General features: G+C 36.4%; 2 protein-coding genes across 6 annotated transcripts; one reads left to right on the forward strand and one right to left on the reverse strand.

Moving 5' to 3' along the window:
- The first annotated feature begins 28744 nt into the window (after positions 1-28744).
- On the forward strand, positions 28745-33854 carry LOC107793451 (glucan endo-1,3-beta-glucosidase 9). The gene is made up of 2 exons (XM_016615813.2): positions 28745-29250; positions 32592-33854. Exons 1-2 carry the CDS (start codon positions 28910-28912, stop codon positions 33694-33696), a joined length of 1446 nt encoding a protein of 481 aa, XP_016471299.2. The 5' UTR covers positions 28745-28909; the 3' UTR covers positions 33697-33854.
- Positions 33855-35384: 1530 nt separating this feature from the next.
- LOC107793450 (syntaxin-81) lies at positions 35385-52206 on the reverse strand. Of its 5 annotated transcripts, XM_075222893.1 has the most exons (10): positions 51903-52154; positions 51579-51765; positions 41928-42074; positions 40693-40894; positions 40199-40282; positions 39980-40084; positions 37578-37721; positions 36197-36463; positions 35955-36086; positions 35385-35724 (listed from the first exon to the last, which is right to left on the reverse strand). In XM_075222893.1, exons 4-10 carry the CDS (start codon positions 40768-40770, stop codon positions 35581-35583), a joined length of 954 nt encoding a protein of 317 aa, XP_075078994.1. In that variant the 5' UTR covers positions 40771-40894; positions 41928-42074; positions 51579-51765; positions 51903-52154; the 3' UTR covers positions 35385-35580. The 5 variants fall into 5 exon arrangements, with proteins under 5 accessions (XP_075078994.1, XP_075078993.1, XP_075078995.1 ...); XM_075222892.1 differs by lacking the exon at positions 41928-42074 and having other exon boundaries at positions 51579-52206; XM_075222894.1 differs by lacking the exon at positions 41928-42074 and having other exon boundaries at positions 40693-40772; positions 51579-52176.
- Between the last annotated feature and the right edge of the window lie 19883 nt (positions 52207-72089).

Genomic DNA, 72089 nt, shown 5'->3' on the forward strand with positions numbered 1-72089 from the left:
ACCCGTGATCGTCGACACACTTTGACTCTGCTGAGATTTGGATTTGGGTCACATATATGTGCACCCGAGTTTAGGAAAGTAAGATTAATTAAGACGCGTCCTAAAGAAACTAGCGTGTTGTTATTTTGGGTAAGGCGGTGGAGTTCGCTAAACGGCCCATCTCGAAATCTAAGTATTCAATTAAACATTTATTGAGGGCCCCGCAATCGGTGCGTTTTATTAGGCGAGGCTCATCTCATTTTTATTTAAAAGGATAAACCTATAGTGACTACATTTTTTCTATTAAGTTTAGTCTCTAAAATAAAGAAAGAAAATCCTAATTAATTAGGAGCTTTCAAAAAGAATTAAGAAAACGTAACATACTAATTGCTAGATTAAGACAAATACTAATGGAAAGAATTTCACCAAAAAAAGAAAGAAAATTCGAAATTATAAATAAAATAAGAAATTCGACAACTAATATTCAAAAGAAATCAAATATAGCTAGATTGAAGCTCGCATTGTTATATAAAAAAAACTATTGGAATTAATTATTTATAACCATTTGAAACTAGATTTAACCATAATTACTAAAGCTTATTAGAAAGTTTATTAAACTTAAACATTATCTAGTCTTGTTTGGCTTTAACTAAATTTAACTATCCATTCATGATTAACCTACTGTTGACCATATTAAAACCTTCATAGCTAGTGAATTAACCCATTTTGCCAAGCTGATTCACTAAAGACCAACTTATGTTATTTTTCTCTTATTCCAATTATTAAACAGTAATACATGAAATAGCCTAAATACAATCAGTAAAAGAAACGAAGAAAAAGCGAAATTAAAATTTCAAAGTTCCATTCTTCATGTATTCATGCTTTCACATTTTTCAGCTTGCAATAGCTAGTATTACAGTCGTTTACCTGGTATTTGAATACAAGGAAAGGAAGAATAGGATCAGCAGCAGTAGAAATAGCGCAGCAACAACAAACAACCAGCAGTCAGAAAACCCAGCAGTAGACTTGAAAACCAAACAGAAATTCCAGCAACCACTCAATAAAGCAATAACAAAGGACCAATAGTTAACTCAAGAAGCCAATTGAAAATCCCGGAAGCAAACAGTAGGCAGAGATCACACTCAGGAATACACGAAAATAGTATTCGGATATTTTAGAAATCCTCTTCTTCAAGATTAAAAGTATGTTCTTATCTCCTCTTTAGTTCTGAAATTTTTATCTCTCCCAAAAATTTCCTCTTCCTTAATTCAATCTCATCATCCCCCTTTATATACAAAGCAAGACCCAATCTTCTTCCACTATGTGTACCCTTTAACTTTTATTATTACTCACACTTTTACTTTAGTAAAAGTAGTCAACGTGGGCCCCCCGTGTTCCCTCTTTTTGAAAAGTAGTCAAAGTGGGCCCCCTTGTTCCCTCTTTTTGAAAAGAAGACATCATTATCCACCTTTTCCTTTTTGCTTTTATCATTACGTCTTGTCCTCCACCATAATTAAATAATCCGTAATTGGTTAATTCCTATTTTATCCCTAAAACTACTGTTACGCCCTGATTCAAAATCTGTTCAAACTTCAAAATTATCGAAGAACCTAAAATTAAATTACCAGCTATAACCAATCTCTAATCCAGTTCAATCAACAAATTCAAACTTAAACGATGAACAACAAATCAACAATCGGAATTATTTTGACTGAACGATATTTTTAACAACCCATATATATTCAGGTTCAATAATATTAACAAATTGAACATAACAAATAAGTAGATTTGAATTTCTAAATTCACTAATCATTTGATCTTTAAACTAAATCTAACAACATTACAACCAAGATGAATATTCAAATTAAATCAAGCATTTAAAACATAAACTCACATTAAATGACCGGATTAAGAACGAACTTCAACCAAAAGATGAACACGAATTTAATCTAAACTAATCAACAAAGATGGATGATTCCAGCGATTAAACTACCCTATTTCTATATTACAACTAAATTCCTTTAAAACGAATAAAAACAAACCGAAGAAGAAATAATTATTTGAATTTCAACTTAAATCTAACAACATTAAAATTAAATTAACCATTTCTTTTTAAAAATTAAACTAAAATTAAACTAACAATTTCTTTTACATTAAAAATAAACTAACAATTTCAATTTGAATCTAACAACATTAAAATTAAACTAACAATTTCTTTTACAAATTAAACTAACAATTTCTTTTACATTAAAATTAAACTAACAATTTCAATTTGACTCTAACAATATTAAAATTAAGCTAACAATAAAATTAACATGAAACAAACTGAAAAATAATTAATTAAATTTTAATTTGATTCTAACAACATTAAAAATTAAACTAACAATTTCTTTTACAAAAACAAATAAAAACACATGAAATGAACTGAAAAACAATTAATTAAATTTCAATTCGAATCTAACAACGTTAAAATTAAACTAATAATTTCTTTTACAAATTAAACTAACAATTTAAATTTGAATCTAACAACATTAAAATTAAACTAACAATTTCTTTTACGAAAATAAATAAAAACACATGAAACAAACTGAAAAACTAATTAATTAAACGATAAACACGAACAAAACAAAATCAAACATTTACCGATTTTAGATCCGAGAATATCAAAACAAAAATACGGACAAAATGAAACTCAAGCCCACTAACCGGATCGGAATGACGACGAACTCGAACGAAAACAAATCTGCCCGGAAACAATTATCGCACCAAAATAACTTGACGCCGAAGACGACGCAGCGGCAGCGAGGATACAGTGAAGCAGCAGGCAGCATCAGTCTTTGACACAGCAGCAGAAATTGGATCAAAAGTTTAACACGTTCAATGGGGGCAGCAGCAACGAGCTGGAAGACGCAGCTGTGGCAGCGAGGTGGTCGTCCATGGCTGGACGTAGCAACAGCAACAGTGACGACGCTGCAGTGGCTATGACGAAGGAGAAGAAACAGCAGTGATGGTGGTTTGGACGTGAAGCAGATGCTTGACGAGCAGAAATGCAGCAACACTGCTGCTCGTCAATGGCGGACGGTGGAGGGGTCGTTTGAGAAGGTGAAGCAGCAGCGATGAAGTGTTGTGGTCGTGCGTCGTGGTGGGCTTGGACGATGAAGAAGACGACGCAGCAGGGGTGGTCGTTGAGGGTGGTGAAGCAGCGAGAGGGAGGGGCAGCCATGGCAGCTGGAGGGGAGGTTGAGGAAGATGATACAGTAGGGGCGGGTAGCTTTTTCTAGATTTAGGGTTTGTTTGTTTTTTTTTTTATGAAAAATGAAAGAAAAAATGAAAGGGGGGTTTGGGTCTTTTGGGTTATGGACTGGTTCGACCCAGTTCGAAATGGACTGGGTCGTTTGGGAAGATTGGGTCTCTTTGGGCGTGTGACTTGAATTTGAAGAAGAGCCCCATTCCGATTTTCTTTGTATTTTTGCTCTCTTTTCTTCTTTTATTTTTCTAAAACTAAATTCTAAAAATCCTTAAATTATTATTAAGTTATAAAAGCGCAAATTAACTCCCAATAACAATTAACACACAATTAAGTAATAATTAAGCATAAAATTATACATTTGGACATTAAATGCTAAAAATGCAAAAGATGCCTATTTTTGTAATTTTTAATTTTTGTAAAACAAACTTAATTACTAACAATTGTAGACTTAAATCCTACATACAAAATGCGACATATTTTTGTATTTTTTATTAATTTTAACAAATAAACATGCACAGACAAATACAAATAATTATCCAAAAATGCCACAAAAATTCTCAAAATTGCACACCAAGGAAAATCATTTTATTTTGAATTTTTTGGGAGTAATTCTTTCATATGGCAAAAATCACGTGCTTACAGCTGCCCCCCTTTGCCCGAAGACACGAAGGGTTTTCGTGCAAAGATAAAATGAGCGATTTTTGCCCATCCGAGTACTCCGTGTGAAGCATTTTTTTGAAAAAGATTTAACCGAACCTTTGCTTCAAAGGTTTCCTACATATCCCTGGCTAAAGGGGAATCAGGTTAATGTAGTTCAGGAAGTTTTGGGTAGCTGGGACTACCATGGGACTACAATGTTACTGTTGTTGCATGCTATTACCACTCCTTACCGATCTCCTTATTACACCGTGCCAAAAGAAATAAAGAAGCTAGACTAAGCTAGGAATTAAAAAATCTTATCTGTCTTCCCCTTGCTCTGGTTGCCTTGCTTTCTTGTCAGCTTGTGTTTCTTCCGGTGCTTTTCTTCCGAGACTTTGAGGATGACACTGGCCTTTTGCTTTTCTGAATACCAGTTTTCATCATTTTGTTCGGTCCGCTGGGGACATGGCTTTCTTCATTAAGTTTTTCGGCGGTTCCTCTGGGGATACGGCTCTCTTCATCAGATTTGTTATGCTGGGCATAATTTAATGTTCACAGGCCACTTCTTTCAAGACGCGTCTTTTCTTCCTTTTGACTCGTGCGCTTGAACTTGTGCTGGGACCTCTTGTTGAAACCTTCTACTTTCCAGTGCTGGGGATTTTTATTGTTTCCTGCTGGGGATTCCTGTTGTAACCTTTTGCCTTCCGGAGGGGCTACTGATTTCAAGACCTGAAGTATAAGACTGAAAAGTATTCCTCTCGTTATACAGGTGGGCGCCTAAGGCGTGAAATGTAAAGACTGAAAAGTATTCCTCTCGTTATGTAGGTGGGCGCCTGAGACATGAAATGTGAAGACTGAAAAGTATTCCTCTCGTTATACAGGTGGGTGCCTGACTTCAACAGCAACTTTGAAATATAAAACGTCTTTCCTCTCTTCAGGCGGGCTCCTGACTTCAACAAACAACTTTGAAAAATAAAACGTCTTTCCTATCTTCAGGAGGGCTCCTGACTTCAACAAACAACTCTGAAAATAAAATGTCATTCCTTTCTTTAGGCTGGCGAGATTTCAACAATTTTTAAAAATAAAAAAACGTCTTTCCTCTCTTCAAGCGAGGTCCTGACTTCAACAACTTTGAAAATAAAATGCCATTCCTTTCTTTAGGCTGGCGAGATTTCAACAACCCTTTTTAAAAATAAAACGCCTTTCCTCTCTTCAGGCGGGCTCCTGACTTCAACAACTTTGAAAATAAAATGTCATTCCTTTCTTTAGGCTGGCGAGATTTCAACAACTTTTAAAATAAAACGCCTTTCCTCTCTTCAAGCGAGCTCCTGATTTCAACAACAACTTTTGAAAATAAAGTGTCATTCCTTCCTTTAGGTTGGCGAGATTTAAACAACTTTAAAAATAAAACGCCTTTCCTCTCTTCAGGCGGGCTCCTGACTTCAACAACTTTGAAAAATAAACGCCTTTCCTCTCTTCAAGCGGGCTCCTGATTTCAACAACAACTTTTGAAAATAAAGTGTCATTCCTTCCTTTAGGTTGGCGAGATTTAAACAACTTTAAAAATAAAACGCCTTTCCTCTCTTCAGGCGGGCTCCTAACTTCAACAACAACTTTGAAAATAAAATGTCATTCCTTTCTTTAGGTTGGCGAGATTTAAACAACTTTAAAAATAAAACGTCTTTCCTCTCTTCAGGCGGGCTCCTGATTTCAACAACCCAAAATATCCTATTTTGAGGGTGGATGAACCCAAAATATCCTATTCGAGGGCGGATGAACCCAAAATATCCTATTCGAGGGCGGATGAACCAAAAATATCCTATTCGAGGGCGGATGAACCCAAAATATCCTATTTTGAGGGCGGATGAACCCAAAATATCTTATTCGAGGGCGGATGAACCCAAGACATCCTATTCGAGGGAGGATGAACCCAAGATATCCTATTCGAGGGCGGATGAACCCAAAATATCCTATTCGAGGGCGTATAAACCCAAAATATCCTATTCGAGGGCGGATGAACCCAAAAATATCCTATTCGAGGGCGGATGAACCCAAAAATATCCTATTCGAGGGCGGATGAATCCAAAAATATCCTATTCGAGGGCGGATGAACCCAACATATCCTATTCGAAGGCGGATGAACCCAACATATCCTATTTGAGGGCGGATGAACCCAACATATCCTATTTGAGGGCGGATGAACCCAACATATCCTATTTGAGGGCGGATGAACCCAACTAGGAAGTGCGTCTCCTACGAGTAAAACTTGTACCAAGATCAGGAAATGTGTCTCCTAGTGGTAAACTCTTATTTTTAGGAAGTGCGTCTCCTAAAGCAAAATATAACCGGAACTACCCAGACTACAAAATGCATTTTCTAGGGGTAAAACTTCAATGATTCAAACTAGGAAGTGCGTCTCCTACAAATGAACTTAAATGAACCAGACTAGGAAGTGCGTCTCCTAGGGGTGAAACTTAATTTAGGAAGTGTGTCTCCTATGCATGAAATTAAACTTAGGAAGTGCGTCTCCTAGCATGAAATTAAACTTAGGAAGTGCGTCTCCTAAGGGTAAAAATAAACTTAGGAAGTGCGTCTCCTAGGGGGTAGGAATAAACTTAGGAAGTGCGTTTCCTATGGTGTAAAAATAAACTTAGGAAGTGCGTCTCCTATGGGTAAAACTAAAGTTAGGAAGTGCGTCTCCTATGGGTAAAACTAAACTTATGAAGTGTGTCTCCTATTGGTAAAACTAAACTTAGGAAGTGCATCTCCTATTGGTAAAACTAAACTTAGGAAGTGCGTCTCCTATTGGTAAAACTAAACTTAGGAAGTGTGTCTCCTATGCGTGAACCATTTCCTTAAAAACTTGTGTTGTCTTCCCTCATAACTGCTGGGGAATTATCTACTTACCTGTTGGGGGATAAAATGTTATCAGCTGGGGATAACCCTGTCGAGGATAACATTGCTGGGGGATTTTGATTCTTCAAAACTAGTGCTTCACTCTTCGGAAGGCTGCTGGGAATGGCACTGGCCGGCCTTTTGCTTCTTCGAGCATAAGTTTCATCCTTTTGTTCCATCCGTTAGGGAACAACTTCCTTCATAAAAACTTGTTATGCTGGGGGTAACACTGGTTCAAAGACCACTTCCCTTGAGACTGGTACTATCTTTTATTCTTCCCCAAATGGGTACCTGACTTCCAGAAAATTTTCTAAATGAAAGGAAAATTTTCTGCCCCAATTTGATAATCTCTCTTGTGGCATTCATTTCCGTCATCATTGCCATTTCCTTTACATGTTTCAAATCAAACAAAATTTGTTAGTTTAAAACACGGTGGTTGGTTGTGATACTCCTACTGGGATGGCTTTTCCCTTTCTCCTTCCTTGCTCTGTGTTCCACAACTTGTTGGGGATGATATTATTTGCTGGGGATAATCCCTTTCTGCTGGGGATATCCCTCTTCTTTTGTGGCATAGCTCGGAAACTGGCATTTTCCCGACCTTTTAGTCTCGTATGAATTTCCCAAATCATGATCATTTCTCTCCTTGATTTGTCTACGGGCCTTGGCCTTGAGGTTTATAACCTTTGATTTCGGCAAGGATATCCCTCTTGACACTCGTCAATCCTTTTGTCAATTCCCTTTTGCTGGGGATATCTTTCTTGACGCTGGCCTCACGCTTGTTCTTTGCTGACTATACCACTTGGATGTACTAGTCAGATCTCATCTTGCATGATTGGAAAGCTGATGACATATTTTGAAGTCATTTCTCACTTGTTCTGACCAAACAGACTCTACTAGGGAATTTTTCTATGAAAGGAGAAAGATAAAAAGGAACAGAATAAAAGACAAAGGAAAAATATGACTCAAACTATAAATAAAAACCTATCAAACGCAGATATCGACTCTAATGGTCATGACATGCACATGTGGCCTATCCTCCGCCGTCAATTGTCTTTCAAGATCTTCATTTGGCGATTCCCCATCTGATTCTCAATCTTATTCGACTTGTAGTGCCCGAAGGGTTTTCACTATCAAGCCTCTCTCATTTTGGTTTTTCTCTCAACTTTCATCGCCTTATGGTGCCCGTAAAGATTTTCACCGATAAGACTCTCTCATTTGTATCATTTTCTAGATGGGGATTTGGAGTGTAGCCGATATGACTCTCTCTGCTGGGGATTAGAGTCCTTTCTGCTGTGGATCAGAGTGTTATGTTCATCGGTAAGATTCTCATTTGTCTGACTTGGCATCTTTTGAAGACTGATCAGAAGGTCTTTCTTTGGACCGTAATGTGGGTTTTTGGATAGGCTAGAAAGAAAGGGTATTAAAGGCTCAAAAACAAATCAATTTGAGGTGCAAAATTACAACCTTCGGAACCATATTTGTTTACAACAAGCGCAACCCTTGCCCCAATTTCTTGCTTGGGGATTATTTATTTTTGTTATACTACGTTACACTATGCACACTATGCACACTTATGCACACTATGCACCCTATGCACATTATGCACCCTATGCACATTATGCACCCTATGCACATTATGCACCTTATGATCGAGCCGTGAAGCGCCTACGTATCCTCTTTGAGGAATCAGGTCAAACGTAGTTCCCAATTCCTCTGTTTTCTTCTGACTTTCTTTTGTTTTCGTTATCATTTTTCTTTTTTTTTTTTTCTCATTTCTCCTTTCTTTTTTGTCGGTTTTTTCTTTCTTCTTTTTTTTTCTTTTCTTTTGTTTACCTGCCACGCTTGTGTTTTCTAGTCGTTGCTACTGATTCCGAACGAGGGGTACGAAAGACAAATAAATAAGGCTCAAAAAGGGGTAACGAAGGATAAAGTTTTTAGGTAGCAGAACAAAATGCCTTCGTCATTCCACTCTTCAAAACATGTCTAGTGCAAACAACACAATTAAACAAAGATTTGTAGCATCTTCTGATGGTGTTGGACTTGACAATTATATTCACACATTTGCTTTTTCATTTGTCATTTCTAAAGCACCATTGGGCAACACTCTCACTCTCATTATCATGAACGACCCTCATGCCAATTTGGTGAATCTTGCTTTTAACGGTTTTCTTTGTGTTTTACTTGCCCTAGTTCCACATGACTCGAGCTCCGAATAATCTCAAACCGTCCTTATTTCCTTTAAATGTTTTGATCACCTTTCCGGGGTTTTATGATTAACTTTTAAGATTAGGCCCAAACTGTGTGCGCATGTCATGTCACTAGAATCGGCGCTGAACCAAAATGATAAAAGGACTAAACAAAAAGATGATTGGAAATAATAAAAGACCCGATTTTGAATTAGACTAACGGTGAAATGGTTTGAATAACAAAACAAACAAAACAAACCAGAATAAAATCCTAAAACAACCTGGAAAAAACTAAATAAACCGCTATGACAAGATAAGAAAGTTTGACACAAGACAATATCAGAATTACAACCCTAATAATCCGGAGAACAGAAATGACAACAAAATAAGCCACCAAAAGCTTCTCTCTTGCTAACCAAGGAACGGAGCGTCCTCCCACTTTGTCAAAACTGGCATCTTAGCCACTGAGCCTCGCATCAGTATTGCCCAGACCATTGCCAACTTCAATATCATCAACCTTAGTCAACAAGTCCCCAATAGGATTCGAGTGCTTCTGTCATCAGGCCTGATCCCCGCAAAGTGTGCTTCTGGATCTTGTATTTTCGACTTACCACAAACCAACCACCTAACTTTCTTTGTGATTCAAAGCAAAACAGGTTAGAATGGACTCAGTCGGTCCTCATTATTAACAACATCTTTTTTTCTTTTTCTTTTTCATTTTTTTTTATTTTTTTTTCTTTTTCTTTTTTTTTTCCATTCTCTTTTTTTTTTTTTTCTTTTTTGTTGTGGTCGAATCTTATGGAGATTGCCTACGTATCATGACCCCGCATGAATCAGACCTTGCGTAGTTCGGCCAAAATGAAAGGTAACAACAATGAAACATTTTTTTTTTGGAATTATCAATTTTCATAATAAAACAAACTGGGTTTCAAAGGTTTAAAGATGACCTACAAACTTGAAAATCAAACAACCCGCATATTCTAATCAAAAGATTTACAAACTCAAAAACAAACGGCCAGCTTCCTTTCCCCGTTTGACAAATGCAACCAAACGGCTATTTTTGCAAATATGGCCCCTTCCAAATCTCACATGAATTTTGAGGCCGGGGAGGATTATTTTATGACACTTTACAAACTTGTCCATTCTTTTACGAAAATAGCCTTTCGACAACTGAAAGATACTCTAAGGCTATCTCGGTAAGAACGGTTTAAGACATCACCGAAACCGGGCCGGCTTATTTTAATTAAAAACCAAACGGTATTCACTTGACCACGGGCTATTTTTCTTGTTTTTCAAATAATAAAAGACCTGGTTTTGCAAACACGACCTTTCAGCACTTCGGAGACGAAGATTTTAAGGTTGTGCGGGATAACTGGTCGCAACCCAAAAGAATGACCAAAAGATGGTCGTTTTACGCAAAATCAGCCTTCCGGCGTCCCTTTCGAGAACATTCGGCTATTTTTGACAAAACAGCGTGACCCAACTTATTTATGACTCTTTTCTTATTTTTTTTTAAATTAGAATAAAAGACCCGGTATTGCAAACACGGCCTTTCAACGCCTCTGGGACGAAGATTTTTAAGGTTGTGTGGGTCAACTGGACCAAATCTAAAAAAATGACCCAAAGGTGGTTGTTTATGCAAAGTCAGCCCTCCGGCGTCCCTTTCGGGAACATTCGGCTATGTTTTGACAAAACAGCGTCACCCGATTTTTTTATGACAAAATTAAAATTTTGACATATTTTTTTTTATTTATTTGTTTGTTTTTGGTTATTTTAGCAAAAAGGGGAGGTTGGACCCGATGAGGGTTGCCTACGTATCTCACATCCGGTGAGAATCAAACCCGCGTAGTTCGGGCGATCATGAATAAAGTAAATAAACTAACTTTTTTATATATATTTTTTTTGAAGGAAAGACTTATAAAGAAGAAAGGGAGCATTTTTGCAAAGAAGGATTTCTAAAAAAAAGATTTAATTTTTTTTTTTGAATTTCGAAAGAAAACCTTCTAAAGAAGAAAGAAAATATTTTTCGAATTTTACTTTCAATGAAAGAAATGCTTCTAAAAATATTTTTGAATTTTGAATTTTCTTTTCAATTTTGATAGAAGGATGAAAATATTTTCTGACTTTTTTGGAAGAAATTAAAAGAAAATATTTTTTTATTTTTATTATTTTTTTTCTTAAAACAATTAAAAAGACTTTCTAAAGAAATCAATAATGGAAAATATATTTGGATTTCTTTTTTTTTTGAAAATTGGAGGTCTAAAAAAAAACTTTTCTAGACTTTTTGGCAAGACAAATACTTTTTGCAACAAATAAAGATATATATATATATATTTTTTGGAAATAAAGAAAAACCTTTTGGATATATGGAAATAAAGAAAAACTTTTTTGGAATATATATATATATATATTGCAACAAATAACAAAACCACGTTCAATGTACGACTCTTTTTATTTTTAAATTTGGCATTTTCATAAACAAATAAATAAATAAAAACCATTTTAAAAACAAGACTCTTTTTCATGGCAAGATAAACTATTTTCCTTTTCTATTTTTTGAAAACAAGACAGAATAACGACTCTTTTTTTCTATTCTTCCTTTGCTTTTAGTAAAACAAATTAATAAAACATTTTTTTTCTCAAAATTTCGGCAGAGTTTTGACAGTATTTGGGCATTGGTTTTTTTCAAAAATAAATAATTAATTCCCTAACCGCTATTTCTCTTTTTTTTTCTTTTTTTTTTCCAACGTTCCCGAGATTCAAAAACTGGTCAACATGCGGGTTCAGAACAAATAAATGCACAGCACAAATAGGATGCATCAGGATGGTCTTTTCATTTCAGGTTGCTAGTCCTAGACGGACCCAACCCTTGTGTTGAGTCCCCTAAGTCAAAATGCAACATGATGAAAATAATCGTTCCTACTAGGGATCCGGCATGAAGTCATGTTATTTTATGATCAAAACCTGAGTCGGTGTTCTAGACTGTGTACCCGAGCGGACAACTCGAATCGAGGAGGGGGAAACTTTCCGGAAACCAAAGGGTCATCCGGCTTAGTAACTTGTCCGGCCTCTTTCTTATTTCAAGGTATGACACTAACAGAATAGGGAGTCTCAACCAGTAAGCACATCCCCGGAGGTAAGAAGAGAAATGTTTCTGCACAATTTATATACAGTTCAGATAATATCAAAGCGGTAAAAGCAGCATTTAGCACATTAGGCTCAAACATGTAAAAATCAGATAAAGCCAAATATAAAAATTTATCTAAGCTCGAATTTCTAACCCTGAACCAGTGGTTCTGGGTTAATACTCCTCAGCAGAGTCGCCAGAACTGTCACACCTCCTTTTTCCGCCCCCGCGAGGGTACACGGAGTTTTTCCAATTAAAGGACAATCGAAACGGGATTTGTTTGTTTATTTCAGAGTCACCTCTTGGGAGATTTAGGGTGTCCCAAGTCACCAATTTAATCCCGAATCGAGGAAAAGAATGACTCTGTATTACAGTCCGCCAACCAGAAATCCGGATAAGGAATTCTGTTAACCTGGGAGAAGGTGTTAGGCATTCCCGAGTTCCGTGGTTCTAGCACGGTCGCTCAACTGTCATATTCGGCTTGTTTATCTGATTTTATACAATTATGAGCTCATGTGCAAATTTTAACTCTTAACCACTTTCATTATTATTATTATTATTATTATTATTTTACAGGGAATTGCAATGTTGTGAAAATGTATTTTGAACCGCGTCACAATCAATGTACCCGTGATCGTCGACACACTTTGACTCCGCTGAGATTTGGATTTGGGTCACATAAATGTGCACCCGAGTTTAGGAAAGTAAGATTAATTAAGATGCTTCCTAAAGAAACTAGTGTGTTGTTATTTTGGGTAAGGCCGTGGAGTTCGCTAAACGGCCCATCTCGAAATCTAAATATTCAATTAAACATTTATTGAGGGCCCCGCAATTGGTGCGTTTTATTAGGCGAGGCTCATCTCATTTTTATTTAAAAGGATAAACCTATAGTGACTACATTTTTTCTATTAAGTTTAGTCTCTAAAATAAAGAAAGAAAATCCTAATTAATTAGGAGCTTTCAAAAAGAATTAAGAAAACGTAACATACTAATTGCTAGATTAAAACAAATATTAATGGAAATAATTTCACCAAAAAAAGAAAGAAAATTCAAAATTATAAATAAAATAAGAAATTCGACAACTAATATTCAAAAGAAATCAAATATAGCTAGATTGAAGCTCGCATTGTTATATAAAAAAAACTATTGGAATTAATTATTCATAACCATTTGAAACTAGATTTAACCATAATTACTAAAACCTATTAGAAAGTTTATTAAACTTAAACATTATCTAGTCTTGTTTGGCTTTAACTAAATTTAACTATCCATTCATGATTAACCTACTGTTGACCATATTAAAACCTTCATAGCTAGTGAATTAACCCATTTTGCCAAGCTGATTCACTAAAGACCAACTTATGTTATTTTTCTCTTATTCCAATTATTAAACAGTAATACATGAAATAGCCTAAATACAATCAGTAAAAGAAACGAAGAAAAAGCGAAATTAAAACTTCAAAGTTTCATTCTTCATGTATTCATGCTTTCACATTTTTCAGCTTGCAATAGCTAGTTTTACAGTCGTGTACCTGGTATTTGAATACAAGGAAAGGAAGAATAAGATCAGCAGCAGTAGAAACAGCGCAGCAACAACAAACAACCAGCAGTCAGAAAACCCAGCAGTAGACTTAAAAACCAAACAGAAATTCCAGCAACCACTCAATAAAGCAATAACAAAGGACCAACAGTTAACTCAAGAAGCCAATTGAAAATCCCGGAAGCAAACATTAGGCAGAGATCACACTCAGGAATACACGAAAATAGTATTCGGATATTTTAGAAATCCTCTTCTTCAAGATTAAAAGTATGTTCTTATCTCCTCTTTAGTTCTGAAATTTTTATCTCTCCCAAAATTCTCCCAAAAATTTCCTCTTCCTTAATTCAATCTCATCATCCCCGTTTATATACAAAGCAAGACCCAATCTTCTTCCACTATGTGCACCCTTTAACTTTTATTATTACCCACATTTTTACTTTAGTAAAAGTAGTCAACGTGGGCCCCCCGTGTTCCCTCTTTTTGAAAAGTAGTCAAAGTGGACCCCCTTGTTCCCTCTTTTTGAAAAGAAGACATCATTATCCACCTTTTCCTTTTTGATTTTATCATTATGTCTTGTCCCCCACCATAATTAAATAATCTGTAATTGGTTAATTCCCGTTTTATCCCTAAAACTACTGTTACGCCCTGATTCAAAATCTGTTCAAACTTCAAAATTATCTAAGAACCTAAAATTAAATTACCAGCTATAACCAATCTCTAATCCAGTTCAATCAACAAATTCAAACTTAAACGATGAACAACAAATCAACAATCGGAATTATTTTGACTGAACGATATTTTTAACAACACATATATCTTCAGATTCAATAATATTAACAAATTGAACATAACAAATAAGTAGATTTGAATTTCTAAATTCACTAATCATTTGATCTTTAAACTAAATCTAACAACATTACAACCAAGATGAATATTCAAATTAAATCAAGCATTTAAAACATAAACTCACATTAAATGACCGGATTAAGAACGAACTTCAACCAAAAGATGAACACGAATTTAATCTAAACTAATCAACAAAGATGGATGATTCCAGCGATTAAACTACCCTATTTCTATATTACAACTAAATTCTTTTAAAACGAATAAAAACAAACCGAAGAAGAAATAATTATTTGAATTTCAACTTAAATCTAACAACATTAAAATTAAATTAACCATTTCTTTTTAAAAATTAAACTAACAATTTCTTTTACATTAAAAATAAACTAACAATTTCAATTTAAATATAACAACATTAAAATTAAACTAACAATTTATTTTACAAATTAAACTAAAATTAAACTAACAATTTCTTTTACATTAAAATTAAACTAATAATTTCAATTTGACTCTAACAATATTAAAATTAAGCTAACAATAAAATTAACATGAAACAAACTGAAAAATAATTAATTAAATTTCAATTTGATTCTAACAACATTAAAAATTAAACTAACAATTTCTTTTACAAAAACAAATAAAAACACATGAAATGAACTGAAAAACAATTAATTAAATTTCAATTCGAATCTAACAACGTTAAAATTAAACTAACAATTTCTTTTACAAATTAAACTAACAATTTCAATTTGAATCTAACAACATTAAAATTAAACTAACAATTTCTTTTACGAAAATAAATAAAAACACATGAAATAAACTGAAAAACTAATTAATTAAGCAATAAACACGAACAAAACAAAATCAAACATTTACCGATTTTAGATCCGAGAATATCAAAATAAAAATACGGACAAAATGAAACTCAAGCCCACTAACCGGATCGGAATGACGACGAACTCGAATGAAAACAAATCTGCCCGGAAACAATTATCGCACCAAAATAACTTGACGCCGAAGACGACCACGAACGGACGATCGAAGAAGATGGTCGTTTGGCGTCGTTTGAAGACGATGCAGCGGTAGCGAGGATACAGTGAAGCAGCAGGCAGCAGCAGACTTTGACACAGCAGCAGAAATTGGATCAAAAGTTTAACACGTTCAATGGGGGCAGCAGCAACGAGCTAGAAGACGCAGCCGTGGCAGCGAGGTGGTCGTCCATGGCTGGACGTAGCAACAGCAACAGTGACCACGCTGCAATGGCTATGACGAAGGAGAAGAAACAGCAGTGATGGTGGTTTGGAAGTGAAGTAGATGCTCGATGAGCAGAAACGCAGCAACACTGTTGCTCATCAATGGCGGACGGTGGAGGGGTCGTTTGAGAAGGTGAAGCAGCAGCGATGAAGTGTTGTGGTCGTGCGTCGTGGTGGGCTTGGACGATGAAGAAGACGACGCAGCAGGGGTGGTCGTTGAGGGTGGTGAAGCAGCGAGAGGGAGGGGCAACCATGGCAGCTGGAGGGGAGGTTGAGGAAGATGATACAGTAGGGGGCGGGTAGCTTTTTCTAGATTTAGGGTTTTTTTTTATGAAAAATGAAAGAAAAAATGAAAAGGGGGTTTGGGTCTTTTGGGTTATGGACTGGGTCAACCCAGTTCGAAATGGACTGGGTCGTTTGGGAAGATTGGGTCTCTTTGGGCCTGTAACTTGAATTTGAAGAAGAGCCCCATTCCGATTTTCTTTGTATTTTTACTCTCTTTTCTTCTTTTATTTTTCTAAAACTAAATTCTAAAAATCCTTAAATTATTATTAAGTTATAAAAGTGCAAATTAACTCCCAATAACAATTAACGCACAATTAAGTAATAATTAAGCATAAAATTGTACATTTGGACATTAAATGCTAAAAATGCAAAAGATGCCTATTTTTGTAATTTTCAATTTTTGTAAAACAAACTTAATTACTAACAATTGTAGACTTAAATCCTACATGCAAAATGCGACATATTTTTGTATTTTTTATTAATTTTAACAAATAAACATGCACAGACAAATATAAATAATTATCCAAAAATGTCACAAAAATTCTCAAAATTGCACACCAAGGAAAATCATTTTATTTTGAATTTTTTGGGAGTAATTCTTTCATAGGGCAAAAATCACGTGCTTACAATGTTGGACTTGTACGCATGTTTGGTTTAGATCCCGGATGACCAGAGGCCGTTTCGTCACTGCTTGTGAAAGTCAATAACTTGAAGTTATAAACTTCGAAATCTATGAGTTTCGACGTGTACTTCTAGATTCTTGATGTTATTTTGGCATTTTGAGCTTATGACCGAGTTCTTATGAAGTTTATATACTTGTGTGAATATTTGAAGTAGGGCCCGTGGAGTTCGGGTGAGCTTTAGGGTGATTTTCGATCACTTTTGCACAATATACAACAACTGATGTGCTGCTAGTGCGTTGTGCATCGCCAACTCGGAGCAAATGTTTTGCTCTATGTGAACATGACGGATGGATCACAAACGCCATGGCCTAGGGGTATTGGCCTTCGCGAACGTGGTTGTCCTCACGTGAACATGTAGGCTTGGGCTCATTGTGAGGCAGATGTGACTTTCTTCATCAGGAACGCTAACAGTGGATCACAAACGCAGAGGTTTGGGGGGCTATGCCTTCACGAATGCGAGGAGCCTTCGCGAATGCGATGGCCAGTTAGCTAGCATTCTTCGGGAACGTGACAGTTGCTTCGCGAACGCGAAGAACACCTGACGCCCAGGTATTTAAAGGGCTGAAAATCGGGATTTAACCACTTTTCACCATTTTTGAGGCCTAGATCACGATTGAGGAGATTTTTATCCCAACTTCATTGGTTAGTAATTTTTACCTAGTTTTAATTTATTATTATGAATTCCCATGGATTTTTTTTTAAAGAGTAAAAATTGAGGTTTTGAGGAAATCTTTATAACGGCTAATTTTGGAGATGTGGACCTCGATTCGAGGTTCAATCTTGATACAAATCATATATTTGGACTCGAGGGAGAATGGGTAAATAGGTAATGGCCTTAATTTCGGATTTTGACCATGTGGGTCCGCGTTGACGTTTTGTTGACTTTTCCAAATATGATAAAGATCAAACCTTTTTTATATTAGAATACTTTAAGGAAAATATATAGACGACCCCTTAAACTTGGCTCCATTTCCATTTTGACACCTTAACTTAGAGCTTTTCCTATTGAACACTTTAACTCTATTTTGTTCTATACCATTTAAACACAACGCATGTACGACCAAAGGAGCGTTATGTCCACACATGGTAAGCACATGAATGTTATTACTATTTTCTTAGGTGGATATTCCAATGGTAAAAATAAAATCCACCTGTTATACCCACTTTAAAACACCTGATTTTTGCATTATTTCTCTCAAAAAAGCCCTAATTCCTCTTTTGTTTTCTTCCCCTTGCAAATTCGCCATTTTTCCCTTCTACTGAAACTTAGGTGTCCAAGCTTGAATCTTTATCTGATTTCTTCTCTATCTTTCTCGTTTATTAGTTCCATATCACAAAAATCAATAACTTCTCGCAATGGAATGGAAATTTGACACTGTGGATTTAATGCGCCACTGACTATATCATGGTCACCTGCAAACCCAGGTCGCCGATTTTATGATTGTAAATTGGTAAGTCGATCGTATTGCTTTTCTTAGACCCTTTAATTTCTTAAAAAAGAAATTTGTTTTTAATTTTTTTGGCCGCATTTCTTTTTAAACTTTGTAGGGTCGAGGTGGCAGCAGATATTTCAGATGGCATGATGATGAAATGCTTGACCAGCTAAGAGGGTTATTCGGGGTTTATTGAAGAGAGTTGAAAGAATTGAGAAAATAGTTGCGCGGTTGAAGTAGTTATTTGTTGTGTTGGTGGTGTTGTTTTTATGGATTTGGCTTTGGTGATGTGGTGGTTTGAAGAACAATGTAGTATTTTTATGATATGCTGATGATAACAGTGTTATAATTGCTGCTATTAGTTCAAGAAGAATGTAGTATGTTGGAAGCGGGTACTAGAAATTTGGCCTTTTATTAATATACACTATCTTGTTATGAATGAAATGGCAATGGCCAATTTTTTATGCAAATTCTAGTTCAGTTGCATTTCCATATTGTGTTATGAATGAAATGCAAATTCATATTCATGAACTGAAAACATTACTGCCCAAACATATTCATGAATTGAAAATATAACTGCCCAAACATTCAATTGCATAATGTGATGAACTAGCATTACATCGAAGCTAAAAAATAGAGCATTGTTTTGGTCTACAAATTACAAAAACATAGCATTATTTTTCCAAACAAATAACTGCCCAAACTAGTGAACTCTAATAGAGCATAATGTATCAAATAGAGCATAACTGCTGATCACGCCCAACTCTAGTCCTAAAAAGGATATGCAGTCGCTGCAAATATAATCCGGTCTAAAAGTCCGGAGCCAAATCCCACAGAGAACTAACGCTTAGCTATATCTGTTTAATATCACTAAAAATACAAGTTTGAAAAATTCTCTAAATTATAAAGATTGAGATTTATATTTCTAACTAATTAACTAGCAAATACTAAAAAGCGGTAAAATTATCAACTAACGAGACATAGGGTTGAAGACTAAATTAAGGAGTTCTAGAGTTATGATTTTCTCAATTGTCGGAATCCTTCTAGCTATGTTTCCTACAATTTTTCCAATGTATTCTCTACTGATCGTGAGCACTTTAGGTGCCGTAATTCTCTCTCGAGCAACTACAACAATTTACTAGACATATTCTCTCGAACTATGCTAGTTGGCTTTAGCTAACCGCTCACTATGACCACGTCAAGTCTTTGTTATTTCTAATCATGCCTTTAAACCCGCTGTATTAATTTCTCACATACGTTAGGAGTGATGTTGTTCAACAACCACCTAAATATGTATCCTTTCTCAAGCAACACATAACAAATAGGCATAATTAATCGATGGCCATTCAATCAACAACAATAAACACGTAGTTGAACAAGTAGAGAAATCCAACAGCTCAATTATATAAAAACATAACAAGAATTTATCCTACAAAAGGTTCTATCAAAACCATAGATAACAAATTAGCTATTCATAATAGTATGTAAAACTACAATACTAAAATTCATAACCATCAATGAAAAATAGGAAGAGGAAGGAAAAACTCGTAGAAGAATTCTCCGCCTTGCTCCTATTGTGTCTCTGCCTCAGGTCGAATATGTGTTAAAAGTGTGTTCAACCTCCTCAAAATACCATTTTTCATGTATATATACCAAGCAAGGTTAGGCCCAAACAATTATACCTTCTCCTATGCAAAAAAAGACAATGTTTTAGTTCTGGACGCTTGCAGTCGTGGTTCGGGCGCAGTATTTTCACAGTGCACTGCCTCAGTCCGCGTCCAGGTCCGTCATTGCGATTTTGACCGCATTTTTCACCCTGTTCCTTTTGGAATTTGGAAAAAAGTACAACATAAAAGTTGTAGTCCTTTGAGTTATCTTTCCAACCATATATTGCAGAGCCCAAATAAAATTCTAAGTAAAAGTTATATGTATTTTAATAGATAGTGCATAATATACCTACTCGATTTTTTGTTTCGTTGCTCTATCATCCGTTGATCTTCGAATACGATCACGGCTTAATTCCTTGGGCTTTTCAAATCTCCAAATCACTTGAATTCATTTCATAACATCTACATAGCTCGAAATCACTCCTACAAGACATAAAACACACAATTAGTGCAAAACACTAGCGATTAAAGCGCAAATTCAACTAAAGTGTAGTAAATTAGAGTGTAATAATCGACTAAAATACGTAATTATAGCCTATCATCAACTGCCCAAACAAAATACGATAGTGACATATTAGATAACATAAATAAAAGCTAGTCTGCTTCATAGTGTAGATGCAACTGAACTTGTTGGATTGAAGGGCCTTTTTTCCTTGCTACACTCATTTGCTGAAGCTGTGACCTTGTCACTACATTTCTTCCTTTAAACATCAATTCAGAGGGCTTAAATCCAATGTCTATGTTAGTTGCAGATGTATCCTTGAATGTCCCAGTTAATATGACTCTTTCAGATGATATACCAGGTTGTAAAATACAATGAATTAGTAAAAACAGAACAATTTCAGCCCACAAAACTGCATTGCAATAAACTATACACCCTTACATTGAGGATAGTAGTTCCAGTCATAGTGTCAGTGAAAATTCCAAAACCAGTATACCTTGGCCTTTTATGTCCAATAATTGCTGCATTAGCCGAGCCTCCTCCTAGTATAGTTCCTCTTCCTTTTCCCCTACCTAGTCCAGGGCCTCCTGTAGATTAAGATGTAGAAGGTTGTGTGGTAGTAGAGCTTCCTGTAGAAGATGCGAATACACCCCTACCAATGCCAAGTGTAGTTCCTCTTCCTTTTCCCCTACCTAGTACAGGGCCTCTTCCTCTTCCCTTACCAAGCCCAGTTGACTGATTATTGCTTTGTCTTTTGACAACACTTGTATCCTCACATATAGAAGATGGATTGCTTTGTTGAGATGGTATTTCTTGAGATGATCTTGGTGGAGGTGGTGGCATATTTTGACTTCGTTGAGTAGCACTTCTTGGAACATGCTGACAGAAGTAAAAGAAAAGAATATCAAAATTGCAAAAAAAGAATGTAAAATACAGAATTACAAATATCAGAACTTACTATGTTCCTGCATCCAGATTTGTTGTGGCATGTTTGTTGGCAGTTTGAACAAGTCATCTTTATCCCTTTCTTTGATAGTTTACATGATGTTTCCTTGGTTCTTACTTGGCTTTTCTCCTACGTCTCTTTGGTCTACTTGGCATAGATTTAGGTTCCAGAGACTCTATACATGGATTTGTTGAATCCGGCTACATCCTTGACAATATGTCCACCATGGTGAAAATCGACAAGAATATATTCGTCTGCAGACATGTCAAGATTTACCACTGTATTGAAAAACCAAAAAGAAAAACAGAGGATGTCAGTGCATTCCCCGACCCAAAATTATAAAAAACTCCTAATTTTCACAAACTCCAACAAACTAAATTACAATAACAAAAAACAACTATGTTTTCAGTAGATAAAAGCTTACCACAAAGGAAAACTTCGATTGAAATAGCATAATCCTCGAAACTTCAGTCACGACCAACTCCAGTCACGACCAACTCCACTCACCACCACGATCAAAAGAAGCAAACGATTACCCGTATTAGTAATATAATCGACCAAGTTGTTGACGGATACTTGAATCTAACTCAAAATCGATGAAGATTCCACCGGCAAACGGTCTTAATGTAATTCATTAGGATATATTAGGCTAAAGAAAGGGGATTTTGGGTAGAAGATCGATTAAGTGAGGCGAGGTAAAATGTGGGTAAGGTAAAAAGGAGTTTTTTTATCCGACCTGGATAAATAAACACGTGTCAGACTATTATTGGTATGTTATTCCACGTGGGAAGCGTTTAAAAACACGCACTTAAGTTTTTACGGTCCGGTCATGCGTTGTGTTTAAATGGTATAAACCAAAATAGAGTTAAAGAGTTCAATATGAAAAGCGCTAAGTTAAGGTGTCAAAATGAAAACTGGAGCCAAGTTTAAGGGGCCGTACACCTATTTGGCCAATAGTTTATAAAGCTTATTTTGACTTATTTAAGTAATATTTGGCTAGATTCGATTAATTTGCATGCTCGTTTTCTTAATTTATAAGGATTTTCACGTTAAAATCTCGATGTCATTATTTCTCTCTTTTATCCCTAAAGTTTGACCGTGGATGTTTATGTGCGGGTATTTCCCTATTTCCAACAATTCTATATGATGCAAAGAGAGCGGTGGATATGCTGTAAGAAATTCTGAATACCTCATGTAAGTGTATGTGACTTGTCAAGATATTTAATATATGTTTTCTACCCCAGAAAAAAAATGACTTTGTGCATACTTCTAATTCGATTAATATTGTAATGTTTTCTTTTTTCTTAACACAAAAACTATTTTCGGAGACTATTTTCCCTAGTTGACTTGCAAGTGAAGTTATATAATACTCTTTTTTGACTTATGATATTCTTGCTAAAATTTTCTTTAGATCGAAATAGCCGATGAGGACAAAAGAGGGGGAGCTAAAGGAAAAAAGTAAATTGATCTTCCAACTTTCAGAAATTAAAAACAATAACAAAGAGCAAGGTTAAGGGTACTTTCCAAATTTCAAAATCACAATCAATCAAAGTGTGATTTGAATTAGCTTTGATTTATATTTAAAAACAATTAGGTTTTGGGAAGTAGTTAGAATTACCTCTCTAGTAGATGTTTATTTAGCTTTGAAAAACATACAGTTGATTCATTTTGATTTTGGAAAATATTTGGTTTGATTTTCGGAAAATAAAATTTGGTTTTCCCTTAAAGATGATTGTTTCAGTTCGTGTTTTTTGGGACTCGCTTTAGGGCTCGTCCCGATGCGGGGCACTATCAAACTATCCTGAGACTCACAAATGGGGTTAGTTTTATGAGGCTTACGTCCCAAGTGCCCGACTATGTGCTCGAAATACGCTTAACTCAATGCTTGGGACTTGTCTAACAGTTCCTTATGCAAATCATACATTAAATTCCTTAATTAGCATTGTTGACCCTCAATTCTTTAGAAAATGAATGATTAAAGTTTTATTTCGTCTATAGAAACATGAACATTGAGAGTAATTAATGAGCTATAAGAGTGCATATTTACTAAATAGAGAATATTTTTTTTGAATTGATTTCCAAAATTTACATTTTCACTTACTATAGGTCTTCATATTTTAGTTATATGTATCTCAAAATTATCAAATTTTTATAATTTTGCTATTTGAAATCGATTTTATATTTACTCATAAGGAGTCATATTTTAAATTATATGTAGTACTGATGAATTTTATTAATTATTAACTTTTAGAGAGATAAAATATAGTCTTATTTTTTAAAAATTATAGTATTTTAATTGTTTGAAAGATAAGACGTTATAGTATATTTTAATTTCATAGTAACTTTTACACTATTTTAACCTCCTAGTAACCTTTACACTATTGATTAGTGAAAGATAAGACATTATACACTTTTAATCTATGAGTTTTTGAAACCTCTTTAATGTTTTTAAACTTTTAAGGTATTTTATATATTTTTTATGGTTATTATGTTATTTTATTAATTTATAAATTAAAATTCAAAGATCTTTGGGCTTATGCCCCATACCTGGGAATGTACGCCTTCACCTCATGTTAAGTAAAATACCCGTCTCACGCGCCCCGCCTTTTAGTACACTAGTTTTCAATCTCTCTTCTGAATGGGCTAATATCAATTTTGAACAACACTTTAAAACAAAAATTGAGTTGAGATCGGAAAAATATATTATACAATATGTTAAACAAATACATATAACATGAGACTGGTGAAAAGTAGAAAGGAATAAATTATACATATATCAAATTAAGTAATTTAATCTTAATATAAAAATTCACCAAAAATAAGGCAAATCAATCAATTAGCCGGTCACCTTTCACCTTTGGTAAATATTACTTGTATAAGAACGTGCAAAATTGAACCAAATTGAAAATCAAATCAAATCGATCAAAGAAATCGATACTCTTTTGGTTTGATTTTGGTTTTAAATTTTAAAAATTGATCAAATTTGATTGGTTTTAGTTTTGATTTTTGAAAAAATAACCGGAAAAATTGAATCAAACCGACTATAAAAGTAGCTATTTAAATTTTTTATTAAACCTACCTACCTACCTATATATATATATATATATATATATATATATATATATATATATATATATATATATTCTTATACAAAGTTTCTAAAATTTTATGGTACATGTTAATAGGGCTGGGCATATATCGGATATAACTGATAGCCCGAACCGATAAAAGCTTATTGGGGTATCGATATCGGGTAATCGGGTTAATGGTTTAGTAACGGTTTTGTATTTTTTTACTATTGGGTTATCGGTTCGGGCCACGAGTTGCCTAATTTCTTAACGGGTTAACCGATAACTCAATAAGATTTAATAAAATTAGGATTTTACCCCATTTATAGGGCTCCATTCTCTCTTTTTCTCCTAATTTTCCCAGCCGCATTTAAGATTGAAGTTTCAATGTTGAAGAGTCTGATTCAATTTTTGAACAGTTCTTCTTCAAATTTAAATGTACAACCACATTCTTAGAATCTTAGCGTAAATTTGTATTCCAAAATTACTTCTTTGTTAAGAACAATTTTCATTCCTTTCTTTTGAGTTTTACAGTAGAGTTCGATAATAAAAATATAGGATTTTTGATTGTTTTTGATTCTTTATTTTGTGCTCATGTTTTAGTACTATGTTTGTACTTTTTAATTTTAAGGTGAAATTGCTACTACATTGTATTGTTATTAATGTATTTGGATTGTTGAAGAATTAACACTATTTCAGTTGTGTTTGGACAACTTTTGAATTATTGCTACCATTGGACTCTGGAAAATGATTGATCTCTTGATTATAGTTTGGTAAGAACCCAAAAAATTATAATTTATGTTCTTGATAACTAATATTTCTAGTGAAATGGAGATGGAATGCTTGTGGAGTTATAGTATCAATTTTTGAGATTGCACACGTCATGAATTTGTCAAAATAAAACATACTTCAAATATTAGTTGTGGCTAGAACGCAGAATTGGGTAGTATACTATATGTGAATTCTTTTTTTTTACTTAACTCGAGTGAATTGTCTTTTCTTTTTTTCTTAACTCTAGATTGAGTTATCTTATCGGGTAAATCGATAACCGAACCGATAATGATCGATAACCGATTAACCGATAACTGATAACTAATAACTTATCGGTTTGGTTATCGGTTTATCATATTTGTAGACCGATAACCGATATGCTAAACCGATAATATTCATAATCGAACCGGACCAAACGATGACCACCCCTACATGTTAATTGTTTGCACTTTTAGAGTGTGTTTGGTATGAAGGAAAACATTTTCCGAAAAATATTTTACAATTTTTCCATATTTGGTTGGCTTAAATGTTTTGGAAAATATTTTCTTTATAAACTCATTTTCCTCCAATTGGAGGAAAATGTTTTCCTTATCAAGAGAAGGGAAAACATTTTCCAAAACTCCTTCTCAACATTGCACAAATTGGAGGAAAATATTTTCCTTATCAAGAGAAGGGAAAACATTTTCCAAAACTCATTCTCAACATTCCACACCCTCACCAACCCACCCCACCCCACGCCTCTCTCCAAAAAGGCTTTTTTTTTTTCAAATTTCATTTTTTTTCCGTCACCACCCACCCTCATTCCCCTCCCCCCCCCCTCACCTCGTACAAAAAAAAATTATTTTTTTTTTTGTAAGTTTTAATTTTTCTGTTTTTTCGTTTTTCTGCATCACCCAAACCACACCTCACATCCCCCCACTGCCCCAGCCCCCGAAAAAAATATTTTTTTTAAATAAATTTTCAGTTTAAGTTTTTTCATCTTTCGGTTTACAGGTTCGAAATTTTAGAAGTTCTAAACTTATGAGTTTGGAGGTCTATGTGTTTGGAAGTTTACGGGTTTAGAAATTATAAAGTTTAGCGCTTCGGAAGTTTATAAAATTTGTGTGTTCGGAAGGTTGTTGGTTCGAAAGTTTATGGCTTCGTGTTTATTGTATCTACATTATTTATGAATATTTTTGAGAAGTTATTTCCCTTAATTTGCGTACCAAACACCGAAAAATGAATAAAATTACTACTTGTTTTCCAAGAAAACATTTTCTTGAAAAATATTTTCTACGGAAAACATTTTCCGTTATACCAAACACACCCTTAATCTAGTTCTTTGCTATTATAATAATCTAGTACTTTGACTTTACATTCTAGTTTGATTGGTAGTTTTCTTTTGCTAAGTACAAGATTCTATTTCATGATAAAAATAATCTATTTTTATTTGAGTCCTTAAATTATTCATCAATATTTTATTCAATTATCATCAATATGTCTTGGTAAATGATAGATTTCTCAAAGAGCAATTGATTTGATAGTGTTAAGTTAAAAATACAGTCGTCGAAATATGTGTTTGGTAATGTATATCTCAAATTTAAGAAAAAATCGATAAAAAAACAAAAAATTAAACCGACATGAACCGAGTCAATAAAAGCTTACTTAATTAGTTTGATTTGATTCCAATATTTGAAAATTCGAGTTTCATTTCTTTTTAGGAAAAAAAAACGATCCAAATCAAACATCTATATATAAATATAAAGTTGGGAATAAAAAATGTGATGTGGCACCTTGCTATGACTAGCATTTGTATTTATCTATTTTCTCCTTTTTTTGCAATTTCTCCTTCATTATTTATCATTTGTTTGGATTTTTTAATAGTTTGCTTCTTCTGTCCTCCCGTATAATTACTCACTTATTTATTGTTGTATGCAAGTAACGGTGTTGTAGCCTGTAAGTAATGGAGGCATTGAAGAGGTGTGACTTTTGAGGGCAATGAATAGTAGCAGGAAAGGAGGAAATTCCCTAATCCAAAAGTATGGTGCTGTAATGTAACGATGGAGGCAATGAATTATAGTAGCAGTAATTGAGGAAAACAAATAGTCATTTTCTTCCTAAGACAAAATCTCTCTTAACACTATATATAGCACTAATAACATAGAGAATGCTCAGTTCATACCAATTGAAAAACCCACACCAAATATTTTTTTCAAGCTTGCAAGTTACTTGGGACGCCCATGGAAGACATGCATGGTCTACCACGGTGTTCATGGTCGTATCACTAACTGAAGAAACAAAGCCTACAAGAAGCTACACGTCCTTAGGCCATGAAGCAACTAAATACATCGTTGGCACTTGCATGAGATACTGGTACACCTACTTTTCAACATCTCTATGTATATATGTGATTCGTCTTTATTGGAGAAGAATGTATAGTGTATTTTGAATATATGGGAAAAAATCTTTCATTTATTTTGGTTAATGTATAATGAATAGAAACACGATAGTTTAAATGGTATTTTTAATATTATTTACATATTTCATTGTCCTTCTATCTTCCTATGCTTTTTAATTGCATGTCAAAAGTCATAGAATGGCATCGAAAAATAAACAAAATAACAGCTACTATATATGTAACCACTTATTTTTTATTGGTGATTGAGATGATCATGACAAAAAAAAATTGAAAACTTAAAAGAAAAAGAAAGATAATATCAACCAGATAAAGAGTTAGCATTAATGCATAGAAAACAATTAAAAATAAATAATAACACGGTAAGGAAACTAACAGAAAAGTTTATATGCATCAAGGTGTAAGTAAATATCAATCATTAAAGTATATGCATTTGGCAAGAAAAAATAGATATTATATTGATATGTCGGAGTTACAAAAGGTGTCACATGATGAACTCAATAAAAACGATAATCGTGTAACAATAATAGTTGTGTATGTATATAACCAATATAGAATTTATACAAAGGGAAAGGTTTAAAATGTAAGGTAATTTTTTATTTTTGCAGAAAGAAGGTTTTGAGATGTTTTAAAAAGTAGAGCATTTAAGTCTATGCCTCATTGTAAGTTTTAAAATTATTTACAAATATGCAATCTATCTTTTGTTGCTTATTTTAATATTTCAAAGAAAAAGATTTCATCGTGCAAGTTCTAAATTTTTGTGTTGCTAAGGGCAAGAGGTGGTCTTCCTAACGATGTCTTATCAATAATTGAAAAGTTTGTATTTCATCTTCTCAAATTTCTGGAAAAAAATTCTTCTCAAAGTTTCATTTAAATAAACTTTCATCTTCTCGGTATATAACTAATTATTATTTAAGATTCTTTTCGTATAAGTTTTAAGATGAAAGTTATGTAATATTAATTTTAATTTTTGGTTTTAATATTATTTTATTAAATTTTATTTAATCTTCCTTAATTAAACAAAGCTTAAATAAGCTTTCGTTGTAACATATGATATATTATAATTTATATTGAAGTATATATTTTAACTAAACCAAAATTATGAATTAATCTAAAAGTATGTATTTATACACCTAAGTAATCTCTTTTTCATAAAAAGAGATATACTGTAGTACATAAATTCATTACACTCTTTACTAATCCTTCTAAAAATTTACTATGCATTATAAATCGCTGTGTGCGGATAAATTTACTAGTCCGTATAATAAATGCGTGTATGTAAACATCCATAATTAGATGTGTTTGCACCAATATATTGACTAACCACGAGGGATGCCCATTTATGCCGAGCCCCGACCAAAATTCTCAATAGAATTCAAAATTGAGGAAATTTATTTCCACTTATCGTTTTATTCAAACAGATTACAGAAAAAAGGCTGCCACTGACTCCATAGTGTCACACTGTTGTTCTAGCTGCGCCACTGCAGCACCTTCTCGCTTCTCTACGATGGCTTCTGAAAACCTTCCATGGATTCTGATTCTCTTCTTAGCCATTTCAAGCTCAGTTAGTCCTAGAATTGAAGCCATTGGGGTGAACTGGGGCACGGCAGCTTCACACCCTTTGCCTCCATCCAAAGTGGTGGAGCTCCTTAAGTCCAACGGTATAACCAAAGTAAAGCTCTTCGACACCAACCCGGATGTTCTGGAGTCACTCTCTGGTTCAAACATTGATGTCACTGTGGGCGTTCCCAATTCCATGCTTCGCAGCTTGAATTCCTCTTTCAAGGTTGCTCAGAGTTGGGTCCATGACAATCTCGCCCGCTACTTTTCTGATGGACTCCGAATAGAGTACAATCTCATTACGCACTTTATTTTCTTTTAAATTTTATATATATGAAGATGTTTTATTGATACTTAGTTTAATAGTATGTTATTTGACCTGTGTACTATGTTAGTGGTAGTGTAAAGACAGTTTAAAATAGTAGTTGAAAAATTAGTTTGATAAGAGAAAAAAAAAATCTAAGTTCACAATTGGAATAGTTGAATGAATTTAAGTTCTTTGTTTACCGTTAATGAATTCAAATATCTGAAAGTTGTGAAAATTCTAAAGAGCAATATTATTTAATGGAGTAGGGTCAAAGATTTTGGGATTTATTCATACGGAAAGAGTATCGTATATATTGCATTGGAGGGAGTCTTAATGCTTTTACAAGTAATTAGTTGCTCTTCCTGGTTCCTGCTACTTTAGTTTCTCATTTCATCCTTAAATGCCGTTTCTAGTATCTGACTGTGAGTTGAGGTGAGAATTTGGTAAATATGTTCTTTCGTGCCCAAGTTTCTGGATAGTTGCAACAAGTGTTTGATTCTTTCATACTTTTCTGGTCCTTCTATTGAATGTTATCTCTCTATGCCTTCGAGAGATGACACGTGAACTTAAGTAAATTAGGTGGAATTCTTTGAGGCAAGAAGTTTTGCCTTTACTGGCATCAATCAATCATTTTGCATTAGACAAAATAGGAAAAAGAACACATGAGCTTGATGAAGGGCACTTAAGCTGATTCTATCACATAAAATTCCCACTTCAATAGTAAGTTTATTACACTTGAGCAGGTTGCTTCAAGACTCAGCCACGTTCCACCAAAACACTAATACAGTATGTCCAAATGTCCAACCGATGTTGCAGCTATGTTATTAACTTTGTACAGTCAAAATGATGCTTACTAACTATAACACCTCAGAGTCAGACTTTAGACAGAGTCGCGTATCGATAAAACATAAGAGGGATGCTGGGTATATAAGTTAACAAGTCTTAGACCCTAGTGACGCGTTTTAAACCTGTGAGGGCCTAGGCCTAGAGCAGACAATATCACTAGTGGGCTAGATTGTTACAAATGGTATCAGAGCCACTCATGTGTCTGCTTTGTCGATAGTGGGTCAGAGTTCAATTGAGTTTAGGCAAATCCCGGTTAGGCGGGGCAAACCTTAGTGCTAGCGGGCTGGACTGTTACACTAACAAATAGCAAAGCATCATTATATGTCGCCTTATTATTTAGGTGGATAAATCTAAAAGTATGTTGTCAATTTGTCATAATGTACTGGCTTTAGAGAAACATGGACCTTTTCTGTGAATAAAGAAGGTTGGAAATTGCCATTGCATTTTCTTTCTGTAAATTTCCACATTGTAGATGGCAAAGATCTCTTTCCGCATGGGTATAGAATCCATAAAGCTTTAGTGTTTCTTCATTTGTCTCTTTTCCTTTTCTAGAACTTGTTATTTTTTCTGGCGGGGACCTTGGGGTTGGGGTGGGGGGAGAATCACTTGTGGCTAGGTATCTTGAAATGCTTTCTTTAACTGCAATGTCAATACGATCATCTATGTTTTCTAATCTTGAGAGGACTTATAAGTTAACTTTGTCATAAATAAGGAGAGATCTTAATGGCTGCCGAAAGGCAAAAAGTTTTATGTTATGCAGGATGCCATTTAGTGGTCTAGACATAAGCAAATAGTTGTTAGAGACATCCCTTCTTTTGCCTTTGATTCCATTTTCTGTTCTGTTCATTTTCTCGATTGCTGTTATTTGTTCATGCATGTGATCTGGTATGATCTCTTTCCGTAATATGCCTATGTCATGGTGTGTCTTAATTCTTAATGATTTTTACTAGTGCAGTCAAGAGTTTGTCCACCAGAATGTCGTAATTGACTGAGCTATTATTTCGCTGTTGCCATATGATTTTCACCTTCATAAATTTGCTCCTTAGACTTGCGATACCAACACGTACAAAAATACTTGCTTCTTTACTTTTTGCATACAACTTCTTTCCCAATCTCCTTTTCGTCTTATGGCTTGTCAATCCTTCACAAAGTACTAAGGACTTCTTTTGATTTGATGGAATACATGAAATAATCATGGTATATAATTTGGTATTGCTTTATCCAATGTTTGATTTGTATTTTGAATCATGTACAACGACTCCTGGTATAATTCAATACACCAATTGGTGTATTATTTTATATACTTATCCATGTATAACTTTTATATGGCAAATAAATTAATAGAATGCTTATCCATGTAAAACATGTACATGGATAAAACACTAAAAGAACAAAGCTACCTTTGTCTTTTTCCTAGAAGCCTATGAAGGTCAAGCATCCAAAGGTATAATTGTAAACTCATTACTTTTTAATGCAATGAACCAAACACCCAAAAAAGAAATTATCCCATATTACTAATTTGTGTATTGCTAATCCCTGTATTATAATCCCGGTAGAACTTGTCTTCGAACCAAACGACCCCTAAATGTTAGCAATCTTGTTGTGAGAAACTTAATTCAAGAGCATGTCAAATATGGGAATCACCAGAATCCTAGACTAATGAAACCTCCAAAAAATTTCAAGCTTCAACTAGTAGAAGCTAAAGATTATCAAGCTCTACCAGTACCAATAGGCATTCTGCTGACTTCTGTGCAACCATTTGTGGTGAAGACAATTCACTCAATTAGAGATTTAGCTAATGCTGGAGGAGTTTTGCTAAATCTCATTGCCACACAAGTTTAATAGGTGGAAGAGAGAATTAGCTTTTTAGTAGTGTTCATAAGCTCCCTCGACAGAGGAAAATGCTTCAAGCCCCAAACTGTGAGTTATGTGCTCATGAAGTTAGATGACGTTAATCTGGTTGATGCTTGTTCTGTGTAGAGGCTGGTGATAATTGGTAGTGAAGCCCACAATTGGAAGCAATTGCTGCTTTGGTCATTCAGTTGACTTACCCCGTGCTTGTTGGCATGCTGGCAAACGTAGGGGTTTCGTTGATTTTACCTACTACATAAAATAATGTTTGCAAAATCTTGTTTATAATTTTTATTGCAATCGATAAATCATCGTAAGAAAGCAAACCCTGAAGAAGGGAGTGATGACTTGATTGGTCATGTGGCCTATTGAAGTACATATAACCCAACCTCAGAAGCAAGGGGCTGACAAATAAAAGGGTCCTTTCGTTGCAAATAAGACTAGAATTCAATCTTTTGACATTGTGTAATGTTGGTTTTTTGTCCTTGAGGAAGAAACTGTAACTGTTTTTTTTTCTTTTCAAATAGCATTCCATATCTGTTGCCATAATTTCCTTTGAAAAATTGAATGAGGATATTTCTGTTGAACACTTCACTTTATATGTTTACACACTTCATTTTGTAAGGTATATCGCCATTGGGGATGAACCGTTCAATCACGTTTATGGTGACCAGTTCTTTCCTTTTGTTGTTGGAGCAGCTGAGAATATCCAAACAGCATTGACCAAAGCTAAGCTGGCTGGCAGGGTGAAGCTAGTAGTTCCGTGCAGTTTTGATGCCTTCCAGTCAGAATCTGGTCTACCATCAAAGGGACATTTCAGAGCAGATGTAAATAGAACAATGTCTGAACTCCTCAAATTTCTTACTAAGCATCAATCTCCTTTCTTTGTTAACATTTCACCCTTCCTAAGTTATCATAATAACAAGAACATTTCCCTCGATTTTGCTCTCTTCAAAGAAACTGCTCGCCCTCGTAAGGACAGTCGCAGAACCTACAAGAACAGCTTTGACTTGAGTTATGATACCCTTGTTTCAGCTTTATCCTCTGCTGGCTCTGATAAGATGGATATAGTCATTGGGCAGATTGGTTGGCCAACGGATGGAGCTGCCAGTGCTACCTCATCCAATGCTCAGGTATTCATGAAAAAATTCCTGGAACATGTTCGTAGCAGATCAGGAACACCATTAAGGCCTAAAGAACCACCAATCGAGACCTATATCCTTAGCCTTTTGGATGAAGATAATAGAAGCATCGCCACTGGAAATTTTGAAAGATACTGGGGTGTGTTTACATTTGATGGCCAGGCCAAGTACCAACTTGATCTGGGGCAAGGCTCAAGAAAACTGGTAAATGCCCAAAATGTCCAGTACCTTTCGTCCAAATGGTGTCTTGTGAATAACAACCAAAACTTGTCCAATGCAACTACACGGGCTTTGGAGGCATGTTCTTCTGCTGACTGCAGTGCTCTGTCACCTGGAGCTTCTTGTTTTAACCTCAGCTGGCCTGGAAATATTTCTTATGCTTTTAATAGCTATTATCAACAACATGATCAAAGGGTCGATAGTTGCGACTTTGGTGGGTTGGGCTTGATTACTACAGTTGATCCCTCAGTGGGTACTTGCAGATTTATAGTTCAACTAAGCACATCCAATTCAGCGAGTTTCTTTATTTCCCATTGGAGGATTACAGCAGCAAGCATTTTGTTATGGCTGGTTGGTGGAGGATTTTGATGGAAAGGGGAACTGTAAATTTTTGTTTTCTGACTTGTTCAATTCAGCACTCCTGCAAACTTTTTTTGCATTTTGTAGAATTACGTCTGGAATTCATTATGTTGATGAGGCCTGTGGTTTTGATTCTTGTTTTTTGAGGATGTGTAATTTTGTCCTAATCTCTTCTTTGTTGCTTTCATCAAGGCTCATCTTATACGTACGGAGGTTTATGGTTTGAAGTTTAAACCAGATTAATATGGAATGGATGGTGCGTTTCCTTCTTGGTCAGTAAGTTAAAAAATTGTTGTTCAGAGAGCTATTGACATTCCAACTCACAGGATTGAGGACATTGTGTGAGGCACCAAGGTAGGTCTTGTTGTGTTCTATAGAGCATTTTAGACTCCAGGATGGAGCTTCTCTTGCAGATAGTGAGGAAAAGCATACATCCTTTCTCCAATGTTTCAAAATTATTTGCACGGAGTTGGGCATTTAGTTTATAGAGACATACATCCGGCAAAACAAACAGATTTTGGGCACTAGTAGAAAGAAAGCACTACAGCTAAATGAGAATTACTCTTACCCACCTAATATTTGGAGTCTTGGATTTGTATTTTGCAAGCCTATAACGATGAGAGCGCAACACATCATATGTGAGTTAGACATATCTTATGATTTCGAATTTTCCCACATACAAAATATTAATATCTAAGTAGAGAAATGACCCAGTACTCATCGAATTTAGAATTCCGGGGGGGGGGGGGGCGAGCCATCAGTGAGATACCACTATGAAAGAGCTAGAATTCTAACCTTGTGCCATACACAACTGACTCTCAAGTTTCTCAATTATAAGAAAAATTGAATTTATCCCGCAACATTTCATTGGTCTTTCTTTTCTTTTATTTTCTTCTTCATTTCCTGCTTTTCATGTTGTCTTCCCCTTATGTTTTGGAAGGGAAACACCATCATTGTATTCCACCAACAAGGCAACAATCGAGATTGAATTTGCCTTTCTAAGCATTTAAAAATAGCAATTATCCTTCATAACTAAAGGGGTCTACTTGTCTTTCGGTTTGCATATTTACAATCATATTGTTTTAGTGGTCGCCAAACACTTTTTCTTCTTTCTTTACCATGCATATTTTCCCCTTCCTTTCTCTTTTACTTTTTTATTTTCTTTCCAAAGAAGAAATGAAAAGTATGATATTAGTTGATGGGTTACCCCAGGTCTATACTACGATCCTGTACAATTCCTTCTTCCTTTTTTTCTTCATTTTTCCTGCTCTACTTCCTGCTAGAATTTGACTGGTAATCACACCGGCCATAGAGTCCATCACCTTCATGGTATGCAGTTACATATCAACTTCAATGCTTGTCCACCCCCTTTTGATCACTTTTCTTCCTCGGTTAAAAACTTATTGATCTTATTTAGTGTTTAAATTGTAAATGTATACACCAAATTTGTGTTGCTTTATTTCCATTCAGCATTTTTATAAAACAGTATAGAACAGCCTTCATTATTGACAGCCTAATTAGTAATTTTTGAAGCAAGAAGGCCAACATACTACAAGCAGACTGACCTGATATTGTCAGCGAAAGCAGAATGACCCTACATCATCCAATACCCTTGAGACAAAGTTCAATATTGCTGGCATGAGAAAGTAATTATAATGGCAATACATACATAAAGCAAAATGTCTTTAAGCAGAAAGTATGAAAGATGACAATATACGCTTTATACCCTGTCAATAATTATAATACAGATTAAGGAAGAGGGGATTGAAAATGTAACACAAATAGAAAAGAGCAAAAGAAAAGTTTCTCCTATGATTAAGTATGTCAATCTACGAATAGGATTGCAAATGTAAGTACAAATAGAAAGAGCAAAAGAGAAGTTCTATCCTATGGTTAATTATACCAATCAAGGAAGAGGATTGAAAATGTAAGCACAAATAGAAAGAGCAAAAGAAAAGTTCTGCTACTGCTGTTCCGTTGAATGGCTTGCGACAGTTCTTTGTTACCAAGTTCCACATTCTTGGTTGCTTCAACTGCCTGAAACGAAAAACCATAAGTTCACACAAACTTATAGAACAATGAAAGATCCGTAGATCGTGATATTTGTTAGTTCTACAAGTAAATGGTTACACATGGGAAAGTTAATATAGAAAATGAAGAGATTGTCAGAATTATTTAAACAAAAGAGAGAAAATGACTTTCTTGTTATGTTAACAAGTTAGAAGTTCTATCCAACTGGAAACTAAAAAAGCTACAGTATTGCTAACCTGCTCATATAATAGCTCTATCTGTTGGGCCTGTTGCAAAACATGAGTTGACATAAGATGGTTCAACGCAGACATTTCCACCATCTTTGTTTCTATTTCTTGAACAGAATCCAGGAGACTGTTCAGCTCTACCTGCATCATGTGAGTAAGGTAAGAGTACGGGAAAGTACATTGTGATTTTAGCCTTCACATGTTGCTTGTTTGCCGGAACTAAATCCTCTAGCAGCAAACTTCCCACTTACCTGGAGGGCACGCGTTTCATCGTCCAAAAGTTGTTCTTGGACTCTAACAGGTGCTGCTTGTGAAATATCAGAGTCCCTGATCTCTGAGTCCCTTTTCATGTCGGGGTCCAAACTACTAGACACAGAGGTCTCTGCAGCATTTGATTTGGTAGAGTTCTTCCGTTTCCTTCTTGGTGTTACTCGGTTAATAGCATCTTGAAAGCGTATTGCCCGCAACTGGTCAAACTGTGACGTGACAGAGTGAAGCTTTTCACTTAAAATTAAAACCTACAGCAAAAAAGCAAACAAAGATTATAGGAATATGCATCAAGACTACTTTCAAATTCCTCAGCACTCTATTATATATTCTCTAAAAGATCTGCTTAGAAAACATCTCCCACTTCATTCTTAGTGGGCAGCAAGTGGTGGCACTGGAAAACGGGTACAGGAAAGTAGAAACAGTTTTAGAACTGTTTTAACTGAATACATACTGTAGCATAGGTTGAAAAAGTATATTTTCAGTGTCAAAAGGTAAGTTAATAATCAGCACAATCTAGCGAGTTTAATTACACTATCTCAGTGATATTGTTGTGCAGATCGCAGACAGCACATAAAACATCCCTTTCCATGACGAAAAATTTCGTGGAGAACAATCTCAGATAGTAGAGATCCACAAATTTAAGATAGGACGGTGGATACTCTCCCAGTGGAATCACACTAAAGACAACCAACTGAAGTAGTTCCCCCAACATCAGAGGTCACTTCAATAATTTCTCAACATTAAACAGGCTATTTATAGAAAGTACGAAACACCTGCAGAGAGTTGAGGAGAAAGTATTGTGAAATGGCAACTATGATACCATTGTGCCAATTGCAGAACAATCACAACATACATCAACTTTCCAAATAGCAAAATGAAAATAAATCTTTAACTCAAATAATCTAAAATAAGCACACAGATGCAAGAGTTTTAGAAAAGTCACATCAAAGACACAGAAAAAGGACAGCCCGGTACACTAAGCTCCCGCTATGCGCGGGATCCGGAGAAGGGCCGGACCACAAGGGTCTATTGTACGCAACCTTACCCTGCATTTCTGCAAGAGGTTGTTCCCACGGCTCGACCCATGACTTCCTAGTCACATGGAAGCAACTTTACCAACTACGCCAAGGCTCTCCTTCTCACATCAAAGACATCAATTTTAAAATAAAAAAAATAAAAAAAAATAAAAAAAACCCTAACATCACATGCCATCCAATAGTTTCTTTAATTCAAAGAGTATCCATGAAGTTACTTCATAATTTCCTAATACCAGCAGAAAATGGGGAGAAGATGCTTCATAAAGCAATCATAACCAGCAGTTATAAGGATATTTGATGACTATATTGTATGTAGCGACCATACCACTCCATGCTTGTGTGCTATAGTATCAGCATTCAGATTGTCACCCTTGAATCCAAGCCATCCCTTTGAATGTGCATTTTCCTCATTTATACTATTCTTGAGAACATCTATTTGCTCTTTGCATGATTTTACAAAAACAGTAACCTGCAGAAGTTGTGTTAGTAAAAATCCTTCTAATTCTTTTTCTTTTTTTCCAATTCAAATTTCATAGTCTCAACTAAGTGCATTTGCACTTTTGCAATCACACACAAAGCTGCAGAAGGAGCATTAAACACAAAGGTGACAAGGAGCACTTTCTCGAGACTCAAAAACTAATCAAAACATCAAACTTGACAAAGCAGGAAAAGCAGACAAAAATTTACCTTGTAAATAAAGATGTAGTTTTCATCAGAAGTTGACTATATAAGAAAGATAGGAAATCAAAGAACAGCGATCTTCATTGCAATAGTGTCAATTCTGTAGGTCATAGTTTATGGTCTAACTTGGAATTAGAAGTACTGTGAGACCAATTCAATTTCCACTGGCTTCATCCTTCAATTCTCTTCGTTATTTTTCAAGATTTTATATTACTTACTGCAACAACAACAACAACAACAACAACAACAACAACCCAGTAAAAATACCACAAGTGAGGTCTGGGGAGGGTAGAGTGTACTGTTTCCGAGAGACCCTCGGCTCAAGATTTTATATTACTGACTGCACTGAACTTAATATTGTTTGTAGGATATTACAAAAAATTTAAGCAATATAAGAAAGCTAACAAGTTCGTTACAACATACAAGATCAAACTTTAGAAAAATGTTCAACGTGTGTCACGACCAACTCATTCCATCACAAGCCTGGTTTTTCACATCATAAATGTGGGCCAACCCGAAAGCACTTAGTAGTCCGGTAAGCTACTCAACAATTACTTAAGGTCCAGGAGGAGTAGTTTGGAATTCTAATTCCATGAATTGCGAATTGAGGTTTACAACTCTCTACCCACCCACTACTACCCCTAGTCGTCCATGCCACTCAAACCAAAGATAAGATAAATCTTTTTTGGAGAGGTATTTTGCTATATTTACTTTTTTTACTAGATTTGTACTCAAAACGAAGTAAAGTATGGTCTCTTTTCATAAGATTATTATGGCTTTTACACCAATTGATTTAATTCTAAATATTTTTAGAAAAACTATGTACTGCAAGATTAGCGCCTATAAGAAGATCGAATGTAAAGTGAGATTGGAAGAGATAGTGGTGCCTAAATGCAGACAATTTAGATATATAGACTGAGTTTTCCAAAAGAATGGCATGAGAGATAAACATGTACCACATAAAAGTAGTTTAGGTGGTCGAAATAGAAGAGTGCTACAAGAGATTTATGTACTAGATGATATTTAACAAAGTGAAAGGCTAATTCTCTAGAATGATTCTTAGACCAGAAATATTATATGGAAGTAAATGTTGAGTCTCAAATGCTAACATGTCCCCAAGAAGACTGTCGTAAATATGCATAAATTAAGATGAATGTGCATCACACAAAATTGGACAAGATCATCAATTACCACGTCGGGATGCAAGTAGCATACACAGAAGGATAAAATAAGAGAATGTCATCCGAGATGATTTGACCATGCCTACATAAACCTCCGAAAGCACCAGTCCATAGAAGCGATACTATGAAAGTTGAAAGTTCTAAAAGGTATGTGGTAGACTAGAATCATGTGGTAAAAATATAACATAATGAAAGGAAACGATCCATACAGGCGATACCAGCTGATTACGATTAAGGCTCGTTGTTCCAAGACTTATATTTGGACAGGGTCGGGATACGTGTGAGAGTTAGAGAATAATTAACTATAGATAACTCCTAATTTGCCTTAGAAGACACATTATGTACAAGTATTAGATAAAATGGGTCCGGATACAGCAAACTAGATTAAGACATTCCTATTGCTATTCAAACTAGTTTGGAATTGAAGAATGATTGATATGTTATTAAATTAAAAGGGAGCAAATCACCGCTGATTAACGGATAAACTGTATGATTATCTCAAACATGTAAACATGTAACGGATAATCCTAACTCCACTTTCACCCTGAAGCCTGTAAACCTAGAGATACATACTATTATAACAATCACATTATTAGTTCCATTATTATTTTCATCTTTAACACACTTTCTCATAATGCCTGCAATTGGACAAACTTATGATATGGCCTTATCCTATTTGCAAACCGAAATAAATGTTTGTTCTCATCAGTATATATTTTATAATGAAGCATCACACAACAAGAATAAATATATTCAGGAGTCCAACATCGCAGCAAGTAGAATATATAACTAACTGTCATGTTTTGAAATAACAGAGAGAACAAAAAAAGAAGGGAAGACACAGACATCAAGTATGTACTCTTACTTCATGCTCAATGCTATCCCTCTCTTGTTCTGTTGTACGGTGCAAATCAACATAATCCTTTTTGTGTTTCATCAAAAATTGCTCCAGAGCCCCAATGCTCTCCAGCTGACAAATGAGAATTTTTTTAAAAAAGTTTTTGCACTGATTTACTTATCAATGAATAATCCAAGCACAAGCAACATAAGAAAAGAAGATAAGCATTAGGTGTAAACAACATACCGTTTTAACCGCAGCTCTAGTGAATCCTGACCTTTGCCGAGGTTTATGCATGATAAAAGATGCTAATAACGCAGCTGTTTTGGACTGTCAGCAAAGATCTAAACTCAGATGATATATAAGCTAAGACCTGATGGAGCATGCCACAGGCTAAAAAATAACACACGGCAAATTTTATGTTCTTTTTTTCTTCCAACGTGGATATACTGTTGAAGTTCAATTTATATGGAATACTAGCTCGCATGCAAACAAGAGAAAAGTTGCAAATTCATTTGTCAGATTAAATATAAAAACAGAGACTCTGATCCACGGACAGCATAACAATTGATTCATAAGGAGGTTATGAAGCTATATGCACGACCAGAGCCTACACCAGAGGCAAAGGACAGTAGGGATCAGATAAGCATGAAGATTCTTCAAGACAATTCATAATACGCAACATAATTCTTTCGGACTAAGAAAAGAGAAAAGCAATGAACTGAATAAGTCAAATGTACCTCATCATATCCCAAAGACAATGCTGAACGACGTGCAGCATCTTTAAAATCTTCCGTTCTGTCTCTAATTTTTGACATTCCTTCGAATTGCAGGAGAAGATTCAGAAGACTTCTCCCACAATCAAATGATGCAGTTTTAATGGTATATAGTGATTTGGTATATCAGGCAAAAATCCAAAGATATTATTCCTCCCACATTAATCTATACAAGAAAATGAAATCAGCAAGCTCCAATTCATCAACTACAATCTCATGTCTAACAACTTATAATCAGAAAACAGAAACAATACAAGTAGTTGGAGATATTAGTTGTCAAGTTCTCTAATAAATCAATCCTGATAAAAATAATTATACTAACCTTACTGATGGCCAGTGTGGATGGACTGAATTAAATTTAAGGGATATTACAACTTAATTGATTTCAAATGCTTAGATCCTGGAGGAATTTTAATGAACGGGCCTAGATGAAATTGATCAGTTATTACACTCTTTGGAACCGGGTCTCAGATCTGGTTAGCAGGTAATGATGGCAAAAAAATTTAGTTAAAAGTTGATCAATTATTACATTCACATTCTTTTATATTGTGGCCTGCTTTACTTTGCACTGACCGAAAATTATTGTAACTGGCTGGAAATGGAACTGAAAGAGTAATAAACAGGAAATAAGAAAAATAAAGCAAAAGGAACAATTTCATTGTATAAACCCTATTACAATCATGTATATAAGCCCACTGAGCTCGTGAACATTATATAACAAACTGACAACAACAACAACCCAGTATAATCCCACTTAGTGGGGTCTGGGGAGGGTAGTGTGTACGCAGATCTTACCCCTACCCTGGGGTAGAGAGGTTGTTTCCAAATAGACCCTCGGCATCCTTCCCTCCATGAACTTCTCACATTGCTCTGGGGGAGACTCGAACTCACAACCTCTTGGTTGGAAGTGGAGGTTGCTTACCATCAGAGCAACCCCTCTTGTCAACAATTTTCGAAATTGATTACAACTATACTCACAAAAGTCATTGTAAACCTCAAAATCGAAGCAATTGTAAGAATGGATGTTCTCATGAAAATCGCACATAAAATTAGAAATTGAAGCTCAGGCTATTTTGTGCGGTGAGAGCAGAACTAAAGCATTGTAATCCAATATATATGGTACATTACGACAACAAAACACGGGAAAAGTGCATCAAGAGCAAAGGGCAGAGATCGCAATTGACAAAGAAATAACTTACAACTTGAATTTCGCCGCCGAAAGAGCAAACTCACCACCGCCGGCGACCACTATCTACTTCGGCCGAACTGGAGTAGTTCGAAATTGACTCCTTCGTTCGCGATCCAACCCGCAAGAAAGGAAAAACTCCCTCAAAATATTCATTTCTCTTTTGTTAAGAAATTAATAATTAATTAGGAGAGGTTTTAGACTATTTTACCCTATTTATATCTCAAGTTATAATCTCTATTTATTGAATTTTTACTCTATTTATATATTATTTTAATTTTCAAGAACAATTACTATTAAAAGCAAAATAAAAAAATTACAATTTATTTTATCTTAAACTTCTAAAATGACAAATAATTTGAGACAGCTATTTTTAAAACCACGACAAATAATTTGAGACAAATGAAGTAATAAAATGAATAAAAAGAGGAAATGCCTTCTCACTTTTATTAAAAAGGTATTTTAAATTTGTAACGCTGATAAGTTCCATTTTTTTAAAAAGAATTTGTCACACCCTTTTTTTTTACCTCTCTAACCCCCTTTAAATAAATAATAAAGTGGTTTTTAAAGCTCGAAAGGGTTTTCAATTTGAAAGAGTGACCAAAAGATTGCGTTTTGAAGGATTTTTCTGATTCGCCACCTGACATTTGATTTCGGTGTGCCAGGTTACCGTTTTTTTTTTTTAAATAAAAATTTTCCTTCAAAACTCATTTGGACTCTAAAAACCAATTTGCACCAGAGTTCTAGGTAAGGGGGTTCATTTGACTCGGGGAGAAGGTTTTAGGCATTTTCGATTCCCGTGAAAGTCACGATTACGTACTCGATCTAGTTGGCTTTTAAAATATTCAAATTAAGGTAAAAACACAAAAATGAAAAATAAACACAGAAGAGGCTCGAGATCGTCCCCACCTAATAAAGTAAAACAAACAAAATAAAATAAGTCTTACTATCCTATCTTATGCCTCCACCGATAATGCCACGGCCTCTATTTACATTCACTTCGGGGTATACCCCTAAATAAAAATATATACAGAATCTACGAGACATTCCTAACGACCTTTCACCTCGAATCAAACGAAAGTCCTAAAGATTGCCCACCCAGGTGAGGTCGGCCTAAACATGCCACTAGCGGATAATATAACAAAGTAAACAAATAAAAGAGAACTAAAGCATGTAAACAATTTAATTATTTTTGTCTTTTCCCCATTCCCACGACCTCTAACAAACATTCCAGAAATAACAAATCCGTGTCCGACCAACCAATCAGTGAAATAAACATCTAACAAAAGTCCAACCATTCGAAGAAAACAGAAGGTTGCCAACAAAGTTGCCATTGGTAACATATCTATAGATCTTATCATTTGCTTGACATACTTTTAAATTTGTGTTACTAAATGTAATGTCACAGCTTGCTAACACATCCACGATGTGGTGAAATTCAATTTTTCTTCTTACAAACTTAACGGATCCAATCATAGACCAAAATACCAAGAACATTTAACCTTCTTATATTTTCTAAATTCAAGAGTGCAATTACATGGATTACTAAAACCATTATGAAAGAACAGGGGACTTCCAAGAATTACTTAATTGATTTTGTCACAAATATAATGATTCCATCCTACTCTAATCTAAGAGAATATTGAGACCTTTACCCCTTTTTTTAGAATTTAAACCGAAAGGAGGGAGGTTAAATCATGGCTATTATTTCCCTAGTGAATCAACTTCGGACATTCAGCACAAATTCAACACAATAAAAAATTAAATGCAAAAGGCATTGATTCATATAACGAACACATATGAAATCAACAAACAACTAAGAGAATAGGCCAGCAACATATTTCAATCACAATCACGAAAGTAACATTATAAATAACAGAGAAGAGGAAAGATGAACTTGAATTGCTTTCTAATATATTTGAATCTCTGACGATTACAACTTAATGAGGATTCCGAGATTGAACTCGAAAGGAAGATGAAAAACAACAGGTAACAACAACGAGCAGGGACCGCGAACCAGTAACAAAACTCGAACGGCGCCGGAAAACTAGAGCGACCCAAACTCAAATTTCAATTAAACTCCATTTTCATGTGATAATCATTCTGCAGCTTTTACTTCAACAAATTTGACAGCCACAAAGTGCTCATATTTATTTTTATGTTTTGAAATTGAGGAAGATACGAGGAAGGGCCGGGTCAATTTTCTGTCGGCATCATCGGGGGCTATCGCTTGTATTTGAGGAAGAGATTTGTTTTTAAAATTTTCTTCTTTTGTTTATTGAGGGGTAGAGCGGTTGTTATGGTGACTGAGGAGCAGAAGATCGACTCTCAATCGTTTTCTTTTTTAGAGTTGCTGCCCGAATTTTCTATCCAATTTTCCCCTCTCTTTCTCGCTATCTATGTGTGTGTGTTTCTGGCAGGTTGTGGTGAAGGGAAGAAGGGAGTAGCGATGGGTGTTGGAGGCTAGGTTGAAGAGGGGTTAGGCTGGGCGGCTAAGAGAGTGAGGGAGGAGAGGCTGGTTCGTTCTCTCGACGGATCTGGGGAGTGGGGTGTTAAATTTTTGGGCCTAGACTTGAATTGGGCTCTAAAATTTTACAAAATTGGGCCAAAAAAAAGCTGAAAATTCAAATTACTTCTAAATTAATATAAAAGAAATTTTTTCATAAATCACTATCTTTTAGTGGTAATTAGCTATCTATAGATACCATTTGCTATATTACAGATTGTAGATACGTTTTCTATTGTTATAAAATGTATTTAAGGTATTGTATTCATGAATACAATAGCAAAAATAGGCGTGAATCGGGGAAGTCCAGCTAATCAGTTGTTATATTCGAGTGTATTCGACTGTATTCATGGCGTGAAATATGGGATTAGAGCTGGACAGATTATTGTATTCGACTGTATTCACGGCGTGAAACAGGGAATTACATCGTTTTTAAATGAAAAGTAAATCAATTAACACAATAAACTCCTACTATAACTCAACAAACTCAATTATAACACACAAATTTTGTATTTCCAGTTATAAAAAAGATTCTCAACCGAAAAACACCCCCAAAAACAGGGTCAGCTTTCAATTTTCAAGTTCGAGTCAGAGAGGCATCAGGAGCCCGCCTAAAGAACAGGGTCAACTTTCAGTTTACAAGTTCAAATCAGAGAGGCAGCGGGAGCCCGCCTGAAGAATAGGGTCAACTTTCGGTTTTCAAGATTCAAGTCAGAGACAACATGACCCCGCTTGGAGAATATGGGCAACCTCCAGTTTTTCAATTCAAATCAGAAGTAGCACGAGCCACCTGAAGAACAAGGTTTACAAGCCCAAGTCTACTCCAAGTTCAAGTTTATTTCAAGTGCAAGCAGCAGGATGCTTGCCTGAAGAACAGGGCCAACTTCCAGTTTTCTTCAAATCCAAGTCAACGGGATGCCCACCGGAAGAATATGGTGAATTTTCAATTTCATATTAAAGGATCAAGTGGATATTCAAGGAAGATTCGAGACAAGAAGTAGATAGGATTTTGTATTTTTCTTTTATTTTTGTTGTAATATTTGCTTTCAATTTATGGTGTAATGGCAAGGACCGCGAACCAGAGTCTCGAACGGTACCTCACTTGACTCTCTCATACTCTCCAATACTCCATTACTTCATTCACTTCTGAACTACACGTGGTCTGATTCCTTTATAGCCAAGGATATGTAGGCAGCTCAGATACCAAGGCTCGATCACAATATTTTCTCAATCTTTATTTCGTTTTAAATAAGTGTCGGGTCAGAGTCAATTACATTACTTACTTAATTCTTTGCTCAAATACTCTTCGAGTTTTCAAGCAAAGAAGGACAGTTGTAAGCACGTAACTTTTAATCCACGCGATTTTTAAACATTATTTTTAGTATTCTTAGTATTTTAATATTTATTAGAATTTATAGATATTTTTATCTTCAGTTTTAGTTTTTAAAAATATAAAATTGAAAACACAAAAAATAAAAAAGATATAATTTTACTTTTCTATTTAATTAAGGTATTAGGTATTTTTAGAAAGATATATTACTTTTAACCTATTTTTATCCTAATATAATCTTCGAAAATACCAAAAGTAGTTTCAATTTTAATTTTTAGTTTTATTTTAATATTAATAGTTTATTAAAATCAATTAAAAGTTATTTTATATTTTTGATAGGTATTTTATATTGGAATTTTTACCTCCTATAGCAAAGGTTAACACAATTTATTTTAAATAAATACCATTTAAAAAAAATTATATTCTATAGATACATTTTAATATTTATAGCAAAATATTTAATTTTGGTTAGCTTCTAACCCTAAGCCACTAAATACGTTATTCAGTTACACTATTTTCTTTCTCTCTCTACTTTGATACATGTCATTCTCTTCCCCCATTCTCTGAAAAGACGATGCTCAATCTCAAAATTCCTCTCACCCACATCACATACGTTCTCTCCGGTCCCAATTTCTCCAATTCCATCAGAGCACAGATATATGTTACCACGTCAAATATATTGACATATGGTTTTGACAATTTGGACAGAGTCGATTCAGATTTTCTATGCTGCCGTAGAGGTTAGGCAAACATCCGTTCATCCAATCTCCGTCGGAAATTAGGCTGCCAGATTTTCTATGCTACCGGAAATTAGGCTTTGTTCTCTTCCATCCAATCTCAAAGTTTGGTGGATCCTGCTTCACAAGCCCAGTTCTTGATTTTCTATCGCGAATTATCTCTGACTTTCATCGTTTCTCTATTGGGAATTTTTCTGGGCTGATTGTTGTTTCTGAAGTTGGTGTGGGATTGAGGAAATTGGGGTTTGAAGAGTCGGGTGTGGAATTGTATTTCCATGTATTTCATTATATCCATTGTCTTTTTTCATTGTATTTCAATGTATCTCGTTGTATTCCATGTATTTCATCGCTGCTCCCTTCTTTCCTTCACCACAACCTGTCGGAAACACACACACACACATAGATAGCGAGAAAGAAGGGGGAAATTGGATAGAAAATTCGGGCAGCAACTCCGAAAAAGAAAACGATTGAGAGCCGATCTTCTGCTCCTCAATCACCATAACAACCGCTCTACCCCTCAATAAACAAAAGAAGAAAATTTTAAAAACAAATTTCTTCCTCAAATACAGGCGATAGCCCCCGATAATGCCGCCGGAAAATTGACCTGGTTGTTCTTGGTATCTTCCTCAATTTCAAAACATAAAAATAATATGAGCACTTTGTGGCTGTCAAATTCGTTGAAGTAAAAGCTGCAGAATATTATCACATGAAAATGGAGTTTAATTGAAATTTGAGTTTGGGTGGTGTTCGAGCTCTAGTTTTCCAGCGCCGTTCGAGTTTTGTTACTGGTTCGCGATCCCTACTCGATTTTGTTACCTGTTGTTTTACACCTTCCTTTCGAGTTCAATCGTCGGAATCCTCATTAAATTGTAATCGTCGGAGATTCAAATATATTGGAAAGCAATTCAGATTCATCTTTCCTCCTCTTCTCTGTTATTTACGATGTTACTTTCGTGGTTGTGATTGAAATATGTTGTTGGCCTATTCTCTTAGTTGTTTGTTGATTTCATATGTGTTCGTCAAGTTAGTTATATGAATCAGTGCCTTTTGCATTTAATGTTTTATTGTGTTGAATTTGTGCTGAATGTCCGAAAATTGATTCATTAAGGAAATAATAGCCATGATTTAACCTCCCTCCTTTCGGTTTAAATTCTAAAAAAATGGGGTAAAAGTCTCAATATTCTCCTAGATTATAGTAGGATGGAATCATTATATTTGTGACAGAAAATCAATTAAGTAATACTTGGAAGTCCCTTGTTCTTTCATAATGGTTTTAGTAATCATTATGAATTTTCTAGAGGATTTTAGCAAACACATTTCCTAGTCAAAATTTTCTTGGTTTTACTCGAAGGAGACACATATCCTAATCGAGTCTTTAGTTTTACTCTCATCATTGCAGACACCCACAAATTTTCTTGTGTCTCCTGCGAGTAAAACCAAGAAAATTTTGACTAGGAAATGTGTCTGCTAAAATAAAACTTGAATGACCCAAACTAGGAAGTGTGTCTCCAAGGGATGAAACTTGAATGATCCAAACTAGTAAATGCGTCTCCGGTGAAACTTGAATGACTCAAATTAGGAAGTGTGTCTCCTATGAGATTGAATTGGGCTTGATAAACAAAAAATCGACCATATTCTCCATGTGGGACCCCTGAACTCAAGAAAAACTAGAGATTAAGACTTAAGACGACCCTATTCTCCAGGTGGGACCTCTGAACTCAAGAAAAGCTAAAAATTAACAGCTTAAGAAAACTAAAAATTAACCCTATTCTCCGGGCGGGATCCTTGAACTCAAGGAAAACTAAAGATTAACAACTTAAGAAAATGAAAACCAACCATATTCTACCGACGGGACCCCTGAACTTAAGAAAAACTAAAGAATAACAACTTAAGAAAATTAAATTGACCCTATTATCCAGGCGGGACACCCTGAACTTAAGGAATGTAAAGATGAATTAAAACTGACCCTATTTTCCAGGCGGGACCCCTGAACTTAAGGAATGCTAAAGACTAACAACTTAAGAAAATTAAAAGCCGATCCTATTCTCCAGGTGGGACCTCTGAACTCAAGAAAAACTAGATTAACAACTTAAGGAAACTAAACACTGACTCTATTCTCCAGGCAGGACCCCTGAACTAAAGGAATGCTAAAGATTAACAACTTAAGAAAACTAAAAATTGACCCTATTCTCCGGGCGGGACCCCTGAACTCAAGGAAAACTAAAGATTAACCACTTAAGGAAATTAAAACTGACCATATTTTCCATGTGAGACCCCTGAATCTTAAGAAAAACTAAAGACTCTTCTGACTAGGGAGAATGCCTATGAGGTACGGTTCTTCTCAACTAGGAAAAATGCCTAGGAGTTAATGGTCTTCTCAAACAGGGAAAATTCTTGAGGAAATGATCTTCTCAACTAAGGGAATGCTTAGCAAGTAAAAACCTCCTCAAACAGCCTTTGTGCTGACAAAATTTGGGCACATCAACTGAAAAATTCAAGCTTCTGAGCTTTGATTTGGACATAGTCTTTGATCCTGTTTCAAACAAAGAAAACTTGTGAGTTTAAAACATGGTGGTTGGTTTGTGGCCTTGATCTTGAGGGCGATTGCTTCTTCACTTGCCATGATAACTTTGATTTCAACCTAGAAGACCTTGCTTGTTATTGGCTAACCATTTTTCTGTCAAATCTTATCACAGAGAACACCTCTGATCAGTTCAAGCCCAAATCCCTCAATTTGTTGCATTGTGCTCATGAATTGACATGTACCAAAATTTTGCATTTCACATGAATCCCAAAATACGTCAATTGTCACCAACTCAGTGCGCATACTGCTCTTTCTTCACTTATGCCGCTTTGATGTGTTAGACAGACTCCGCTTTGTGCAGTTCGAAAGGTGGTAGCAAATTTTGAAGTCATTTCTCACTTGTTCTTACCAAACAGACTCAAAAGAAGGACTTAAACAAAACAAGAGGAACATAATAAAGGGACCGTGGAAAGGGGTGATATCTAACTGGAAAACAACAAAGTAGAAACTTATCTGATATGGATACCAATTCTAATGATCATGACATGCATTTTGGATTGAGCGACATGATCTGTCCAGCAAATCTAATCTTCAACTCTTGTTATACCTTCAAGCTGTGAAACTAGCTTCAATGTTCCAATTGTCCTATTAGATTCACAATCCTTATTCTACTTGTGGTTCCCCCAATGGTTTTCACCATCAAGCCTCTCCCACTTTGTTTTTTCTCTCAACTAACTGTCGCCTTATGGTGTCCGTAAGGGTTTTCACCAATAAGACTCTCATTTTGTTCTTTTCTTCTTATTTCTTTCAGTTCTGTAGATGACAAGGCATTAACCATGGCAAAAATATCATATGCTCATGGCATGTCTAACTCGGTACTCTCAAAGATTATTTGGAAGATCTTTTTTTAGACTGTAATGTGGCTTGTGGACAAGGTTAGAAAGAAAGGATATCATAAAGGCTCAAAATAACTAAGAAAACATGGTTAATTTAATTACAACTTTTGGAATCCATTTTAAAAATTTTGCCTAGTTTCTAAAACAAGAGAATTTGATTTTTTTTAATTCTCTCTCGTATCCAATCTTCCCGAACTACGCATACCTGATTCTTGTCTTTCGGGGCGGGATACGTAGGCAGCCCACATAGGGTCCGGTCTTCCTAGCGAGTCTTAAGTTCATGGCTTCGGGGGTCGTAGCCAAATCTTGCATGTCTGGCCACTTTTGGCCACATCGGCCATTTTGCAAAGTGGCTTGTTGAACCGTGTCCATAGAGTCTTGAATCCACAATCAGCTTGCTCATAATTTTAAGGTCTGTCCTTGTTAAATTTGCATATCTAGCCGATTTTGGCCACCTCGACCGTTTTGCAAAATACGATCCCCAGCAAAGTCGCCAAAGCTGTCACACCCCTTTTTTAACCTCACTAACCCCTTTAAAATATAAAAAGTGATTTTTGAAGCTCAAAAGGGTTTTCAATTTTGAAAGTGACAAAAGATTGCGTTTCAGAGGATTTTTCAGAGTCGACACCTGACATTTGGTTTCGGTGTGCCAGGTCACCGTTTTTAAAATAACAATTTACCTTCATAACACATTTGACTCTTAAACCAGTTTGCACCAGAGATTTTAGGTAAGGGGGTTCATTTGACTTAGGTAGAAGGCGTTAGGCATTTCCTGAGTCCCTTAAAATTACGGTTACGTACATGATCTAGTCGGCTTTTGAGATATTCAAATTGAGGTGAAAGCACAGAAATAGAAAAATAAACACAAAAGAGGCCCGAGATCGTTCCCACATAATAAAAGAAAATAAAAAATAAAAATAAAAATAAAAGAATAGAATACTACAAATTCTACTTTGGCCTCCAATTACAGACCACGGGGCCTTCCCCGGAATAATATATCAGCAAGTCCTTCGGGGCATTCCGGAATAAATTTAACTAAAGGAACGACCTCTCGCCTCAAAAAGAATAAAACGTCCTAATATTGCCTACCCAGGTGTTGTCGGCCTAAACATGCTCCTAACGAATAATATCATCAATAAAGAAAATAAAAAGAACTAAATAAAAGAACAATTCAATTCATGCTCATGTTTTGTTTTTAACTTTTCATTTCTATTAGGCCGAGCCCAATACCTAAAGCATGGAATAAATTAGTTGCTAATGGGCTTCGGCCTTTCTACCCCTCCCCACGACCCCATAGTCATTCAAACAATTTCAAACCCGACAAAACCAATCTCAAATGATAAAATATCCAGAAAAGGCGTTCAAGAAGAGAAATACATGTAATATTACGTGCTAACAAATAGAAGACACAAATAAAATAACAGCATGAGACAAAATAGCAAATTGAGCTCAATGAACTTCCTCATCACAACATTCATTAATCTAACTCAGCAGGGCTCAAGGATGATATAATTAAATCAATTTAAGACGACTAAGTGAAGCCAACCACTGGAAACATAAAAGGACTAACCATAACAGCAGACAAGATATGCAAAAACAAGTCTGAATTAAACAAAGCTTCAATACACAAATCAACACAAAAAAACTAAAGCATAGGAGATTAAAAATAACCTGAGATTAGCTCTCCAATAAGGAAATTTCAGTGATTAACAGCACTGAGTCAAGCGAAATCGAGCGAATCCAGAATGGACGAATTCAACAGGATCTTTAAACAAAGACAACGAGCCACCACGGGAAACACGAACGACGACTCCAAATTTTGACACCTCCTCGGCTTTAGTCCATTTCGAGCAAAAATCTAGAAAAGAAATGGAATGTTTTCTTGTATTTTCTGATTTTTTGAAGTAACAATTGAAACTAAATAGAACTGATTTTTTTGTGTGGAGTTTTAAGCGAAAAAAAGAAAACAGAAGAAAGAAAATCGAAAATAGCAACCAATTTTTTCTTCAAAAATTTCTGCCCGATGCCGTTCTTCGAGTTGAGAAAGAGAGATCAAAGCTTCGTCTTTGGGAAGGGAGGGGAGGCTGATGTCGTTGGGAGCTAGGGTGGGGTACTGATTTTTCTCTTCTGGAGGTCGTTGGGCTGAAGCTTAGGCGATGGAGAGGAGGGAGTGTGGTTGTGCGGCGACGATCAGAAGGTGGGGGTGGGGGGGTGGGGGGGGGGGGGGTCCGTCGCTAGGCGTTCTCTGCTTTTCGTTTTTTTTTTCCTCTCTTTTTTACGTCTTTCACGTCCCTTTTTCTTTTTCTTTTCCATGGATGTAGGGTTTTTAGGGTGGAAGGATTTGGGCTTGGATTTAGGAAAATTGGGTTGGGTCCATGTTTTGTTGGGTTTAAATTTGGGTTAAGAAGATTAAAATAAGGAATTTTTATATTTCGATGCCACATAGGAAACCTTATTACCCTTAATGTTTAAGGTTTGACTTAATTACATTTAGTATACCAAATTATCAATTCTATACCATAATTAATTAAGGGTATAATTAATTGTACATTTTTTACTCTTTAATTAAAGGAATCTGCATGTTTCTCTCTCCTAACCCCTCAGTTTCACCCACGTTTTACCCATACACACGTTCTTTTTACTATTTTCCATCTTCTGAAACCAAATTCTCCCTCTAAATTCACAGAAAATTGAAAAAATCCTTCAACAAAGTTGGTTCCCCGTTTTACTCCAGTTGAAGTTCATCAATGAAGAACAACAAAGTTCATCAAAATTGAAGTCAAATCTTCAAAGTTCATACACACATTTACCTTCAGCTTCAAATTTTCTCAATGAAGAAGAACAAACCTTCAAAGAGACAAGAGAGCAGCAATTCCACCATTGACAGCCATTAAAAAGCTTTGAAGCTTTGAATTCAAATTTGCGTTTTTAAAAATCATTATTTGTTTTGATTGGGTGTTGTTGTAAATAATTGGGAATATATTTTGGAGTTTATATCTCAATTTTGAGGGGTTTTGGTGAAGATTTAGACTTAGTTTTGGCTGAATTTCAGAAGAAGAAGAAGAAGAAGAAGAAGAAGAAGAAGAAGAAGAAGAAGAAGAATTGTAGCAATTGTAGAAAAATTGTAGACTGTTTTTTGCAGAAGATTTGTAGAAGTTTCAGTCGTTTTTGATTTGTGAAAACAGAAAACAAAGCATCTACAATCAGAATACAAATAATCTACAATTTATCTACAAACTGGGTACATTGAATTTTAATATCCCAATTTCCATTCAATTGTAGCTTAATTGGTATTTTCGACATAATTGTATTTTTTGCAGAAGATTTTGTAGGAGTTTTAGTCGTTTTTGATTTGTGAAAACAGAAAATAATGCATCTACAATCAGAATACAAATAATCTACAATTTATCTACAAAATATCTACAAACTGGGTATATTGAATTTTAATATTCCAATTCCCATTCGATTGTAGCATAATTGGCATTTTCGACGTAATTGCGTTTTTTTGCAGAAGATTTGTAGAAGTTTTAGTCGTTTTTGATTTGTGAAAACAGAAAATAAAGCATCTACAATCAGAATACAAATAATCTACAATTTATCTATAAAATATCTACAAACTAGGCACATTGAATTGTTATATCCCAATTCCCATCCAATTGTAGCATAATTGTGATTTTTGACATAATTGCGTTTTTTTCAGAAGATTTGTAGGAGTTTTAGCCATTTTTTATTTGTGAAAACAGAAAATAAAGCATCTACAATCAGAATACAAATAATCTATAATTTATCTACAATTTCTGCAATATGTCTTCTTCTTCTTCTTCGAGTTTCAATCTGAAATTCAGTCAAAACCAAGTCTAATCTTCACCAAAACCCCTCAAAATTGAGATATAAACTCCAAACCATATTCCCGATTATTTTTAACAACACCCAATCCAAACAAATAATGAATTTTGAAAACCCAAATTTAAATTCAAAGCTTTCAAGCTTTTTAATGGCTATCAATGGTGGAAAATATTTGGAAAAATATTTACTTTCATAATTGTAGCGCGCCTAAATAGGAATATCTGGAAGAATATGATTTGATCTGATTTACGCCAAATCTTTTTAGAATATTCTGTTCCTCAATTTTAGCTCGACAAATTAGGAATATTCAGCTACTATTAATTAGTATTTAATGATTGGTATAATAACTGTAGAAAAAATGTGGACAGGGCGGGTAAATTAGAAACTATGCACATTTTTTGTAATAAAGTTTCATATATGGTATAGGAAAGAAAAAATCCCTTAAAATAATATAATATAATGTAATTATAAAAATATAAAACTACTCTTAATTAATTAAAATAAACTACTAAAATAAAACTAAATATTAAAAATTAAACTATTTTTGTATTTTTAAATGTTATAATAAAGTAAAAAGTAAAAAAAACAGGCTAAAGTCATGGTAAAATATTATAAATATACTAATTGACCTTAAACTACAAATGAAAATATTTTTTGTGTTTTTAAATTGTAATTTGAAGTAAAAAATTGACTAAAACTCCACAAAAATTAAAGTTAGTTAAATAAATATTTTAAACACTAAAAACAGCTCGAAAATGTGACGGATCAAAAATTATGTGCTTACAGAATTAACATAAATTGATACACAAATAACAACTACAAGTGACGTGGATAGTTGATTAGGCTGCTGACTTGACAAATTCAAACGACAACTAGACCTTTCTTTCACATTTCAGTTTGGCGGGAAAGTTAGTTAAGAGAGTCACATTTTATGCACTTGTTATTTTGAATTGTTTTCAATTGTCAATCGGTATAAGTAGGGTGATTGTACTAGAGACCTTATGCAATTACCATAATACAAATCTGATTTCTCTTTTTCTAATTCTCTTCTCTCATCTTCTTTCTTCTTCTCTTATCTTCAAATTACGGTTCCATTGCTCGACTTGATACCAATTTGGTATCAATTGGTATCAGAGCTTGCGTAAGCGATGGGTCCTCGCAAAGTAGTAGATGTTGTCAGTGAGAATCCAATCTTTGATTTACAAGAGCTGAACGAAGACCTGGCAGCACAACAAGTGTATTTGCGAGCTATAATTGATCAAAAACACAAGATTTAAGGGATTACATGGAGCGCAGGCACACAAAGATGATTTAGATGGTCAACGCACTCAAAAGCTCCATTGATGGATTGCAGTTACATCAACAACCTCGAGAGAATGCATCAACTTCCAATAACAGTGGTCAGAGAGCTCAAATGAGACAAGGTACCTTAGGTTCTAACCCTTACTACACTAATTTCAGTGATCGTGGGAATAATATGTTATTTTCTCGATTCAATGGAAAAATCTAAAAACATAGTTGTATAGAGCTGAACAATACTTCATTGTTGATAATATACCTAATAACCTAAAGGTCAACTTGGTTGCAATGAATTTGGATGATGAGGCATTAGTTTGGCACCAATCATATCACAAATTTAGAGACCTAGTAATTTCACCTAATTTGGAGGAATATTTGGCTGGTTTAGTGGAAATTTCAGTGAAGAATTTACAGATCCAATGTTAGAACTAAAATAGTTAAGGAAAATTGGATCTGTGAGGGAATTCCAACTTGCTTTTGCGCGATTGCTTGCTCATGTGATCTATCTATTAGTCAAGCTACTTCTTGCTTTCTAGGAGGTTTAAAGGAAGAATTGGTCAATCATGTGAAGATGCATGAACCTCAAACACTCTCTAAAACCTATAGGTTAGCTAGGTTGTTTGAGGCAACCTTAGCAGCTAATGTCAAAGCTCACAAACACTATTCCTCAGTTGGCTTTCCTTTGCCTATGAAGAAACCAACTTATGAACCACCTCCACATAAACCTACCTACCTTGTTCCAGCTTCTATGCCCAAATTAGCCTTACCAGCACCAAACACTACCAATATTCCTAGAACTATAAGAACCATATCTCCTGCTGAGATGCAACCTAGGAGATCTAAAGGCCATTGCTATTTCTGTGATGAAAAGTAAACTCCATGTTATAAATGTAACCTTCCCAAGCAAATGTTTGTTATGGATTTAGAATTCCCTGAGGAAGAACTGGTAGAGGAAGACTTGTCTAAATCTGAGTGTGATTCACCTAAAGAAGAATGGTCCAACTCTGAAGGTGACACTCATATGATTTCCTTATGTGCTCTTAATGGGTTACATGACGCTCAAACCATCCATGTGACTAGATACAGTGATAGTCGACTAATTCAAATTTTATTGGATGGTGGAAGCGCCCACAACTTCATTGATGAAGAGTCTCCTAAGAGATTAAGCTGCACAGTTCACCCTACTAAGGTAGCATATGTGAGCCTGGGAAACAATACTTTGGAAGCTACTTCACGAGTGGTGAGGAACTTTGAATTGGTCCTGTAGGATACTACATTCAATTCTGATTTGATTGTGTTTCCGGTAGGTAAATGTGACTTGGTATTGGGTTCTTTATGGATGAAGACCTTGGGGCCTGTCACTATGGATTATTCTGAGCTCACTTTGCCATTCAACTACCAAGGCAAGTTCCATTTATTGAAAGGTGTCACTGATAAATATAAGGTGCTCAATTGTAAAGGAATAGGTAAACTGAAAAGTGATGAAGTCCAACTTTTCATGTTATATGTGGTCATAGCTCAGCCTACATCAACAAACAACACTCAACTTAATTCTATTCATTTAGCTAACGAGCATAGTATTCCATCTCCTCTCGAGCACCTACTTAGAAGGTACTCCCAGATTTTTGTTGAACCTACTTTACTACCTCCTATCAGGGGTCCATCTGATCATTAGATACCCTTGCAACCAGGAGATAAATATGTTAACATCAGGCCCTACATGTATTCATCCATGAAGAAAGACATTATAGAAAAGCTTGTTTAAGAAATGCTACAACAAGGGATCATTCAATACAGTAACAGTCCTTTTTCTTCCCATGTGGTCCTTGTAGGAAAAAAAAAGATAGATCATGGAGGCTATGTGTAGATTTCAGGGAATTGAATCAGTATACTATCAAGGATAAATTTCCTATACCAATCATAAATGACTTACTAGATGAATTGGCAGGTGCAACAATTTTCTCTAAAATAGACTTGAGGTCTGTCTATCACTAGATTAGAATGGTAAAAGAGGACATTCTAAAAACATCTTTCAAAACACACACGGGTCACTATGAATCACCTATTTCAGCATTTCTTAAAGAAATTTGTCCTGGTGTTCTTTGATGATATTCTGATATACAGTGGCAACTTGAAAGATCATGTTATGCATCTCCAAGAGGTCTTTGATACCTGGTGCAACACAGCTTATTGGCCAAACAATCTAAGTGTGCTTTTGGAGTTTCTAGAGTGGAATACTTATGTCATTTCATCTCTGTTAAAAAAGATCAGTACAGTACAACAATGGCCTACTCCTACCAGTGTTGAATAATTGAGAGGTTTCCTTGGGTTGGCTGGCTGCTACATGAAGTTTATTAAAGGTTATGGACTTATCAGTAGACCCTTGACTGAGCTGCTCAAAAAGGATAATTTCTATTGGTCTGAAGCTGCAGACAAGGCTTTCAAGGAACTGAAGATTGCTCTCGTTTCTGCTCATGTCTTGGCTTTACCTAACTATAGCATTCCATTTATAGTAGAGACAGATGCCTGTGGTACAGGTATTGGGGCTGTCCCTGTCACACCTCCTTTTTCACCTGCGCCCGCAGGGGCGTAGGAGGAGTTTTTCCAATTAAGGGACAATCGAAACGGGATTTATTATTTAATTCAGAGTCGCCACTTAGGAGATTTATGGTGTCCCAAGTCACCGGTTGAATCCCAAATCGAGGAAAAGATTGACTCTGTATTACAGTCCGCGAACCAGAAATCCAAGTAAGGAATTCTGTTAACCCGGAAGAAGGTGTTAGGCATTCCCGAGTTCCGTGGTTCTAGCACGGTCGCTCAACTGTCATATTCGACTTATTTATCTGATATACATGTTGAATCCTATGTGCAAATTTTAACTGTTTACCGCTTTTATTATTATTATTTTTACCGAGAATTGCAACATCGTGAAAATACATCTCGAACCACATCACATCAATGCACCCGTGATTATTGACATATTTCAACTCTGTTGAGATTTGGATTTGGGTCACATAAATGTGCACCCGATTTTAAGAAAGTAAATTATTTAAAGCCCGCCGGAAGTGACTTGCGCGTTATTGTTTTTTGGGGAAGGTCGTGAAATTTTCTAAACGGCCCGTCCCTAAGTCTAAGTATTTTAAAATAAATATTTATTGAGGGCCCCGCAATTTTGTATTTTTTTATTCGGCGAGGCTCATCTCATTTTTATTCAAGGATATCCTAAAGCGACTATGATTTTCTATTTGTTTGTCTTTAAGAATAAAGAAAATCCTAATCAATTAGCATTAAAAGTTCGGGCTTCAAGTTCAAGTCCGGGTCCAAACAAAAGGAAACACCTTCTAGTTTGAACCCGCTACCTAACTTAAGATCCGCCGCCTGCCGTTGTAAATATTAACAAACCAGCTACCATTTCGATTCAGTTCAACTTTAGCTTTATTATATGAATTGGACTATTGGAATTAACTATGTGGAATACAAAGCCATTTCTTTTTGAGCTCTTTTTACGATTTGCTGAAAAATGCATCAATGCTTAAAAACTGTCATCAAGCTAACATTAATCACTAACATTTGAGAACTGACATTAGTTACTAACATTATTTACGTTGCTATTTAAAATGATGTTATTTACTCAAGTGAACTCGCAATTTCAGAATTAGACCTATTAAACCAACATGCTGATTTCCATAAACTATTTGAACTTGTTTTGTGACATAAACTATTTGAAACTATTTCACGACTACTAAAAAAAAATTAAATACAGTATATTTCATAACTAGTAATCACCAACTAAGATTAATTACAATTGATATCCCATGTTTGTAGAAATAGATTCAATCAGTCCATTTTATGCATTCCAAAGTCATTCCAATACATACTATGAAATATCAAGTGAACTACTGCTTATACATCAAATTAAACACAAAGAAACAGGGAAAATTCAGAAATTCATTCCAACAACTCTTTACTTCCTTTCCTTTAAATTTTGAGAGCTTTAGAACGTGTACCTGGATAACGGAAATACAAGAAGATGAAGGAGCAGTCAGCAACAGTAATAACACAGCAACGCAGTGACAAAACAACCTAGTGACAGATTAAAAAGGAAGGAACCAGCAGAGTTCCAGCAACACCCAATGAAAACAGTAGCCAATAACCAATAGCAAACTCAGGAAGAACCAATTGAAACCCCAGAAATACCAAAAAGCAACACCAATGAAACAGCCACAGTACTAGTTCTGATATTCAACAGTAAAAGAAAAGACTCACTTTTCAGTTTCTTAGCTCTCCAAACACTGAACCTTTTGGGATTAAAAACCAGCCTGTTTTTTACTCTCAAATTACTGAACTTTTAAATGTTAAAAATCCAACCTAAACTCTCTGGAAAAAAAAAAGACTGAAAAAGAACTCCTCTTTTCCTTCCAAAAACCAGCCCCTTTTTCTCTTGAAATGACCCTATTTATAACCCAAAAACAGGTATGAGCAACATATTTTAATCAATCCTTTTTAAGCTTTTCATACCATTATGTATTGTTCCCCACACTTGCATTCCTTGTTCCCCACACTTGCATGCCTTGTTCCCCACTAGCAAATGTCTTGTCCCCCACTATGTATTAAACAATGCCTTATTTTAATATTATTAGTGCTTAGTGGACAGAGCACTCAAATTAATCATTTTTAAAACTTTAAATCCCCAAATACCTCTGAAACTATTGAAATTACCATTCTACCCCCATCAGCTATATTCAATCCTCCTAATCAATTAACCAAACTATAGCAGTTATAACCAATCTTAATTGAGAAATCCTAACAATTGACTAATTAGACACATGAAACTAATTAGACACATGAAACTAACTCCCAATCAACGACATTAAGATTCATCAAACTCAAATCACAATTTAAGCTTGAAACTCAATTCAGACCAAGTATCATCAAAAATAAAGATTCAGTGATTAAACTAACATACTTCTAGATTAAACCTAAACAAGAACAAATGAACACGGTAAACATACTGAATGAAAACAAACTGACTTCATATGCAAAAAATGATGAACAACGACAAGAAAAGAAACAACATAACATAAATAAGAAAAGATAGAAACTAGAACGAGGCAAGATAATTAAAACAAGCAAGAAGAACGACAGATTCATGAACTTATGAACTTGTACTGCTGCTCACTACGTTCGATCATGGAAACACGCAACTCATTGATATCAGTTTAACCAAAAGACAAGATGAAAAAGAAAAAGGAAATGGACCTTCATTGTTGCCAAAAAATGGATTTCCCAAGTGATTGAATACAGAAAACTCTTTGAGCAGAGCTGTACAGCAAAGGCAAATAACGAACAAAAGTTTCAAGCTAATGTTCCAAGAAAGTCGAGAAAATCTGGAACCAAGACCCCGTCGGAAACTTGAACTCGCCGACTGAAAATGGGTCGCTTTTTAATGGAGGGTTTTGAAGGCTTTGAGCCAGAGTTCCATGGCTGCTCGAGCATGATGATTGTGGAGCTGGAGTGGCGGACTGGCTGGAGCTCCCGACTGGAGGGTCGTTGGGCTGTAGGTTGTCGACGGGTTGATGGTAGTAAGGCTGACATGAAGGGAGGTGGTCGTTCGGACGAAGCTGGTGGTCGGGAGGTGGTGGACGTAGGGCGGGCTGTTTCAGGTGGCCGACGAGTGACGACGTTGGGTCTGATGGTATTGGACGTCGATGGAGAAGGCTGGAGCTCGCGACTGGTGGACTGGTTGGAGAAGGTGAGGCGGGCTGTTTCAGGTGGTCGTTTGGCAGTGGGGTGGTCATTGGTTTGAATAAAAAGAAGGAGGGCAGCCATGGACGTGGTTGTGGGAGCTGGAGGGGTCGTTTGGAGAAGAAGAAGAAGGAGGGCAGCCATGCGGCGGGTGGTTTAGGGTTTTTTGTTAGGGGTTTGGAAATGAAATGAAGAAAGGGGTGGGTGGTTGTTTGGGCTATGGGGCAGACCGGGTCGGGGATGGGGTGTGGGCTGGGTATCCGGGTTTCAATTTTAAAGGGGAAAAAAAATTGTTTTTACTTTAAATTGATTTGGCCCAAATATGACTTAACACTCTTTTATTTTGCCTTTCTTTTCTTAAACTAATAAAACTAAAAATTCCAAAAATCCTAAATTAACTTATAGGACTAGATTAATTTACAAAAGTACTACTAACTTTTAATAACAATTAACACACACAATCAAATAAAATCACATAACTTGGACATGAAATGCTAAAAATGCAAAAATACATTATTTTGTGATTTTCTTTCTCTTAAAAGCAAAAAAAGGTTCGATTAATTCCTAAGTGCACAATTAAATCTTAAATGTGTATGCAACATATATTTTTGTATTTTTAATTAATTAAAATAAACTAAACATTCACAGACAAAAATAATTATCCAAAATGTCACGCAAAGTTCTCAAAATTGTACCCAAAGGCAATTTGTTTTATTTTTCGATTTCTTTGGGAGTAGTTTTCGTGAAGCAAAAAATCACGTGCTCACAGCTGCCCCTCTTTGTCCGAAAATACAAAGAGTTTTCGTGCAAAGATAAAGTGAGCGGATACAAGCGATTTTTGCCTATTGGAATACTCCGTGTGAAGCATTTTGTTGAAAAGATTTAATCAAACCTTTGCTCCATAGGTTTCCTACATATCCCTGGCTAAAAGGGAATCAGGTTAATGTAGTTTAGGAAGTTTTGGTAGCTGGGACTACCATGGGACTGCATTTTTGCTGTTACTGCTATTGTATGTTGTTGCTACTGCTTTTCGATCTCCTTATTACACCGTGCCAAAAGAAATCAAGAAGCTAAACTAAACTAGGAATTACAAAATCTTATCTATCTCCGACTTGTTCTTGTAGTCTTCTTTCTGATTTCTGCGACGGGATTCATGCTGGGGGTATTTTTTTGTTGTAACCCTCTGCATTACTGACTTCTGGCTTGATCTTGAAATGTATTCCTCTGTTCTGCAGGCAAGCTCCTGACTTCAGCTTGAATGTGTACTCCTTTGTTCTACAGGCGGGCTCCTGACTCCAACTTAACTTTAAAAGATAATACGGCCTCTATTCTCCAGGCGGGCTCCTGACTTCAACAACAATTTTTTTTAAAAAATAAATACCTCCATTCTACAGGCGGGCTCCTGACTCCTTCAACTTAAAGATATAACACCTCCATTTTTCAGGCGAGTTCTTGGCCTCAACAATTTCTTAAAATATAACACCTCCATTCTCCAGGCGGCCCCCTGACCTCAATAATTTCTTAAAAATATAACACCCCATTCTCCAGGCGGGCCCCTAACTGCATCAACTTCTTAAAAATATAACACCTCCATTCTCTAGACGGGCTCTTGACTTCTTTGACTTAAAATTATAATAACCTCCGTTTTACAGGCGGGCTCCTGACTCCAACAACAACTTTGAAAGTAAATCAGCCTCCATTCTCCAGGCGGGCTCCTGACTCCAACAATAACTTAAAAATAATTCAGCCTACATTCTCCAGGCGGGCTCCTGACTCTATCAACTTTGAAAATAAATCAGCCTCCATTCTCCAGGCGGGCTCCTGATTCCAACAACAACTTTGAAAATAAATTAGCCTCCATTCTCCAGGTAGGCTCCTGACTCCAACAACAATTTTGAAAGTAAATCAGCCTCCATTCTCCAGGCGGGCTCCTGACTTCTTTGACTTAAAATTATAATAACTTCCGTTTTAAAGGCGGGCTCCTGACTTCAACTACAATTTGAAAATATAACATCTTCGTTCTTCAGGCGGGCTCCTGAATTCACTACTTCCCAAAACATAATACCTCCATTCTTCCAGGCGGGCTCCTGACTTCGACGATTTCTAGAAAAAATATAGCACCTCCATTCTCCAGGCGGGTTCCTAACTTCAACTTGAAATGACAACGACCTCCATTTTTTAGGCGGGTTCCTGACTTCAACAACTTCTTAAAAATATAATACCTCTATTTTTCAGGCGGGCTCCTGAATTCAACAACTTCTTAAAAATATAATACCTCCATTCTCCAGGCGGGCTCCTGACTTCAATAAACAATTTTAGAGATAATACCTCCATTTTCCAGGCGGGCTCCTGACTTCAACAATGACTTAAAAATATAACACCTCCGTTTTCCAGGCGGGCTCCTGACTTCAACTACAACTTGAAAATATAACACCTCCATTTTTCAGGCGGGCTCCTGACTTCGACTATTTCTTAAGGACATAATACCTCCATTCTCCGTGCGAGCTCTTAACTTCTTCAATATGGCAACCTCCGTTCTACAGGCGGGCTCCTGACTTCTTCAATATAACAACCTCCGTTCTACAAGCGGGCTCCTGACTTCGACTTAAAATTGTAACAACCTCTGTTCTACAGGCGGGCTCCTGACTTCATCAACTTAATATTTAACAAACTCCATTCTACAGGCGGGCTCCTGACTTCTTCAACTTAAAATGTAACAACCTTCATTCTACAGGCGGGCTCCTGACTCCCTCAACTTGAAATATCTTTTTTCGAACTGCTTCCCTCTAAACCGGTATTTCATTCCTCTGAAAACTGCTGGGGATAACACCGGTGTTTTATTCAAAAATATGTTATTTTCCTTCTTCAAAAACTACTTCCTTTAAAGCTGGTGCTTTCCTTCCACTGGAACTACTTCCCTCAAACTGGTGTTTTCACTTCTGCCGGGGATAACACTGCTAGGGAATTATCTTCCTTCTTTAAGACTAGTTACTTTCCTCCTTTTAACAATGGTGGGGATGACACTGATTTAAAGATCACTACCCTTAAAACTCGGGTTATCTTGCTTCTTCCAAGATTGCTTTCTTTAAAACTTGTATTGTCTTCTCCCGTAAACTGTTGGGGATTCCACTTCCTTCAAAACTTGTGTTATCTTCCATCTTCCCCAAGTGGGTATCTGATTTCAAGAAAATTTTCGCAATGAGAGAAACTTTTCTGCCCCGGTTTGATAATCTTCTTTGTGGCCATGTCTTCCCGCTGTCGATAACATTTCCTTTCCCTGCTTCAAATCAAAGAAAAATTTGTTAGTTTAAAACGTGGTGAGTGGTCGTGCCACTCCTGCTGGGGATGGTTTTTCCCTTTTCCTTTTCCCTTCTTTGCGTTTCATTACAAAACTTGCTGGGGATGATATTATTTGCTGGGGATGATACTCCTGCTGGGGATGACTTTTTTCTTTTCTCTTCCTTCCCCGCTCTGTGTTGTCCGACCATCACAGAATTTGGTCGATAATCTGTCGGAGTTGTTCCTGCGTCTCGCAAATCTGCTGGAGATCCTCTTGGAATTTGATCCATAACTTTTCAACTGTTGTTTTTTCTGTTTTTCTCCAACTTCCCCTGGAAATTTGGTCCTCTTGAAATCTAGACCCATTCATCATTTGGTCTTGCGACAAACTTCTTTTCACTTTGTCGCCTTATCTTTGGCCCGTCCTATCCACATTGTGTTTTTGCACCATCTTGGCAACTGGAAATAAGCTATGAAAATCCTTTTCAAAAATAAACTACTGGGGAGATAAAGTCTTTAGACCAAAAATGAAAAAGTGATGATTTTAAAAGATAGAAAAGAAGAAATCTTTCTGAACACATGCTGGGGAAAAGGAAAGAAAAGAACTTATCTGAATGATATAACCGATCCCAACGATCATGTCGTGCATTCCAGATTAATCAACCCAGTCTATTTGTATCAATCAATCTTTCGGACAGCCTCATCTTGCTGGGGATAAACAGGCACTCAACTCTTTGCCAAATGCGGATCCTTTCCGCCAATCTTGTCTTGTCGCCTCACAGCGCCCTTCGAGGGGTTTTCACTGATAAGACTCTCTTATTTCTCTCAACTCCCGTCGCCTTATGGTGCCTGTGAAGGTTTTCACCGATAAGACTCTCTCGTTTTATTTCTCTCAACTTACGTCGCCTTATGGTGCCTGTGGAAGTTTTCACCGATAAGACTCTCTCATTTTATTATTTTTTCTAGCTGGGGATTGGAGTGTTACCGATATGACTCTCTCTGCTGGGGATTCTTTCGGCTACCAATTCATTTCCAACTTATGATCTTCTTCTTTGTTGGGGATCAGAGTGTTATTCCCGACTTCCGTTTGCATGACTTGACACTTCTCGGATACTGATCGGGAGGTCTTTTTTGGACATCAATATGGGTTTTTGTGTATGGCTAAGAGAAAGGGTGTATCAAAAGGGTTCAAAATCATTTTGATGGGTAAAACATTACAACTCTTGGAATCGAACTTTCTTCCCAATATTACAAACACAAACTTCTGCCCCAGTTTTTCTTGCTTGGGGATTTTTATTTTTTGTTACACTATGTTACACTATGACCGAGCCGTGAGGCGCCTACGTATCCTTCTTTAAGGAATCAGGTCAAACGTAGTTCCCAATTCCTTTGTTTTTCTTGTGACTTTTCTTTTGTCTTTATTATCATTATTTTTCTCTTCTCTTTTTCTTTCATTTCCATTACTGATTCCAAAAGAGGGGTATGAAAGAATAAATAGGGCTCAAAAGGGGAAGCAAAGGTTAAAGTGTTTGGATAGAAGAAAGAATTGCCTCCGTCATTTCATTCTCCGATAAATGCCAAGTACAAACAAACAACAATTACAATCAAAAGAAATCATACATAATATCTCTTAACTGCGTCAGAATTGATAGCCACGTCGACGCATTTCCCTTCGATATATGTTAAACATAAAGTGCCATTGGATAACACTCTGGTTACAATAAGCGGCCCTTGCCAATTCGGGGCGAACTTGCCCTTTGCTTCGGCCTGATGTGGCAAGATTCGTTTCAGCACCTGCTGTCCTACTTCAAATTTCCTAGGACGCACCTTCTTATTATATGCTCTTGCCATCCTCTTCTGATACAACTGTCCATGGCATACTGCTGTCAATCTCTTTTCATCAATCAAGTTCAACTGCTCCAATCGGGCTTTGACCCATTCATCGTCATCAATCCCAGCCTCAGCGATAATCCGAAGGGATGGGATTTCAACTTCCGCCGCTATTACTGCTTCAGTTCCATATACCAACAAATAAGGAGTTGCACCTACTGAAGTGCGGACAGTAGTGCGATATCCCAACAATGCAAATGGCAACTTTTCGTGCCATTGCCTGGACCCTTCTATCATCTTCCTCAATATCTTCTTTATGTTCTTGTTGGCTGCCTCAACCGCGCCATTCACCTTGGGACGATACGGGGTGGAATTACGGTGTGTAATCTTGAATTGTTGACATACTTCTTTCATCAAACTGCTGTTAAGATTAGTGCCATTATCCGTGATAATCACTTTGGGGATACCAAATCTACAGATGATATGGGAATGAACGAAATCCACCACTGCCTTCTTGGTTATCGACTTGAAAGTTTTAGCCTCAACCCACTTGGTGAAATAATCGATGGTGACCAGAATGAACCTATGACCGTTGGAAGCTGCCGGCTCAATCGGTCCAATGACGTCCATGCCCCATGCAACAAACGGCCATGGTGCTGACATTGTATGCAATTCTGTTGGCGGAGAATGAATCAAATCTCCGTGTATCTGACACTGACGACATTTTCGCACGAAATTGATACAATCATGCTCCATAGTGAGCCAATAATACCCTGCTCGAAGAATCTTCTTCGCCAATACATATCCGCTCATATGTGGCCCACAAACTCCCGCATGTACCTCTGTCATTACTGTCGTGGCTTGACCAACATCTATACATCTCAGCAATCCCAAATCTGGTGTTCTTTTGTATAACACTCCTTCACTGAGGAAAAATCCATTTGCCAGTCGTCGAATGGCTCTCTTTTGATCTCCGGTGGCCTACTCTGGGTATGTCCCCATCCTGAGGTATTCCTTGACATCATAAAACCATGGCTCGCCATCCATTTCTTCATCTATCATGCTGCAATAAGCATGCTGATCACGAACCTGGATATGCAACGGGTCAACATGAATTTTGTCTAGGCGGTGAAACATCGATGCTAAGGTAGCCAAAGCATCGGCAACCTCATTATGAACTCTTGGGATGTGTCTAAATTCTACTGATCAAAATCGCTTGCTCAGATCGTGCAAACATTGTCGATGTGGTATGAGCTTCAAATCCTTTGTTTCCCATTCACCCTGAATCTGATGCACCAGGAGGTCCGAGTCTCCCAAGACCAAGACGTCCTGGACATCCATGTCTGCAGCTAACCGTAAACCCAAAATGCATGCCTCATATTCAGCCATGTTATTGGTACAATAGAAACGTAGTTGTGCCGTAACAGGATAATGATGTCCTGTTTTAGAAATAAGTACCTCTCCTATTCCAACTCCTTTCGCATTTGCGGCTTCATCAAAGAAGAGCTTCCAACCTGGTTCCTCAGATAATTCCAACTCATCTACATGCATCACTTCTTCATCAGGAAAATACATCCTCAAGGGCTCGTATTTTTCATCAACAGAATTCTCGGCCAAGTGATCAACCAATTCTTGGGCCTTCATGGCCGTCCTCATCACATAGACGATGTCGAATTCTGTGAGTAATATCTGCCATTTCGCCAATTTTCCTGTGGGTATAGGCTTCTGAAAAATATACTTCAGTGGATCCAAGCATGAAATGAGATAAGTAGTATATGATGACAGATAATGCTTCAATTTCTGGGCCACCCAAGTTAGGGCGCAACATGTCTTCTCGAGTTGAGTGTACTTAACCTCATAGCCTATAAACTTCTTGCTGAGATAATAGATGGCTTGCTCCTTCCTTCCTGTAATGTCGTGTTGCCCTAGTATGCAGCCAAACGAATTCTCCAGGACCGTTAGATAAAGAATTAACGGTCTTCCCGGCTCAGGTGGAACCAACACAGGTGGATTTGATAAATATCCTTTGATTTGGTCAAATACTTCCTGACATTCTGCCATCCATTCTACCGCAGCATCTTTCTTCAATAGCCGAAAAATGGGTTCACAAGTTGCTGTGAGTTGAGCAATAAACCTGCTGATATAATTCAACCTTCTCAACAGACTCATTACTTCTGTCTTGTTCTTCGGCAGTGGAAAATCTTGGATGGACTTGATCTTTGACGGGTCCAACTCAATGCCTCGCCGACTGACGATGAATCCCAACAGCTTTCCAGATGGAACACCAAATTCACAGGTTGAGCTTAATATCATACCTTCGAAGTCTTTGAAAAAACTTCCTTAGGTCTGCTACGTGGTCTTCCTGATGCTTGGATTTTATGATCACATCGTCCACGTATACCTCAATCTCTTTGTGTATCATGTCATGAAACACAGTAGTCATTGCTCTCATGTATGTTGCCCTAGCATTCTTCAAACCAAATGGCATTACCCGGTAGCAATAAGTCCCCCACGGCGTAATGAAAGCCGTCTTTTCCGCATCTTCTTCATCCATCAGAATCTGATGATACCCAGCATAGCAATCCACAAAAGACCCGATCTCACGTCCGGCACAATTATCGATCAAGATATGGATGTTGGGTAATGAAAAGTTATCCTTGGGGCTTGCCCTGTTCAAATTACAGTAATCGACACATACCCTGATCTTCCCATTTTTCTTCGGCACTGGCACCACATTAGCCAACCAATCAGGATATCGAGTGACCCGAATAACCTTTGCTTGCAGCTGCTTGGTTACTTCCTCTTTAATCTTCACACTCATGTCTGTTTTGAACTTCCTTAATTTCTGCTTGACGGGAGGGCATACCGGGTTAATGGGCAATTTGTAAACCACTAAATCCGTGCTTAACCCCGGCATGTCATCATACGACCATGCAAAAACGTCTTTGAACTCAATAAGTGCTTTGATTAGTTCTTCCCTGATATTCGGTGCAATGTGGATACTTATTTTAGTTTCCCTGATATCATCTGTATCCCCTAAATTGATGGCTTCTGTGTCATTTAAGTTGGGCTTAGATTTCTCTTCAAATTGGCTTAACTCTCTGTTTATCTCTTCGAAGGCTTCGTCCTCATCGTATTCCGATTCATCATCATAATCGACCTCTTGTACAATTAGTTCGGAATCAGATTGATTTTTTAGACTGGGTTGAAGATCCGTTGTGAATGCCATGTCATTAGAATCAATATAAAGAAAACTGTTCAGAAAGAGAAAAGAAGAAAACAAAATTAGAACAAAATAAGAAGAAAAAGGCTTTCACTTTATTAAAATACGGGATAACAGAGTTTTATATTTTGCTGAATACAAAACAAAACTGGGTTACAACCCTATAATAATCCAAAAACAAGAAAGAAAATCTAGAGTCTACTACCAATACTCCCTCCGGGTAGGAAGAGGAGTAGCTGTCCAATTATTGACATTGGACCTAGGCCCCACAAACTGTATATCTGCCCTACTGAAACCTTCTCCAGCTTCTATCACGTTGACGTCGCGAACAGCCTTTCAAAACCCTCATTCAAATCTCCATCTGGCCCAATCAGTGGTCCGAGAACTGTCGGGATCGACAACTTTCTGATACCTGCTCTATCAAATGATCTGGATAGGCGCGGGATTGGCTTAGGAAGAACCCAAACCCTTTTTTTCAACTTGCGGTCCCGCCTCACATCCGCCGTTGTAGGCTTGAACCCCAACCCAAAAGTATCCAGATTTTTGGGCAAAGAAACCGGCTGAACAATACCCTGAAGATCATCCCCTAAACCTTTGCCTGGCACAAACCCGTTTTTGAACATCTCCGAGGCTACCATGACAGTTGCAGCTGCTATTTTGGGAAGTGAGATGCTTTCACCTTCGGGAACTTTGTCCACTGAAACCGTATCGGAAACCTGGTAAACCCACGGCCCCTTATCATCATTAGTCTCTATGAAAGGTACGATGGCATTACTTACGGCGCTTGCATTGTCTTCCCCATGTACTACGATCTCTTGCCTATCCCACTCGAATTTGACCATCTGATGTAGTGTAGAAGGCACTGCTTTGGCGGCGTGGATCCAAGGTCGCCCCAACAGAAGATTATATGACACTACCACGTCTAACACTTGAAACTCCATGGTGAACTCGACTGGACCAATTGTTAATTCAAGTATGATGTCACCCACTGTGTCTGTACCACCACCATCAAACCCTCGAACATAGATGTTGTTCTTATGAATCCTGTCACCATCGACCTTTAGTTTGTTCAATGTGGCCAAAGGACAGATATTGGCACTGGACCCATTATCAATCAGTACGTGAGTGACTACCGAGTCTTCACACTTCACAGTCAAATAAAGGGCTCTATTATGTTCTGTACCCTCCACGGGCAACTCATCGTCTGAAAAAGTGACCCTGTTGACCTCGAAAATCTTGTCTGCTATTTTCTCTAGATGGTTCACAGAGATCTTATCCGGAACATGGGCTTCATTCAGAATTTTCATCAATACCTGGCGATGCTCATCTGAATGGATCAACAACGACAACAATGAGATCTGTGCCGGGGTCTTCCTCAACTGCTCCACAATGGAGTAATCTTGTGCCTTCATTTTCTTTAAAAATTCTTCCGCCTCTTCCTCAGTAACTGGATTCTTTGTCGCTACGAGATTGGCCCTTCTTAACTCTACGGGAGCAAAACACCTTCCCGAACGAGTTAACCCCTGTGCCTCACATATTTCTTCCATAAAAAACTTCCCCTTATACATTACCATTACCTGACTGTAGCTCCATGGCACAACTTTCTCGCTGATTATCGGCAACTACATTACTGGCCTGATAACAACTGGTCCTATGCATGCCCCCTTCACAGCTACTGGCTTGCTTGATATCCCTTGCACCGTTACTTTGACTGGCTCTGGATTCTTGGCAACATCAGGCGAACTCTTCCCTATCACCATCACTGGCTTGCCTTCTACCCTTTCCGACTATACTACCGCTTTTCCACTGATCAACTTTTCTTTCGGACTGGCACGGATCATCATTACCGTTTGTGAGGGCTTCTTGAGCTTCCCTCCTTCGTCCACTAGTTCGATCATGTGGGCTTCATGGTGTGCCGGCAATGGGTTCTGATTGATGTTAGGTGCCTCTAGCTCCTGGACCTCGATCCTATTTGTGTCAATGAGATCTTGTACGGCAGTCTTCAACCTCCAACACTTCTCAGTATCATGCCCGGGAGCCCCCGAACAATATTTACAGCTTACCGAGTGGTCCAGATTTTTAGGAAGAGGATTTGGCAATTTGGGCTCCACAGGACTCAATAGGCCTAACTGCCTCAATTTGTGGAACAGAGTAGTATAGGTTTCTCCCAGCGGAGTGAATGTTCTCTGGCTCTGCACCCTTTCATTCTTGAAAGTCTGATTCCCACGGAAACCTGGTCCCGAAGGATTCCTGTAAGCCCTTGGTGGTGGATGTATATTTTGTGGAGGTGTATATGTGTTTTGTGGAGGTGAATATGTATTCTAGGGAGACAACGCACGCCATTACGGGCGAGCCGGAGGCTAGGTGTAAGTTTGGGCGTGATGGACAGAGAAATGTGGCTCTTGTGGTGGGTAGTAGGGTTGTGGAGGGCCGTATGGAATGTGTGGGTAATTTGAGTGATGGGGTCTAGGTTTGTAGTGAGGGGGGATCTCTGGATCTGGACCAAGTACCTGCCTCGACTGTTGCAACATCTTCCCTTTTCTTTTTTCCGAGCGCACCTCCCGTGCCGCTCTGGATGGCCTGAGTGGTTGCTTTAATCGCCGAATAGCTCAAGATTTTGTTGGACTTAAGTCCCTCTTCAATCATACCGCCTATTTTTACTACTTCGTTGAAAGATTTGCCAACTGACGTCACCAAGTGACCAAAGTAAGTTGGCTCTAGAGTCTGTAGGAAGTATTCCACCATTTCCCCCTCTCTCATCGGAGGATCAACTCTTGCTGCCTGTTCTCTCCACCGGAACCCAAATTCTCTAAAGCTCTCTCCCGGCTTCTTCTCAAGTTTTAGCAATGTGAGACGGTCAGGGACGATCTCAAGGTTGTACTGGAAGTGACCTGCGAATGCTTGTGCTAGATCGTCCTAGGTGTACCACCTGCTCGGATCCTGTCTTGTGTACCATTCCA

Source organism: Nicotiana tabacum, chromosome 10, assembly GCF_000715075.1.
Source record: "Nicotiana tabacum cultivar K326 chromosome 10, ASM71507v2, whole genome shotgun sequence".
NCBI classification, from domain to species: Eukaryota; Viridiplantae; Streptophyta; class Magnoliopsida; order Solanales; family Solanaceae; genus Nicotiana; species Nicotiana tabacum.

Bases quoted from the DNA above. Each gene is read 5' to 3' on its own strand.
- LOC107793451 (XM_016615813.2), top strand. From the start codon at position 28,910: ATGGCTTCTGAAAACCTTCCATGGATTCTGATTCTCTTCTTAGCCATT. The intron at 29,251-32,591 runs GTACAATCTCAT...TCATTTTGTAAG, and splicing joins TCTGATGGACTCCGAATAGA to GTATATCGCCATTGGGGATG.
- LOC107793450 (XM_075222892.1), bottom strand. From the start codon at position 40,770: ATGTCAAAAATTAGAGACAGAACGGAAGATTTTAAAGATGCTGCACGT. The intron at 40,085-40,198 runs GTATGTTGTTTA...CTCATTTGTCAG, and splicing joins CTAGAGCTGCGGTTAAAACG to CTGGAGAGCATTGGGGCTCT. The intron at 36,087-36,196 runs GTAAGTGGGAAG...CACATGATGCAG, and splicing joins ATGAAACGCGTGCCCTCCAG to GTAGAGCTGAACAGTCTCCT.